A 72,089-nucleotide genomic window follows, 5' to 3' on the forward strand; every position below is an offset into this window, starting at 1 on the left:
CTAAATAATTATTATTAGCGTAAATCACACTAACACCCTCTTAATATTTTGGCAAAGCTGCACTTGCACATGATATCCTTATTTTTAATCTCACACAATAAACATCATAATTTATTCTAGTAATATTAGTTTAATTGGTGTTTTATTATATTTATGTTATATTTCTCAAAATTTTGTTACCAAATAAAAGTGAAATTTAATTGATAGATAGTTATTATAAAATATGATTGCCCATACTTTTTAATTTATATAAATGTGTGGATAGGACCGGTAAATGTGAATGCATATATGTTTGATCTATATTTGAACATATTTATATAAAAACAAAAGCTAAATGTAATTAAGATATATGGCTTAAATATCTTTTTCGTCCTCATTTTTGTAGTGTTTGTTGAGGATGGTTCTAATTTTGACCGAATGTTTAAAATGGTTTTCATTTTTACAATTTGTGTCTAATTTAGTTTTTTTGTGTGACGTTGTTTAAATCAGTAATGGAGCACTGTATATATGACACTGTTTGTACTATGTTTAATTGTGGTGTATTACGTGTTGATGAAGAATTATCTTGTTTCTTTTTAAAATTATTGAATATGGTGTGAGTTGATTAAGAAAGCTAAGCGAATTTCCCACTGGACATTAAGATAGTAAACTATCTAGATGTGAAGGTTCCTTTCACAAAGCGCAAGAGAAGAAGATGATGGATTGATTCAAAAAAAAAAAAAGGAAATGGAAAGCACATAAACCATAGAAAACCAAGAACAATTAAAGAAAGAAGAAAACATAAAATGGAAAGGAAAGAAATGGTAAAAATGTGAGAAGCACGCCACTACAAGGCTAGGCTAGAAGCCATGACAACCTTGAAGATGAGTGGATATGTGTCGCCACTTGCTATGCAAGATAAGGCTTAAAAGTATTCACTCCCAAGGGAGGAAACTCTCACAAATGGTTGAGACATAAGAGTGTTTTTACTTCAAAATGTTCAACCCTTTTACATGTCTAGGAACATCCTTTATATAGAAGAGTTTAGGGGCCTCTAAGCAAATAAAAGATACCTAAGGATGTCTCTACAAAAACCTAACCCTAGCTTCTAGAAACTAGGTCAAATAAGATTACAAAAATGAGAGACAAAAGATCTAACTATGGTGTGTGCAAGGCTAATTTCGTTCTAGCACAAAAGGAGACAAAGAATGTGTCTCATATGTCTCCAACAAGTGGTCAAAGTGTGCTAAAAACAAAGGAGACCAAAGGTACATAGGTACACTTGCTTCATGCCTTTTACTTTATGCTTTATGCCTTTGCTTTACTCTCTCCTCCACATCATTTATGCTCCCCAATCACCATGTGCCACCTAACATTGCTTTCTTACTCCTAATTAACCTACAAAGCAAATAAACATAGATTAGCATGTTGGCTTAAGTCAAGTCAACTATAGTCAACAAGTCAAACCTAGTCAAAGGTCAACAAGTCAACTAAATTTGATTCAACTAAGTCAACTTAGGGAATCAAAAATAACAAACACAAATGAAAGGGATGAAGGATTAATGAACTTCCTTTCTAAACATGTTTAGTCTTCTTAAGCATGTGCCTCCATCCTCTGTTGGGGTCAATCCTTCATCATCCTCCCCTCCTTGGAGAGAATTTGACCACAAATTCTTTAAGCCTTTGTAGATGGAGCTTGACTTGATTTGGGGGAGGATTTGCGCATCCCTTTTATGAGCTCTTGTTCCATCCTTTCTAAGGGTATTACCCCTAACTTTGGTTAGGCCATCTTTATTTTCTAAACTATTCTTCCTCTCTTGCTTGTGTTTGGGGCCTTCCTTTTTGGCTTGGGAAGAGAAGGAAGGGTGATGCACATCTTGCTTTGGAAGAATTTTTTTGTAGGCAAGTAACACCTTGGTGAAAGCTTGCCCCTTTTCTTTTTCTTCTTTATCTTTTCTTATTATATTTCTATCCTTATTAACTTCTTGAGGTGATAGAGGTAGTAAAGTTATCTTTTTCCCATTTTTGAAGAAAATGTATTGGTTGGTATGGCCATCATGTAAAGTTTGTTTATCAAATTGCCATGGCCTACCTAGTAAGATATGTGTGACTTCCATGGGAACAACATCACATAGCACCTCATCTTTGTAGCTTCCTATAGAGAAGTTAATTAGGACTTGTTTATTGACAACTATTTCTCCCTCTTTACTTATCCAAGCAAGCTTGTAGGGCTTAGCATGAAGAATGGTCTCTAAGCTAAGCTTTTCCACCAACCTTGTGCTAGCTACATTGGTACTACTCCCTCCATCAATAATTAGAGAGCAAACCCATTTGTTAATTTTGCATTTAGATTGAAAAATGTTTTCTCTTTGAGTTGGCTCAAGCTCACTTTGATCTTGACCTATCATACGCCTTAATAACATAGGGTCTTTCTCAAAAATTTTAGTTTTACTAGAGGAAGAAGATTCTTTTGAAAGAGAATGGGGAGATGAGTGTTCACTTTCAACATCATTACTCTTCTTTAAGATCATGGTCCTTTTGGTTGGGCAATTTAAAGCAATGTGATTATAACCCAAACATTTAAAACATTTAATGGAACTTGATCTTTGAGAAGTGGAATGGTGAATGTGATCACTTGGTGACTTACTTTTACTTGGTGGTTCTTGATGAGAGTTAGAAGGGAACTTATCATGTTTCTTTTTATCCTTTCCCTTCCATGAGTGACTAAAGTAGTGATTGGGTGAGTAACTCTTCCTTGCCCTTCTTTTTCTTTTCAATTGAATTTCAATCCCAAGGGCAAGTGTGAAAACATTTTCAAGAGTGGAGTACTCATACAACTCTACTTGGTCTTGTATGTCTCTCCTAAGACCACTCACAAATCTTTTTATTTTCTCTTTGTTAGTCTCTTTTATTTCAACCCTACGCATTTGAGACTCTAATTCTTTAAAGTACTCACTCACACTCATAGAACCTTGGTGAAGCCTTTGGAGCTTCAAAAGAAGTTCCTTCCTATAGGAGGGAGGAACAAATCTAGCGCGCATAAGAGTTTTAATGTCCATCCAAGAAGCCGCGGGTGGCCCTTGGTCATAATTCTTACAAACTTTATGCCACCAAGTATTGGCATACTCGAAAAGTCCTAAAACTACTAGATCAACTTGTGTTTGATCCTTTACATGATTTTCATTGAAAATTTGATCAACTTTAGCTTCCCAATCAAGGAAGACTTTGGGATCACTTCCTCCATAGAACTTAGGAATCTTTGGAGTTTGCTTTTCTTGTGATGGGTTACGCCTAGAATGCCCTCTTTTCCTAGCCTCTCTTTCTTGCTCTTTAGCTTCAAGCCTTTGAATGTGCTCTTGGATTCTTAGGTCACTTTGCTCCTTGTCTTTTCTTAATTGTTCAAAGGCCTCCTTCCTAAACAACTCCAAATCCCGAAGCAATCTCATCAATGTATTGTTTTTGTTTGGTGTAGGTGCATTTGATGAACTCGCCATGATTCCTACAACAAAAACACTCAAATCCGAGACAAAATAAATGGAGTAGAGGTTAGACAACATGAAAACCGAGACCAAATCCAACCCAAATTGTAACCCAAGTGTTTAGATCACTCTCCCAAAGTAACAAGGCAAGGCTAGCACTCAAAATCCACCAAAGGAGTGAAGCAAACACTTTTAAAAACCTTTTCAAAACCTTTCAAATGCAAGACAAGTGATTCGGCCACAACATCCCAAGAGTTTCAAGAAAAGAAAACTACTAAGACACAACAAAGAACACCTAGTGACAATCAAGAAAAGCACAAAAACAAGAAAGTTTAACTTCTAAGGAAATTTTGTTTTAAAGACAAAACTTGAATAAGACTAAAGCAATGAAAAACACTTTTAAAGACTCTATGGAAAACATTTGAACAAGCCAAGATTATACCTCAAATTATGCATACACCAAGAAAGATCATAACCAAGTTAAAACATGGAACTAATTTGCCAATATCACCCAAAATCCAAGTATAAAATTTGGTAGCATAACACCTAGTAAAAATGGCCAAATGGATTCACCAAGCAACACATTAGCTCTCGGACAAACTATTTTTGGTCTTGAAAACACTTTTTCTTTTCAAAACTAGGTACTTAAAATGATGAGAAGGATGATTTAGGGTGTCTTGAACACTTAGTTCCTTAAAATTAGGTCAAAATCAATTTCAAGGAACATGCTACAACAAAAAGCATAGATCTCATGCAATAGCTCAAATACTTAGAAACAAGAATAAGAAAACTCAAAGAAGCATATGACATATGACTCAAGCAAAAGTTAGACACATTTAAAGACTTAACATGAAATACACAAAGACACAAATATGTAGCTATCATGCATTTAAACTCATGGATTTGAGGCTCAAAGACTAAGCATCCAAAGACATGTTATCCAACCACATTTAGGAGTAAGAAGAGTAACAAAAACAGTAGCCAAAACTGCCCAACATAACCTGAAAAACGTTGATTCGCGGTGATCTCGACAGCTCTGACCTTTGCTCACTATTTCAATCATAACTCTCTCCACAAAACTCCAAATGCATTGGTTTTTTTTTTGTTAGAAACTAGACTAACAGAGCTTTCTTTTGACATCAAGAACGTAATTTTTGGATCACTGAGCAGGTGCAGTTTAATCTTTCAAAATCGTGAACAGTTTCTGCCAGCATTGTTTTTGTGTGCAATGGAAGTGGATTTGAACCATACAAAGATAGCTACAACAAGACAAGGTTAGCACATGAAAAACATCATATTCAAGATAACCTAGGCTCTAGATACCAAATGATGAAGGATTATCTTGTTTCTTTTTAAGATTATTGAATATGGTGTGAGTTGATTAAGAAAGCTAAGCGAAATCCCCACTGGACATTAAGATAGCAAGCTATCTAGATGTGAAGGTTCCTTTCACAAAGCTCAAGAGAAGAAGATGATGGATTGATTCAAAAAAAAGGGGAAATGGAAAGCACATAAACCATAGAAAACCAAGAACAATTAAAGAAAGAAGAAAACATAAAATGGAAAGGAAAGAAATGGTAAAAATGTGAGAAGCACGCCACTACAAGGCTAGGCTAGAAGCCATGACAACCTTGAAGATGAGTGGATATGTGCCGCCACTTGCTATGCAAGATAAGGCTTAAAAGTATTCACTCCCAAGGGAGAAAACTCTCACAAATGGTTGAGACACAAGAGTGTTTTTACTTCAAAATGTTCAACCCTTTTACATGTCTAGGAGCATCCTTTATATAGAAGAGTTTAGGGGCCTCTAAGCAAATAAAAGATACCTTAGGATGTCTCTACAAAAACCTAACCCTAGCTTCTAGAAACTAGGTCAAATAAGATTACAAAAATGAGAGACAAAAGATCTAACTATGGTGTGTGCAAGGCTAATTTCGTTCTAGCACAAAAGGAGACAAAGAATGTGTCTCATATGTCTCCAACAAGTGGCCAAAGTGTGCTAAAAACAAAGGAGACCAAAGGTACATAGGTACACTTGCTTCATGCCTTTTACTTTATGCTTTATGCCTTTGCTTTACTCTCTCCTCCACATCATTTATGCTCCCCAATCACCATGCGCCACCTAGCATTGCTTTCTTACTCCTAATTAACCTACAAAGCAAATAAACATAGATTAACATGTTGGCTTAAGTCAAGTCAACTATAGTCAACAAGTCAAACCTAGTCAAAGGTCAACAAGTCAACTAAATTTGATTCAACTAAGTCAACTTAGGGAATCAAAAATAACAAACACAAATGAAAGGGATGAAGGATTAATGAACTTCCTTTCTAAACATGTTTAGTCTTCTTAAGCATGTGCCTCCATCCTCTGTTGGGGTCAATCCTTCATCACGTGTATAGTAAGTTGGAGTAATTACAAGGTTGGGGATAAATAGGTGAGTTAGGGTTTTGAAAATGAATTGGTGGGCAGAATAAATTTTTACAGTATTCCTTTCTTCATTCCCAACTTGTGTTGGTGCCTTCATTATCTAGGTATGTCACAATCTCAATCTTCTTCCTTTAATTCTGGTTGTAATCGTCGGAGGCAACCGTGTTGTAGCACTTCCTGCAATGCTAGTGGTTCAACGAGAAATGGATTAACCTTAATTTGTAACTGCGGAGAGATGACAACTTTAAGGATGACAAGAAATCCAAAGAATATTGGTAGAAAATTTTGGGTTTGTTCCAATTACAAGGTGAGATTAGTTGTACCATATGTCTATGTTTATTTTTTGTTAAAAAATTGGTGTCTTAATTTTTGGTTTGTTCATTGATAGAGGTGATTCCAATATTGTGTGTTGTAACTTCTTCAAATGGTGGTGTGAAGAAGATGTTGACGAAAGGGATGTTATCATGACATAAAGGAGACAGATAAATGATTTGGAGAATTCATTGAAGGTTGTTAAGAAGAGGTTGCAATTAGTAATAGGGTTCAATTGTGTTCTTATTGTATTTTACATAGTGTTTTGTGTAATATTTTAAATTCGTGGGTAGGGATGTCAAAAAAATCTGTATCCGCGGGTATCCACGGATAAAATCCGCAACAGGTAGGAAACAGATATTAAAAATGGATACCCGCGGGTACGGGTGTTATTGATATCCGCATGTTAACGGGGCGGGTACGGGTATCATAGTATCCGTACCCATGGATACCCGTACCCGCTAAACTTTAATTCAAAAAAATATCCTCATATATATATATATATATATATATATATATTAGTAAAAAACATTTTGATTCTTCATTCAATAATGGTGGTCGGATTCTTATCCTACATCGGAGTAAATTACTTCTAGATACTATGGAGGCATTGATGTGTCTCCAAGACTGGTTATAGACCAATATGGAAGATAATGAAATTAACACTTTTACTTATATACTTTAATTAAGTGATTATTAGAAATTTTTAATGAACTTCTTATGTTTTCATGCTCTTCTAGATTAAAATTGGACAATATGAAACTTTATACAATGTTGCAAGATGTGGACATTGATGAAGTTAGTAATTTCTTTAATATTTCATTCAAAAATAAACTACAATATAAATTGTTAGTGATTTTTTATTTGTTTGTTTTTTAAGAATCAATCGGAGAAAGTGACTTTGTTGATCCAAGCACTAATTATGGTTAAATATTTATTTTTTAAAATATTTTTGTAATATCCGTGGGTACCCGTGGATACCTGCGGATATGAAAAAAATAGACGGGTACCCGCATAACGGATACCCGACGGATATAGGTACGGGTACGAGGCGAATATTTATCCAGCAGGTAGGGTACGGAGGAGTTACTACCCGTACCTTACCCGCCCCGTTGACATCTCGTTGGGTTTTAAAGTTCAATTTGTACCCCAACCAAGGATGAAGGCACATGCTTAAGAAGACTAAGCATGTTTAGAAAGAAAGTTCACTAATCCTTCATCCCTTTTCATTTGTGTTTATTATTTTTGATTCCCAAAGTTGACTTAGTTGAATCAACTTTAGTTGACTTGTTGACCTTTGACTAGGTTTGACTTATTGACTATAGTTGACTTGACTTAAGCCAACATGCTAATCTATGTTTATTTGCTTTGTAGGTTAATTAGGAGTAAGAAAGTAATGCTAGGTGGCGCATGGTGATTGGGGAGCATAAATGATGTGGAAGAGAGAGTAAAGCAAAGGCATAAAGCATAAAGTAAAAGGCATGAAGCAAGTGTACCTATGTACCTTTGGTCTCCTTTGTTTTTAGCACTCTTTGGCCACTTTTTGGAGACATATGAGACACATTCTTTGTCTCCTTTTGTGCTAGAACGAAATTAGCCATGCACACACCATAGCTAGCTCTTTTGTCTCTCATTTTTTGTAACCTTATTTGACCTAGTTTCTAGAAGCTAGGGTTAGGTTTTTGTAGAGACATCCTTAGGTATCTTTTATTTGCTTAGAGGCCCTTAAACTCTTCTATATAAGGGGTGCTCCTAGACATGTAAAAAGGTTGAACATTTTGAAGTTAAAACACTCTTGTGTCTCAACCATTTGTGAGTGTTTCCTCCATTGGGAGTGAATACTTTTAAGCCTTATCTTGCATAGCAAGTGGCGGCACACATCCACTCATCTTCAAGGATGCCATGGCTTCTAGCCTAGCTTTGTAGTGGCGTGCTTCTCACATTTTTACCATTTCTTTCCTTTCCATTTTATGTTTTCTTTTTCCTTTAATTGTTCTTGGTTTTATATGGTTTATGTGCTTTCCATTTCCTTTGTGTTTTGAATCAACCCATCATCTTCTTCTCTTAAGCTTTGTGAAAGGAACATTCACATCTAGATAGCATGCTATCTTAATGTCCAGTGAGAATTTTCAAAAAGCTTTCTTAAACAACTTCACCATATTCATAACTCTAAAAGGAAACAAGATAATCCTTCATCATTTGGTATCTAGAGCTTTGGTTGTCCTTGAATATGATGTTTTCATGTTCTAACCTTGTCTTGTGTAGCTATCTTTGAATGGTTCACATAAAAACAGTGTTGGCAACAACGTGTGCGTTTTTGAAAAAATTACTGCAGCTAGCTCAGCGGTCCAAAAGTAACGTTCTTTATATCAAAAGAAAGCTTTGTGAGTCTAGTTTCCAACAAAAAAAGAATTAACGCATTTGGAGTTCTGCGGAGAGAGTTATGATCAAATGAGTGAGCAAAGGTCAGAGCTGCCGAGAATACGAAAAACAACGTTTTCAGGTTATGTTGTGGCAATTTTGGCTTCGGTTTTGTGACTCTTTTGCTCCTAAATGTGGTTGGATAACATGTCTTTTGATGCTTACTCTTTGAGCCTCAAATCCATGAGTTTAAATGCATGATAGTTACATGTTTGAGTCTTTAAATGCGCCTAACTTTTGCTTGAGTCATATGTTATATGTTAGCTTGAAGTTTTCTTATTCTTATTTTTCCAAGTATTTGAATCTTGCTTTCACTTTATGTCTTGCTTGATGTATGCTCCATGAAATTGATTTTGGCCTAAAACTTGAGGAACTAAGTGTTCAAGCCACCTAAAACTCTTTCTCACCATTTTATGAAACTAGTTGTGAAAAGAATAAAATTTTTGCACCAAATATTGTCTAAAAACCGAGAGCAATCTTGCTCATTGGTGAACTAAAAGTGTGTTTTTCACTAAGTCTTATGCAACTAGTTTCATGCTTGAGAAGTGGGTGATATTGGCAAATTAGTTCCATGCTTTAACTTGGTTATGATCTTTCCTGGTGTATGCATGATTTAAGACTTGAAGATGCTTGTCAAGTGCTTTCCATAGAGTCTTTAAAATGTGCTTTTCTTGTTTTAGTCTTGTTAAAAGTTTTGTCTCAAACTTTTCTTCTTTAGAGTTTAGCTTTCCTTATTTTTGTGCTTTTCTTGCTTGTCACTAGGTGTTCTTTGTTTTGTCTTAGTAGTTTTCTTTTCTTGAAACTCTTGGGATGTTGTGGCCGAATCACTTGTCTTGCATTTGAAATGTTTTGAACAAATTTTTAAAAGTGTTTGCTTCACTCCTTTGGTGGATTTTGAGTGCTAGCCTTACCTTGTTACTTTGGGAGAGTGATCTAAACACTTGGGTTACATTTTGGGTTGAATTTGGTCTCGGTTTTCATGTTGTCTAACCTCTAATCCATTTATTTTGTCTCGGATTTGAGTGTTTTTGTTGTAGGAATCATGGCAAGTTCATCAAATGCACCTACACTAAACAAAAACAATACATTGATGAGATTGCTTCGGGATTTGGAGTTGTCTAGGAAGGAGGCCTTTGAACAATTAAGAAAAGACAAGGAGCAAAGTGACCTAAGAATCCAAGAGCACATTCAAAGGCTTGAAGCTATAGAGCAAGAAAGAGAGACTAGGAAAAGAGGCCATTCTAGGCGCAACCCATCACAAGAGAAGCAAACTCCAAAGATTCCTAAGTTCTATGGAGGAAGTGATCCCAAAGTCTTCCTTGATTGGGAAGCTAAAGTTGATCAAATTTTCAATGAAAATCATTTAAAGGATCAAACACAAGTTGATCTAGTAGTTTTAGGATTTTTGGAGTATGCCAATACTTGGTGGCATAAAGTTTGTAAGAATTATGACCAAGGGCCACCCGCGGCTTCTTGGATGGACATTAAAACTCTTATGCGCGCTAGATTTGTTCCTCCCTCCTATAGGAAAGAACTTCTTTTGAAACTTCAAAGGCTTCACCAAGGTTCTATGAGTGTGAGTGAGTACTTTAAAGAATTAGAGTCTCAAATCCGTAGGGTTGAAATAAAAGAGACTAACAAAGAGAAAATAAAAAGATTTGTGAGTGGTCTTAGGAGAGACATACAAGACCAAGTAGAGTTGTATGAGTACTCCACTCTTGAAAATGTTTTCACACTTGCCCTTGGGATTGAAATTCAATTGAAAAGAAAAAGAAGGGCAAGGAAGAGTTACTCACCCAATCACTACTTTAGTCACTCATGGAAGGGAAAGGATAAAAAGAAACATGATAAGTTCCCTTCTAACTCTCATCAAGAACCACCATGTAAAAGTAAGTCACCAAGTGATCACATTCACCATTCCACTTCTCAAAGATCAAGTTCCACCTATGTACCTTTGGTCTCCTTTGTTTTTAGCACTCTTTGGCCACTTTTTGGAGACATATGAGACACATTCTTTGTCTCCTTTTGTGCTAGAACGAAATTAGCCATGCACACACCATAGCTAGCTCTTTTGTCTCTCATTTTTTGTAACCTTATTTGACCTAGTTTCTAGAAGCTAGGGTTAGGTTTTTGTAGAGACATCCTTAGGTATCTTTTATTTGCTTAGAGGCCTCTAAACTCTTCTATATAAGGGGTGCTCCTAGACATGTAAAAGGGTTGAACATTTTGAAGTTAAAACACCCTTGTGTCTCAACCATTTGTGAGAGTTTCCTCCCTTGGGAGTTAATACTTTTAAGCCTTATCTTGCATAGCAAGTGGCGGCACACATCCACTCATCTTCAAGGATGCCATGGCTTCTAGCCTAGCCTTGTAGTGGCGTGCTTCTCGCATTTTTACCATTTCTTTTCTTTCCATTTTATGTTTTTTTCTTCCTTTAATTGTTCTTGGTTTTATATGGTTTATGTGCTTTCCATTTCCTTTTTGTTTTGAATCAACCCATCATCTTCTTCTCTTAAGCTTTGTGAAAGGAACCTTCACATCTAGATAACTTGCTATCTTAATGTCCAGTGGGGATTTCACTTAGCTTTCTTAATCAACTCACACCATATTCAATAATTTTAAAAGGAAACAAGATAATCCTTCATCAGAATTGACTCTCCACTTCATTTTGTGGTGAGTTGTTGTGGGTCCTTCTATTTATTGTGTGGGTGGTGGTTGATCAACAATATTAGCAGGCTCAATAGGTGGTGCAATTTTCTCAGCTTGTACTTCTACTGTAGTATCCACTTCATCCATTGGTTTTTCTGGGCAATTGTTCTTGTTATGGCCAATCTGACGGCATATGCTACATTTCTTTCTGTGATCACCTTTGCTCATTTGGGTGTTATCCTTCCTTATATCCCACTTTTTCAACCTTCTTTTTTTCTTGGGTCTTCCTGGTAAGATCCTCTTATGTGGTGGGTGGACGTCAGGGTTGGGAGTTCTTTGCCATATGACCTCACTATTAACTGGAAAGATGATGGATTGATACATTTCTTCATAAGTGGACCTCCTGAACCAGATTAGTATGAAGTCCTCAACATTCACATTGATGAAAATTATTGTTGCAATAGCCACTAAGTAATTCTTCAAAATGCCACTCATCATCAGATAACTAACTTAAATTACGTTATCTATTTTCATAATTGCCTCTGTTTGATCATCAATATCATTGTTTTTATTTATACCTTCCACTTCAATATCACTGGCCACATTCAAATCCACATCCACAAGTCCTGCACCCTCAATATTGTCCCTATTCAGACCATTCCCAACCTCCACTTGCACTTCAACATCCTCTTCATGGGCCTCTACTTCAACAGCCTCAGCCTGCACTTCGTGAACCGAAGCCTGAGGATCCACTTGCTCAACCTGAACCTTAGGCTGCACTTCGTGAACCTGATCCTACATTCACCAACCTCATCATCCACTCCGTCAACCTCAACATGAACTTGCACTTCACCTACCTCAGTATACGCTTCCTCAACCTGAACTTGCACTTCACTTACCTTAATATCCATTTCCCCAACCTGGTCCTTAGCCTTGTCCTTAACCTCCATTCCTACAACCTCACCATCCATTTCCCCACAACTTCCACAATAGGTGAAGCATTTTTTTTGGACAACATACCACATCCCCTTAATGTTAACATACCCAATCTCCTTAACTGCATTTAGAACTTCAAAGTAACTCCACCTATCCGAATCTCATGATCAGGTTGATTTTTCCTCATTCGTATAATGGAACCCACCATTATGTACAAAAATATCACTGTGGTGGACAATAACATCGAACCTATCATCACTCATTACCCTAAAGTAAATTCAATAGAGAAAAAGGTTGTATTAAACTCTTCTTTTACTCAATAGGGGACCACTGCTACAATCAATAACAATTAAAGTAATAGGGACCATACCCACCACCAATAATCGACAAAGAAGAAGATTAAAATAATACCCCATCCAACCCCCACATACAGACAAAAACTACACAAATTCATGCAATTAAGACCTCGTCGTGCACAACATCACAACATTCAAACCAGAATAAATCCCAAAACATAATCACGAAAACCCTAAACCCAAATGATGACAATATACAAACTTAATGACAATCACGACACCCCTACACCCAAGAGGAAAGTACTCACCTCGTCGATGATGATAATCTACAAACTTGAAACCGAATGCAGAAATCCCCAAGTCCAGGTGCTTGAACAACGTAATCGCCTCCTAGGTGCTCGAACAATGAACCTTAGCCTACACAATCCCTAATTGTAATGTTTGTCCTAAATCTTGAATTTGAATCTAATTACTCCAGGTCATTGTACACGTAATACACCACAATTAAACGTAATACAAACAATGCCACATGTATAATGCTTCTTTATTGATTTAAACGGCGTCACACAAAAGGATTAAATTAAACACAAATTGCAAAAATGAAGATCATTTTAAGCATTCAGTAAAAATTAGGACCATCTACAATAAACACTATGAAAATAAGGACGAAAAAGATATTTAAATTTATATATATTATATAAAGTATACTAATAGTGTCTCGTTATTAATATCATAAAATAAAATAAGTAATTGTTTCAAAGTGTTCCGGAAATCAATGTTACATATCAAGTATAAATTGATTTAAAATAACTTTGGTATCAAACAAACATAAAAAAAAAAACAAATATATTTTTTATTGAATTTTTTTTTGACAAATAAAATTGAATTATATACCGCAATTACTAATTGCACAAAAAAATTTACACTTGGATGTCTATTAAACTAGCTCTTTTTAAATTAAAAAATGAATAAATAGGAACTTTATGTTAAAATTATGTATAAAACAAAGTTATATACAACTAGAAAAATATTGATAGAGACATTTTTTTAGAAGAATATCTATTACTTAGAATGATGTGAAATATATATGAATAAAAAGTTATTTGAATTAATATTAATATCTAAAATATATTTATTTTTTTATAGTAATTAGTATAAATATTTATGTATATATTTGACATCAGAGAGAGTATGTATTTGCTGGTATAAATTTATCAAATGATGAATTATGAATGGATAATGTTATTTTTTTTTTACAACATATAACCTATTTTTTTTTATAATAATATGTAATAACAAAGTTTGGTTAATATGCAATATCAGTGTGTATATATATATATATATATATAAATGTCTAATTGATAATTTAAGCAATAGATGACTATAGAAAGCTATCACATATGAAATATCACCTGATAATATTATAGTAGTTTTTTAATTTTTTTTTACATAGAATAATAGTAAAGGTAATTGTCTTCTATATATATTTTAGTTAAATCAATCAAATAAACCATTCCAAATTTATATACTATTATTTTAATTTATACATTTTATGGAGCATTTTTATAATTATGAAAGTGTTTTATTACGTTAATATTTATTCATTCTAATTCGTAAGATATTTTAAGTAAAGTAAACATGATTACATAATAGTAGATTAATGCTCGTGTAGTTTATGAGAAAAAAAAATTAAATTAAATAAATAATATGACACTGTATAAAATTACAAAATAAGTAATTAAATTAATATAGTTAATAATGTAAGAACATAAATGATAAAGAAATATAATGAATAAAAAATTAAAAATATGATGATAAATTGAAAATAACTATTGTGCAATAATTAGTATTTAATACAAATATCTATATAAGATAATCCTTACTTTTATTCTTCATTTATACTTAAAACTACTATTAACATTCTTTTTCAATAAAAAAAGAATGTATAAAACTTTTCTCAAGATATATTTAATAAATATGTTTATTAAAAATTTATTTTAATCTTTTCATTATTTCAACATAATTCTCATTCAATACCTTTTCAATTTCTACAATTATATATATATATATATATATATATATATATATATATATATATATATATATATATATATATGGTGGATGTTAGTAGTGTTATAGGACCTATGGCCCCGATTCTTTTTTTCTTTTACTTTTTTAAATATAGTATATATTATATTAATGAAAATTAAAGTTGATAAATTTTTAATTTTTTTATAAAATATAATATCTAATATTAATAAATAATATATAAAATTAAATATAATAAACAAAATTATTGAGATTTTTTTTTTCTTCTTGTCTTTTAGGTTTCTTACTGCATCTTCACACTTATGTATATTTTCTTTTTATTTCTAACAAAAACAATAAATAGAAAGTTACACACCAATATTATTTTTTTGTTTTCATTTGTAAGATAAAACGAGTAACATCCTTTTTATCGTGAAATATTAATTTAATATTTAATATTTTTTTTCATCTTATTAGTTTCTTTTTAATTTTTTTATGAATATAAAAAAAAGTTATTTACTATATGTGTTTTCATAACATTTTTTAATTGTGATCACTTGATTATCGTAAATTTTCTTTTAGTAATTATTCTCTCAATTTTCTATTAAATTTTGTTAAATTATCTTTTAATCTTATTTTTTTAAAATAGATATATTGATAAAGAATAAAATAATACATTCATTTTCTAAAATGATAAAAAGAAAGATACTAGTAAAGATGAAACAATACATATTTACTTCTTCGAGTATTTTTATAGGTATGATCACAAACATGATACTAGGTGAAGATGAAACTATACATATTTACTTTTTTACATATTTTCACAAGCATGATATTAAGGATCTAGTTGTTAAATTAGAGGAACCTTTTCTTTTTCGTAACATTCAAAGAGTTACAAATGAGAAGTTTCATATTAATTCTTTAAAACTTATCTCAATAGAACTTTTTCAAATATGAGAATATTCAATAAGTGAAAGAGATGAAATTACATAAGTTTATTTAAATTGGATTTTATATCAAATACAACTTTGAACCTTTGGTGAAACATACAAGAAGATTACAATAATAGATTATATACTTTTGTTATATTAGTGACTATGATCAAATATGTAAATTTTGAGTATATTATTTTGTTTCCTTCAATTTTTTTTTATCAAGATCCGCCACTATATATAAAAATTGTAGTTGTTTATACCAAATTAAAAAATATAAGTATATATTATGGGACTGATGTCCCTAACCATATATATTCAGGATTTTCTCTTAAATAAGTTACTTTTAATACGAAGACTTACCTTACTAATATAGGTTGAGTAAGATAAAAATCGATTAAAATAGTATATATATAGTCATACATATGCACCATGAATAATTGACTCTAGACTCAATGATCCGGATATATACAATTAATATCATACTCATGGTAGTGTGCACCTATGGTGGTTTCCAAACTCTGCAGAGTTTGACCTTAAGGAGTTATCACCTAACCACTCACAGGATAAGCCACTTTCGCGCCTATGACTTGATCAAATCGAGTGGTTAGGATCTCCTGCATTTCTTCACGACATAACCTACTCTACTGTATTTGAACGTGAGTAGTATTAGAGAACGAATATCACCATAAAGAATCTTTATGCTAATGCATTCATTAAATACTTTCACTTAGAATTTCTTCATGAAATCCTATAATCCACATCTCATTCCATGCTTTCAAAAACACAATAAACTTAAATGATCTTTATCAATTAAGTATACAAACACATAAATCATTAAATTTAAAACTGGCTGATATTTGTTCAAATCCTGAAACAGTTGCCCAACGAATCCATTCTCTCACTTGGCGAAACACACGTTTCGACTAGCGACCAAAAGGGTTGCCCAACGAATATTTCACTGGAAGTACAAGGAATTAAGTCCCCAATAATTCGCCTAGCGAGAAATGCTCGCCCAACCAGAATTACTTGTCCAATGACTCCCATATTAGAGTTATCCTTAATTCATGATTTTCTATTTACTCACCCAACGAGTCTGCATAATTATGTAGAACAACAATTTCTGCATAATTATGTAGCTACAACCAATCCAAACCACCAGAGGATCCTCACAAACATCAAATTTCATGCAAAATCTCATTTCATTATCATCACCAGTGTAATTTGAACTAGCAAAACATAATAGATACAAACAATTTCTAAACCACACCCATTTCAATTTACACATGAATCTCATACATATTAAATATCAATTTCACAAGCCAATAACTAGATTTTAATCATGAAATCTATAAATCAAACAATTACACAATATCCAAGCAATATAATTAACTTCCCATACTTGCAATTGACTTAGACGACCTGTAGACCCCTCAGAAAGCTTACAATTAATCTAGGAATAAGATAAACATGATCAGTGAACATCCTTAGAACCACTGATCATTAGAGATTCTCATAGAAAACTTAAGATTCACATGCGATGCAAAAAGGATTACAACCATAATTGAAGAGAATTGACCAAGAAAATAGCAGAAACACAACTTACTCAATTTAAAAAACTGATAAGACATATTTGAAGATCTCGTCATAATGATCATTCTGGCAGTCGGTCTTCGATTTTTAAAAAGATGAACGTAAGTGAGATGTGATATTTTAGAGAGAAGAGAGAGAGTTCTAGAAAGAAAAATTCTAGAAAGATAAAGTATTTTCTAAATAATAAAATCCTTTTATGAATTTCTTGTTTATATATAATTTTTTTATTATTAAAGTAATAATAAGATATCATTATTTAAAAATATTAACGATCAAAAAAGAGGTTTTTTAGGTTCTCACACAATCCATTAAGTAATAAGGACTTATATCATTTAATCAAGTTTTTTTTTCTTGCAAATCTTAAACCATGCTAGAAAGAAATTATCATACTAATACATATTTAATTAAATTCATAAATCTTATAAGATTTAATTTTTCTTATACTACTTTCATAACATAAATATATTAGTGGTGTTGATTTCAGTAATCACCATTAACATATTAATATAATCAGTTTAACGTCAGTTATTTTATTATTTCATAAATTAATTATTTTTTTTGTGGACTAACTATTTAATCTTCAAGCATGATTGTTATTTTAATTAAAAAAAAATTATAATAATACCTGAAATATTTATTGGGTAATTTTTTTATCCGGTGGCGTATTCCAAGCCCAAACCAGAGCCCCGTGGAACACACACGCGCGCCACGTGTTTTCAGAAGTCACTCACAACAGAAAATCATTGAAAACCACCCTGCATCTTTTTTTTTTAAAATGACCCACTTATATTCATGCGGTTCCTTCTTATAAGAACGGTTAGTCCATTACTCTGCACACAATCGCGTCTCTTTCGCTTCTTCTTTTCTTTCACTCTCAAACCCTCCTTCTCTTCTTCTTCTTCTTCTACATCGGTACGCTTTTTCTCTTCGCTTCTCTCTCATCATCGCTTCACTGTTGCAGTGTTCTTTATTCGTAACGTTTTCAATCATTTGTTATCTTTTTCGTCATTGCGACGTTTCATCTGTTGTTCTTTATTTCATTTTTTTTATCGTTTCATTCTTTCTTATATTGCGTTTGTGGAGGTTCTTCCGCCGTTCTTTGTGTTCCGATCAGACTGTAGAGTTGTTGTTGTTGTTTGTTTATGTAACAAGATTTTATTTTATTTATTTTTATTTAGAAACGAAAAATTAAAAAAAAAAAATTTAGGTCTGACTGGTTTGAACTGATGATCATGTTCGATACTATATTTTGTTGTGATGGAAGCGAGTGTGCATGTGCCTTGTTCTTCTTTTAAGTATTATCATATAGATTGCTGGTTGGTTTTTAAGAACGAGTTTATTGTGTGTCGATCATTGTGATTTTCACTGTAGAGGTCGACGGTAATGGTTGTCATTTGAGCTTTATAAATACTGGTTGATGTATGAAATATGAAACGCTTTTGTTATGTGTGACTATATTTACACAACGCAGACACTGCTGTTTATTTTCTAATGTGACAGCGTAGTATAGTAAATATATATCCTCATGGGGTTGAACGATAAGCACAACAATGCTGATGGGAAAGACCCGGATTTTGGAGCAATCTTTATGTCAAATTGTGAGACTAAAAGACAATGCTTCAAAAAGGGACTATTTGGCCTCCCATCAACTGAAATCCAGTTTGTAGAGCAGGTTAAAGCTGGAATGATTCTATTCTTATATGAATATGAGAAGAGACAACTTCATGGTGTGTTCAAGGCTTCCTGTGATGGAGGTATCAATATTGTGCCTAATGCATTTGCGAAACTGGGGAAGCAATTTCCTGCTCAGGTAACAATTCAATAACCTCCTTTTATAAATTTCCCCTTCCATCGGAAATGAACAATTCCTTGTTCTGATTTTTGAGTGCGAGAGTTAATTTTTTCTTACTTTGATTAATGATTGATGTGGTGACCACACGTTCTCAATGATCTGATGTAGGTTAAGTTTGATCCAGTTTGGTTCTGTAAGCCACTCCCAGAAAAATTATTCCGTGATGCAATCAGAGAAAATTACTTTTCAGCTAACAAGTTTAACTTTGGGCTATCTGAAAATCAGGTCTGCTCTTGGTTAAAAATGATTGGTTTTCAAAAATAACGAGGATGATTTAGTTAAAGATTTTTAATTAATTTGCTGTGCAGGTCTATAAACTTATATATTTGTTCAGCAAGAGAAAGCTAGAACCAGAGCCCCCTGGTAGACCATTGTCCAGACCCGAATACTTGAAATCGGAAAGGTACCCTTTAGGCAATGTTGGAAGATCTGTTGATCATGGAATGCAAATTGAAAGAGGTCAAAGTGGGCTAGGTTTGGGTGATAACATATCACCTGTCATAATGCATAAACACCAAGGCGATTCTTTTGATTACAATGGTAAAGTTGAATATACTGGATTAAATGCAAGTGATATTAAGCGAGGAACGACTGCTCAGTTTTCTGCGGTGGATAATGCAAGTGAGTATGAGTATGTTTGTGACTATTCAGGATTAAAAGATGAAAGTAGGTTTATTGCATATGAGAATGAGGATTATATGGATATCTGTCACAGGCCAAACATCACTGATGGATACCCCAAAAGTCTATGTGATAAAATTAGGATTCATGGTGAGGGAAGCTTATCAATTAATGATAGGCTCATGGGTAATTCCCTTCCAGAGACGGATCAGAGGATGGTATTTTCAAATGATAATCCTGGTCAACGTAATTCCCATATCAATTCATCTGGCTTTTACAGCAATCCTATTTTGGAGCATAGTTCTTTGGTTCAAAATCAGCTTAGGTCAACTTCAACCATGATTCAACCAATGCAGGCACAGCTCTTAAGTAATACATGTGCAACACAAGGAAGTGCTAATTCTAAGAGGTCATCCCTTCTATATGACCCAGATGTTCCTGGTTTAAATTTTAGCCAGGCATCATCTTTTGGAGTTATGGATGGTTCTAAGCCAGTAATAGAAAGGATTACTCCTGTAAACAACTTCGGGAGGAATTCCCTGAACAGTCAACCATATCTCATCCATAATAATGAACTGAAAGACACGAGCAGGTGGCACCCTGTTGACTTTCAGAAGTCTGTTTTGTATGGTAGCAACAGGGATTTCATACCTCTCAATACGGTTCAAAATTCTGATCAGTTGGCAGCAGAATCTGTTGTTTCTGAGGCTTGCGATGATGTTCCGTCCTTGAAGTCTTTGTCATCCCCTATCCCACCAGATATTGGAAAGAGTAGCCGCAGTCTACATGAGCCCTTTCCTTCGTTGTTCCATAATCACCAACCATGGTTAGGAACCGAGTTTCATTCCACGACTTTGCAAGAAAACCCAAGTCATGAGATAACATTACAGAAAAGCAGCGAAACATTTAATCATGATATTTTATGGGCAAATGAGGGTCATTTCAAAGAGGATGATCCACTAATCTATGAATATGATATTGGATGTTATGGTGGTACTCAAAATAACAATTCTGGTTATGCAAAGAAAAAAAGTAGTGTTTTTTCTCGATTATCTTTTATGCAGGATATCAACGAACAAGATGGTCACAATGATTTCCATACTTCAGTTGATGAAGTGATGGAAAGGGTTCGGCAGAGTCACAACATGTGGATGACAAAAAGAATGCCGAAGCTCAAGCCCAAGCGCAACAAAGCTGAAAGTTTGAAAGATTATACTCAAAGAAGTAGTTTGAGGACGAAGGAGGGTGATTTCTCTGAGAACACCTTGAATGATCAAATTATCGATTCAACTACTGCAACTGTGGGCAATACTAACAAAGCAGCCGAAGTCACATGTTTTGTGGATTTCAAGCGGCGTAGCAAAGTCGGGAAACCTAGTGCTGGAAATGAGAATTCAGTGGTTGGGCAACAAAAGAGAAGAAAGTTGATCCGCCCAAATTTCGGTAATAGTTTAACTTCTGATGATAAGGTCATTGATCTCGATACTTCACAAAACTTAGGACTTGGAAGTTGTAATGTCGAAGATGTTAAGGAAAGCTGCTGTGCTTTGGTTCAAACTGAGGTAAACACTAAGGCAGGTGCTGAAGCAAGTGACATTATTAGTGAAATACATTCTGATGACAATAATAGTTGTCGTGCTAGGGAATATGGCAGCAGTGGTGGAGGAGAAAGAACATCCAATAGTGCTCTTGCTGTATTTAGTGATAAGTCAGAAGGTCTGGATAGCATTAAAGTAGATACTAATATTCAAAACATTAATGGTGGAACACATACCGAAGATAAGGAAACTAATCATGCCAGGGGATATGTCTGCGGTGAAGGAGGACAAAAAGCAACCGAGGGTGCTCTTACTGCATTTAGTGATGGATCAAAATGTCTGGAGAACGTAACCCACAATAGTTTTTCTTCAGCTTCTTGCAGAGGCGATAGATGTCATACCAAGAAAGGTTTATGTACGATGGATATTATAAAATCAGTTTCTCTGAACTCAAAGTCATCGTTCTCAATTTGTCAAGACCATCAGGTGCATAAGATCGAATGTGCTGGCGGAGGTACTAATGCTGACAAAGAAATTCCCAAAGAGTGCAGCACTATTACAGTTAAAGATGGTTCTGAAAAGGTTCTAATTGAAACTTCTGCTCCTATAAATGAAAGTTTACATGGGATTGATAGTTTAAAGCAAGTACATGCAGGTACAGACTCAATGTGTTCAATATGTGAAGAGCACGATAAGATCACTTCCTCTGGCAGAGGAAGTAATTCTACAGAACAATTGTCGAAAGATGGCAGCTCCTTTGATGGAGTTAAAGATGGATTTGACTGTTTACAGAACTCCAACATTGAAACTGGTGCAATTGTTCCTTCTTTTTTCAAGGAAGTCTTATCTATGACTGAGAGTAAAAAGTCAGTATGCTCAGATTCAGAATCACTGCCTTCTCTATGTCTAGAATGTGCTGGCAGGCCTATTAAGACTGAGGATTGTAGATCCTCCGTTCTTACTGAAGTTAAAGATGGATCGGACGGTTCACAGAACTGTGGCTATACTTGTAAGCAAAAGATGATTTGAGCCAATTGAAACCTCATTTCTAAGGTGTGGCTCCTTCCTTCCGTGGTACTCATGTTTACAATGGGTAAATCAAGTTGCTGATCCTTTTTTGCTTATCATGGTTTGAATTCCCCGACATTGAAGAGTTGGTTTTGTTAGCTGATACAGCGTTGGGGATTTCTTTTCCATGGGTTTCTAGCTTTTCTTTTCAATTTCCACTCACCAAAAAATGATGGCTTTAGTGTCGTCATCCACACGTCTTATTCTCTGATTTCACAGTTTGTAAGTTCTGAAACATCTATAGGATGTTCTGAGACTTACTATAGACCTTATTTTGGGAAGGTTTTGCATTTAGAAAAATTGTAGACATGCCTAAAAGTCTTGTTAGTGTTTTTTATCAGATGGTGAAATATCAATATCTGATTTTAGAACAAGTTCAAATGTTGAAAACGATTCGATTTTCACCTTGAAATAGATTAAATTCAATTTCTATCAAATGTTTTTAATGTTTTTTTATCCAGAAACTATTTGGAATAATTAAAAAAATACAGAGAAGTTTGTACGTCACTTTTATAAATTTAAGCATTTGTTTACGCTTAAATAAGTTGAGCGGTAATTTTCCTGTACCTGTTTATAATGTAGTAATAGCCATGCATGATCAAGAAACCGTGACTCCCACGGTCACTTTGATTCGCAATTATAGTATAAATCTTTATCCTCTCGATATGTGTGATTCACAATTATGTAATGGTGAGGGTGTTTTCTTGTTTACTTTTCCAATTCTATTCCTCGTGTTCAGAATTATTTCCCTTCTTCTTCCTTGCAATAAGAATGTTTATTGGTTACGTCTTCATTCAACCGTCAATCACGGCCAAAAATTCATCTTTGCGAAGTCCCATGGGCGTCAATATCCCCAAATTGTAGACTCGTGTGTGGCGCTACACCCTTCTATTCATAGTAACTCAAATTTTAGTACGATGAATTAAAAATTAGATACAAACAAAATTGGAAAAGTGATTGTAAAGGAGAAAAGTAGAAAATGGGAAAGAGACAAAAATAAAGGTGAAGTCGTCATCAGAAACCTATGCTGGTGTGCGTCAGCCAGGGGGAAAGAAAGTGCGTCTGTCGCTGAGTTACGACGAAGAAGGAAAAAGAAAAGGAAATCTAAAAAGTAAGGGTAACATGAGGAAATAGATAAATGAAAAAAAAACTTTAATTAGAAAATACATATCATAAACGATCCGTTTTAAAATTTTAAATAAAAATTAATTTTTAAATTTGAAGTCCCATCATTGAATTTTAGTTCTTACTATAATTATTTAATAGTTAAAAATATAAATTATATGATATATGTTTTAGAAGCTATTATTATATTTTTTTAAGATTACGAAGTACTAAACAATAGTTTAATGGAGAAACAATTTAAATGAAATTATGCTCAAATTATTTATAGTAACGGAGGTTGCAAATTAAAAATGAAATAAATAAAGATTATTATTTGAACTTATTTTATAAAATCCTAAAATAATTTTAAACTACCAAATAACAATTTATTAGTTAATTAACATTTTGAAAAGATTATGTTAAAATTATTTAGTTGCATAAAGCAATAAAAAATCTATTTGGCGATTAGCACTTTAAAAAAATGTTAAAATTATTTAAAGTACCAGTTAACATAATTAATACATAAACACATTGAATCAAATTACGTTAAACCTTTCGTAGAATTGCCAAAAAGAAAAAAAATTTCCGTGCCGATAATGTAATATTTGAACTTATTTTATTAAAATCCTTAAGTAATTTTAATACCAAATAACGTTTTATACCTTCAATCAGTTTGAATATACGTTAACGATTTTTTTTTTCGCATAAGCACTGTTTCCTATTTTTATTTTATTTACGTGAATAACACTGTATATAATTATTACTTTTAGGCTTTAGGTGGGAATTCGGTTCGCATAGAGTTGAATTATAGTCTTGGTTTTGCAATATTTTTTTTTTTCATTCCCCAGTTAGAATTTGGTACTCAGAACCTGAATTCTGAACTGAATTTTTTTTTTCATTTTTTATATAAATAAATTAGAATTAAGGTTTTTGTATTCTTTTAATAAAATAAATATAAGAGTTAATTTTTTTTTCTTTTTGTAAAAAATGTTACAGGTAAAATTTATTTAAAAAAAAATTTAGTATTATTTTTTATTTATTATTAGAAAAAATAAAAAGAAAAAATATTTTTTTTCTTTTTGAATTTGTTGATTTAAAAATAGATTTTGTATTGTGTAGTAATTTATTTTATGTGTAATTTGAAAATATAAAAGTCAATTTAATTTATTTTTTATAATTTGTGTAGTATTAATTATTTTAATAGATGTTTATAAATATTGAAATTATAGTTTTCTTTTAATTTTGGATAATTTTTAAAAATTGTATATTATAAACATTGCAAATTTGTAAAAAATAATTTAAAAATGAATGAAATAACTAAAATAATTTAAAACCATTTCATTATTGTATTTTAAATAATTTTGTTATTTGTTTTTGGTTTATGTAAAATAAGTAACAATAAAAGATAATAAAATAAATGTATCATTGAATTGAATCAAGTATAAATTTATTGAACACAATTAAAAGTACAACATAAACTAAGTGGTTTGATGTGGATCATCTAAGTGCAGGGTTATTATGACAATCAACGGTGGATCATCAGAGGGATAGGGGGAGCCACGGCTCCCCCAAAACTTTTTGGATTTTTTTAATATATATTTACATATATTTTTTAAATTATAATTATATATTATTTATATTAAGTTTATATTATGAAAAATAATAATAATAAATAAAATAATAAATGTAATGGAAATATTGATTTATAAAAAAGATTAGGATTTTGTTTTTGTTATAAAATTTTTCTACCATGTAAGTTATTATGAAAGTGTGTGAAGGCGAAAAAAATATGAAGAGATAGATTGAAAACAGAGGTTGAAGAACACATAGATTGACATTGAAATATACATTTACGTATGATCTCTCACATATCAAGCTTAATATCTTATAATGATTTATGTATGTTAGATTTATGATTCTTCTTAGGATGTTTATCCCAAATTAGTATAACCCTAATTATGATTTTAGGGATTCTTTTATGAAATTGGTATGAACCCTACTTATAATTTTTTCCAAATTAGTATAATCTTTAATTATGAAATTTAGGGATTTTGTGCCTATGGTAAATTTGGTAAAGTTTTGAATTTATACAGGAGAGATGATAAATTTATATTAGAAAGATTGTAATAAAGAGTAAAAGAATTATTTTTTTTAAGGAGGAAAGTTTTTGATAAAGGTGAAAAAAATTGCATCTACGTTAATTAAACTTGAGAAATTTCATGAGAACAAAAAATTCAAGACAATTAAAAACAAATATCTAAAGTTCCTAGAGTTACATATAATGAATTTAAAAATTCATTAGAACACAATCCGGGAAAATTATCTTCAAATTTCACAATACTCACCAAATAAAATTGATGAGGTACGAAGGACTTATCTAAAATGGTATTCATTGTTTGGTATTATGATATAATAATGAATGATAGTCATATTTTTCTGAATTCTTTTATTATGTGTGCTTGTTTTAAGTAGAAGAAATGAGAAAAGTAAATGAAGATATTTTTTTAACTATATATATATATATATATATATATATATATATATATATATATATATATATATATATATATAATATAATTTGGCACCCCCAAATTTTTTGTCCAAGTTTCGCCACTGATGACAATGATTTCTTGTGTGTCCCCTAGTTCTACAATAGGAACACTTTCTTGATTGTCTTCCTTCCTTAATGTCCATCTCAGTCCTAATTCTACTTGATTTAGGACGACCCCTCTCGCTCCTTTTTGTGGCAGGATGAGCCAAAACCTGTGGCCCTTGGTATGATGGCCAATATTCTTCATGTCTTAACTTGCCAAATAAATTGTCATATACTTCCATGATGACATCCAACTTATAATGGAGACTTATGTACATGCTGAAGTCGTGATGTGCATGCTTGCAAGCTGCAATAACATGTGAACATGGTAGATGTATTTTTTGAAACTTTCCACAATCGCACCACCTTTCATCTAATTTGACTACAAATTTTCCTGTAGGACGTACTTCTCTAGGATTCACCATCTCATCCACTTTGAATCTTGTGGTATTTCTATCAAATTCAATGGTGTGGTGCGTGTTTGACTTGGAGTCCGCATCTTGTAGGAAGTTGGTCGCATATTCAGAGTACACATGACCAACACTGATCATTGCAGTTATTTGCCTACCTCTTTTCGTGAAGTATGTGTTGCACCTAGTGTACGTGGCCAATATTATGGATGAAATTGGCAAATTCTTTGTCTTCTTCAGGACATAATTTATTGCTTCAGCCAGATTTGTTGTTACGTGACCCCACCTTCTTCCTTGATCATATGTAAGACACCACTGCTCCCTTGGAATTTGGTCTACCCAAGCTGCTGCTTCTAGGTTGTCTTCTCTAATGATGTTGTAGTAGTAGTTACAGCGTGACTCCGTCAATGCGTACACTACAAATATAATTATAAAAATAAATTATTTTCTAATAATGGGTGTGAATAATTAACAGGCAAAAAAATGAAAAAGACAAATTTACATGTAACAACTTACCCATATTGACGAGGTCCTTTTTCAGAGTTGTATTCTTGAATCTTTTTTTAAATTTTTGTGCAATGTGTTGAATACAAAACACCTGCACGTAGTTCCCTTCAGTCTAGTCCCTATTGGATCTGTTGAATGTTGCACTGATTGAATTGTGGCAGTCTAACATTAAGCATAAATTTTGTTGAGGCGTAATGTGTGTCCTTAGGTTTTTAAGGAAAACAACCAAGCTTCGACGGTTTCAACCTCTACTATAGCAAATGCAATGGGGAAAATGCTATTTCACCCATCTTGTGCAACAGCTACAAGAAGGGTGCCCCTATACCTTTCGTAAAGGAAGGTTCCGTCCACTTGCATATTGGTTTGCAAAATGGGAAGCCATCAATGCATGGTTTGGATGTCCAGAATACTCTTCGAAAGTGTTGTTGGTTTTCTAGGACCTCCTCCCCATTTGTAATTGGACTGGTTTTCAACTTGTATACAAACCCAGGCAAATAAGTTTGCATGACTTGTAGTAGGCACAACAATCGGTTGTAAGATTGTTCCCAATTTTCGTACACATCTTCAATTGCTTGCTGTTTCACCAACCATGCCTTTCTGTAGGTTGTGTTATATCCCATAGAGGATTGGATGGAAGAAATTATTGTTGCAATTGGTGTGGATGGGTCTGACTCTAACATTTGTGTTACATGTTGAGATATTATTCTTCAGCCCAGGTGCCTATGGTCTTGCGTTATGCGTTGTGTGGCATATGTGTGCACATCTTCAACCTTTCTAATTTCTCACACTTGGTCCCTTGTACGTAATATTGCTTGACATTTCCAATGACACACCTATTGTACACATTGCACCCTTAACCTTGTTGTGTTTGAGTGTGGTTTTTTAGGTGCAATGGTTTGTTATGTGGTACCTATTTAAAGCATCTAGAAGTTGTTCCTTTGTTTGGAACCTCATTCCTTGGGTTAGTGTACCAACTTCGTGCTCAAAGTTGTCATGCAACATTGTGTGATGGTCATATGCGTTTGGGAATTCCTGGTATGGGGTTTGGTTGTATTCTTCATATAATTCGAAGTGTTGTTGTGGGTTATATGGGACATGTGTCTGAGGGTGAGGGTGTTGTTGTTGTATGGGGTGGACATCTAGGGTTTGGTCATGGTCATCATGTTGGTCAAAAAGTATATTGTCCTCATCTTCAATAAACGCGTCTAAGGATGTTGTAGGTAGATCTAGGTTTTCAACTTCTACGATAGTGAGAGGAGAGAACCTTTGGGTGTTGTGATGTGCGAGAGTTTAAAAAATATTTGAGGTAGACGAATCGATTAGTAGTTGAGTATATGACTGTATATCATTTCCCCAGTCCCCTAGGTAGATAGTGTTAAGGTCAAATAGTTCTTGTTGTGGTTCAGTGTTTGGATGTGGATGATGCGCATCAAAATGTGTTAAAGAAATATTTTCAGAAGGTCTTGTACCTGAGTTGTAGGTGGTGCAGAGTTCAATAGATGTAACAGTTGGGGTGACCTGTATCATGTTGAAAGCGCCATCCAAGTCATCGTCATCTTGGATTTGAGTGGTTGTGTATGTCACATGTTGGCCACAAACTTTAGTTGGAAATTTAAAGTGAATGAGTGAAACTCCATCCCTTGGATCTCTATTTGCCTTGTCCATTATTATGCAAATAAGTTTGGAGAAGCCGAAACCTTTATGAATGCGTATCATGATTGTCTTTGTAGATGCAAAGTAGACACCAGTTTGAGCGTCACTGATGATTTCTCCATCGTCGTATACATAAACAAACATTGATCCTTCCATCTTAGGTTGTGGTTTAACATGATTTTTGATGATTTTTCAAAGTAAAGAGAAATTGCAAGATTGAGATTGTGAGTTTAGAATGTGGTGGTGGTCTTTTATACCGAAATTAAAATTATCATGTCACTTTCTATTATGTGAACATGTGACTTGCATGAGAGTCAATGTTATCATGTGAGTGACACAAGCTTTTATGTACTCATGTGATTGACACGACTTCTTATGTATCCATATGACTGACACAAAGTATTATGAACCCATGTTACTGACACGACCTCTAATGTTAGCATGTGACTTGACTACATTTTATAAGAGATTAGCATTTCACCACCCCCATTATGTAAGTTCAAATTCATTGAAATTAAAACTTGCATACACATTTCATGAAGAAGAACATCATAAATAAAAATACATACTTTAAATAAGAAAATATAAACCTTTGTCTAAGTTGAAGGACATGTTGAAGTTATTAGAAAAATCGAAATAAACTTCGTCAGGGATTGCATTGTTATGCCCTGTTGTAATAAAGGCCATTATCTCAATTGGAAGATGACATGCTTTTGTTGTTCCCATGTAAAAAATAGACTCAACATCGTCATCTCCACACATCGTACAAGATCGATAGTGTGTAAGGTCGCCCGATATGAAGATCGCTAACCTGTAACGTAAGTCTACTTCATAGTCGGCTAACGTTGCACCATTGAATTCCTTGAGGATTGCTTGCTTAAGTTGGGACAACGTTAGTATTTGTTGCAGTCAGGGAAGAAGAGTCAAAGATGTATGATTTCACAAGCTCGTGTTAGGATGCTGGGACTAGAATGAAACAATTAAGCTCCTTACGAATGATGATGTTCGCGACATGATTGCCTTCTTCCTTCCACTCCCACATGATCTCCCAATGAAGCTTTCAGTGACCCTCCATCCTCCTGAAGGTGAGAATTTTGATGCAACAAACTCAGTTGCAGCCAATAATGTCGATGACTAAAGCTTAGTTCTTTATGTGTGTAGGGAGGTCTCAATAATATGCTTAGTAATCTTTATGATTAGTAGTTAATTTCCATTAATGACTTCAGTGTGTGCAATGTAACAAAGTATTTCTATTTAATTGAACTTTTCTTTAAGTATTAAGTACTTGTTTTTCGATGACATTATCTACGAATTAATATTTGTTGTCGTATCTAAAACTTATGTCATTGGTTTAATTGCATAAAACACTATAGAATTGAGTTTAAATAATATATTTATCCCATCATTAAGACCACAAATAAAATTTACAAAGTCATTCGCTTTACTTCATTCTCCACCCTTTTTTACTACTAAGCACCTATTGTATGGTTAATTTTTGTTCACATAAATAATATTTTTTGGTATTCACGAATTTTTGTTCTTTGGGTCCAACTTCTGAAAAAATGTCTGCACTGTGTAGTCACCCTCATAGAAGCTTTAGTCGGCATCAGGCTGTGCAAATAACGTGTAAGATGAAGTCTGTAAATGTCTTTGCACATGACAAATTGTTAGATTCACATTAATGACCAATGACATGACAATGCACCAACCTCAATCTAAGGGATGTGATTCGTTTGAGTAATCCAATGACTAAATTTTCCCTTGTGAAGTCTTGCATCGTCTATAAATGTTTAATGTTGTTGTTTTCAATTCTTGTTATCGACAGAAACCTACAAAGAGTTAAACAAAATGTTGCTATGAAGACAACAAGAGCACATGGCTGCATACATTTCTTCTCAGGTATGTCAACTTCATTTCTTATTAACACACCTAAGTTTTTATATATTCACATATTTTACTTCTTTGTTTAGGACATGGAAGGGGGCATTGTGTCGTCTTACTGTCACTCTATGCCTGAACCTCATCTAACTATTGTTCTTGTAATACAAGAAGGAAAGGTTTGGCGGTGTGGCTAAATTGAGAAATCTAAAGGTTGACCACGATTTAGTGACTGCTTTGGTAGATAGGTGGAGGCCTGAAACACACACATTTCATTTTCCAACTAGAGAATGCACCATAAACTTGGAAGATGTGTTACTTCAATTGGGGCTTTGTGTCGATGAACCCCCTATCATTGGTCTAACTATGTTGGATTGGGACGAGAAGTGTGATACCTTATTGGGTATAGCACCGATTAAGGGGGAATCGATTGTCGGTTTTATGATCAAACTAAAATGGTTAGGGGATAATTTGTTGCCTATAGATGAAAATTTCAGTATTGAGGTCATTCATGCACATGCTAGAGCTCTTATATTAGGGCTGATTGGAGGGTTTTAATGCCCGATAAGATTGGAAATAAAGTATATTTAATGTACTTGAACTATTTGACTAATCTTCGAAGAACCAGAAGATATAGTTGGGATTCAGCGTGTTTGGCTGTCTTGTATAGGAAGATGTGCAAAGCAACCGATGGACGTGCGAGGACTATGGATGGATGTGCTTCGTTGTTACAATCATGAGCATGGTTTCAGATGCCTTTTATTGCACCCATTTTAAGAGTTTCACCAACTTTCCCGCTAGTTTGCCGATGGAGGGGCGGTCGAGTACTAAACTATAGAAATGTCTCCCATAATGATTTAGTGGGATACCGGGTAAGGATAAATCACATGCAATAAAATCAGGTAACATTTAACATTTGTATAGCGATAAGTGGTTCTAAATGAATGACTAACATTTTCAATTATTGTTGTAGTTTATTTGGGTTCTTATGAGGGTTTGGGCTTTATTATTGTTGTTGAAGCGTATCGGGACCAAACGATATGGACGTCATGCACAACTTGAATTTGTTTCAACTATCACAAGAGATCCATGAAGAACCCAACAACCTTGATCATCTACGTCCATGATCCATATGCAGAAGCATCATCATCTCTTGCACATTATGATCATCAAGCAGAGGAGGATCACGAACCACAACCTTCACACATAAAAGAATCTAGACCTGAAGTGCGTAAGAGGAACCCCACCAGAAACATGTGTCGACCATAGTGTGGAACTGGACACCACTACGGTGATTAAAAGGACAAAGATGTAGTTTAATATTTTATTACATATGAAATAGGTCGTGTTTATGTGTTTGTAAGAGTTTACCATGTTTAACACAATTTTGAAGATCAGTAATGGACAAATTTAATCATTCCAAATGCTTCATTGATAACTAGCGAACAACAATTTCTTTAGATAAACTCAACAAGTTCAATGATCTTAAAGACCAATGTTAAAACATATAAAAAAACTAAATAGGTACAAAGTTGTCACACTTCTCAACTTTCATGAAGTTAACATAAAGATATTGTTGCCGTTGGGACCATCATTGAGTGCCACTGAATGACATGTTGAAGATCTTCGTCATTCCTTACAAAAAGGAACTCATTAATGCCTTCCGCAACAAATTTAGGAGGGACATGGTACCATTGATGGCTTAGTGGGGGCTCAAATAGTCCCATCAAATGACTTCTTATGATGATGCGCATATGGTTAAGAGTAACCCCATTTGGAATTCTACATAAGGAGAACCTTCCATCTTCAAAATCAATAGCAACATTAAAAGAATTATATGCATTCAAATCCTCAAATAAAATCATTTTTACTTATTATACTAGAGCACTCAACAACTTTCAAACTAAGGAACTAGAACCTTAAATAGAAATGACTACCTTCACATGGATAGCGTGACAAGAAAAATATTTACTCTCACCACTGTAAAAGCTGGCTCATCTTTGAAATAAATGGCCTCACTTGCACTTTCTAATTATGACAAGACTTGTCAACTTTATTGGGAAGTGCCAAAGCTGATTAATTACATTACACTTCTAAAAGGTGACAGATACTTCAATTGGATAACGTACCAATTAAGAAATTTACTTTGACCATTGTAAAAGTTGACGCATATTTGAAATAAATGGCCTCACTTGCACCTTCTAATTATGACAAGACTTGTCAACTTTATTGGGAGGTGCCAAAGCTGATTTATTATATGACTCTTCTAAAAGGTGACAAATACTTCAATTGGGATAACGTGCCTATTCAGAAATTTACTCTCACCACTGTAAAAGTTGGCGCATATTTGAAATAAATGGCTCACTTGCACCTTCTAATTATGACAAGACTTGTCAACTTTATTGGGAGGTGCCAAAGCTGATTTATTATATTACTTTTATAAAAGGTGATAGATACTTCAATTGGGATAACGTGCCAATTAAGAAATTTACTTTGACCACTGTAAAAGCTGATGCATATTTGAAATAAATGGTCTCACTTGCACCTTTTAATTATGAAAAGACTTGTCAACTTTATTGGGAGGTGCCAAGGCTGATTTATTATATCACCATTGTTATAATGTGCTAAGGAAGATATTTAATTCAGAAATTTACTCTCACCTTGCAATTTGGACAAGACTTGTCAATGCTATTGGAATAATGTGCGAATAAAGATACATAATTTGACCACTTGAAAAGCTGACAGATATTTCAACACATGGTCGTACACAATGAATTCATTAATGGTTTCACATGTAACCTGACACTATGATAAGATGTGTGCACTTTATTGGGATACCAGGTCATGTAAACCTTATTTGAATCCATAGCAAGACCTACAACTACTTTCCTTATAAATACATAAACTCCAAAAACAACTTATTGTACTATGCTATTGCATAACAAACCAACTCAAACCACTATCAAAATATCAACACATCCAATTGTTTGACATGGAACACTTTGGCATCAACACCCAAGAGAACTATTCAAATTCCTATCTTGTAGCCTTGTTTTCCAATGGCCAAATGATGCAATGTGAAGATGGTGTGAAGTTCCAATGTGAAAGTCCAAAACTCTTTCGCATACCAGAGAATTGCACATTCAACATTTTGACTCGGAAAGTATGCTCAACTATAGGGTTCCAAGCATGACATCCATCAATAAGTTGTACTTCAGAAGACCACATTGAAAGAAGATGGAGCCATTATGTATGATGCTTGTCAACACCCAATTTCGTTCAGAGGAATAAAAATGCTTAAAAAAAACAAAAAATAAGTGTTAATTAAAAGGAATAAAAATAAATTATCTTAAAAAAAATTAAATAATAATAAAAAGGGATTAAAAAAGGTTTCTTTAATTTATGTTTTTTTAAAGTTAAGTAAAATAAGCTTTTTATTTTTTAGATTAAAAAAGATATTATTAATTATTAATTATTTTTCGTTTTGTTTAATTAAAATAAAAAATAAAAAATTAAAATAAAATAAAATAATAATAAAATAAAAAAACAGTTTGAAAGATGGGAGGAAACAATTTTCTTCTTATCTCAACTTCTCTACTTCCACTCCTACTCATATTCATGCATTTAGTTTTTCACGTATGATGGTCACAAAAAAGAAAACACGTTGTTCATCATCATCACCGCACAGTTTTCCTCTCATTTTATTGTATCCCTTCCACTCACGAAAGGGAATTTTCACAACAAAAATGAAATAAATCCTCCATCTATATGATTGATTCACACAACATTTCATTCATCTATCATCATTACCATCCACCCTCTTCCTCATTAGCATTAACGCCTGAACACTACGCTCTCTCTGGTTTTTTCTCACACAAAACCCTTAAATTGTCAAACCTTTGCTCTCAGCTTGCGCTCTCCTTCATGCTCACCGACGAGGTTCTCCAATATCTTTCCCTCAGTTGTGATTCTCTTTATTTATTTATTTTGATTGATTTGTGTTTGGTTGTTTTAATTGGGAGTTTCTTCCTTCTTGTGATTATTAGTTTGAGTTCATGCGGTTTTAGATTTAAATGAATTGGGTGGTGTTTAGGTTTGTGATTGAGTGAGTTTTCTTATTATTATTATTATTAGATTTTGGTTTTAATTTGATTCTGGTTTGAGTTTTTAGTGTCGTTTCTTTGCTGCTGGAGATTCGGATTCATAATTTGTTTTGTAGGGGTGGTTCTTGTAACATCCCATCTGGATATTATGAATTTAATAAAATAAAAAGAAATAATATATCAGCATCATTTATTTCTTAAAAGGAAGAATAATAACGTCGCAGTTAATAATACCTCATTTCCCAAAACGCGGGAAATTTAACTCTTTATTTCATACATCGAAAATGAAAATTTAGACAAGTATTCGTCAATTATAAAATAACAAGTCCAAGAACATAAATGTTTACAACTGATTCAAAATCATAAAATAAAATCCCCAAGCTATCCCCTCTCCGTAGCTAAGCCTCACCAGCTCCACCTGCATCATCACCTGCTCATGTGTACCGCGTACATGATCATCGCCAAACACAAGCAGATAGGGTGAGCTAACAGTTAAAACATACAAGAATATATATATATATATATATATATATATATATATATATATATCAATATGCACATACATGTTTTACCAATACGATTAATATAACAACAACACCAATTCCTTATTTATACGACATGGCCACCACCATGTCAAGTATCCTTTATTTTCCCATAGAGTCTCATTCTATTTCCATCACATGGCCACCACCATGTACACCGATGCACCTAATGGAAGGCACGTTACCTTCCCTCCACATGGCCACCAACATGTATATTAAGTACATCAAGGAACCTCGTTCCATTTCCTTCACATGGCTACAACCATGTTAGCATTGATCTATATCTTCTATTGAGTATCTCCAGGTGCCTTGCTGCCACACCTATCGGCCACAACCGATAGAGCACATGCGGAAACCATGCTACGGATCACACATCGTAACGCCAGGTGGAGTTCCCAAATATGAACATAGTCCGTAATGTCCCAGGACTACTAAACTCGTCAGCGACTACTGAGGAGGGCAATCCATCTGGACCCATCCGGACTGGCCACAACTAGCACACTCACACCGGCACACTCGCCAACCCGAGCCACAACTCAAGGTTCCTCGTGTTCCTCTGCGATCTTGAACACACAACTCAAGGAAAGTCATTCCGGGCCACAACCCATAGAATGCCACGTGCTTAACCCCTATCCTGAGCCACAACTCGAAGATACGTCCCGGGCCACAACCCTTGGAACACCAGCAAGCCCACCAATGAGATATTCTTAGAAGCCTTATAGACCATGCTCTATAATTTCCCCTTCATCCCATTAATATAGCAATAACACCTGCCGTAGAAGTTTCTCATCCCCTTCACTCCCTTAAAATAGACTCCTTTGTGTAACCTGTCCAGCCTATCTCGCCTAAGCGAGATCATTCTCGCCTGGGCGAGATTCCCACTCGCCCAAAATTTATATACCTTGTCTAGGCGACGAGTTCAACAATAACCACCAATCTTCCCTCGAGATCTCGCTTAGGCGAGAGGGTCTCGCCTGGGCGAGATGTACTCCCGCTCAAAACAACAATCACCCTCGCCTGCGCGAGTTGTTCAACATACAACACAATCACATATGATTTCTCGCTTAGGCTAGTCTCACTCGCCTAAGCGAGATGAGCCCTCGTCTAAACCCCAAAACTCTCCGCCCGAGCGATGACCACGAGCAGATTGAGGATTCGCGTCCTTGCATATCTCGCCTAGGCGAGTCTGACTCGCCTGAGCGAGAATTACAGGTTTTGACGCTGTTTCACGCACACAACAGCACAGGTTCATCCAAAATACACTCCAAATTCATACCATTGCAATTATCACAATCCCACTAATCATACACGCGTAATTTAACACTGCAACAGACCCCCCAACAGCCCCAAACATGCATAACCACAACATAGACAGTATAACCTTATTATCTTCATGCTTTTTGACCAAAAGTTTAATAAAATAGTGCCAAAACCCATAACCCTTAAAATTCACTCATGTGCAGCACGAAATTCAGAGTACAAAACCTATCAGAATCACCAGCATATGATGGTTAAAAAAAAAGAATTCGGGTTCAACTCCCCTAACCTGAAAATCCCTTGCTTAACTTGTGAAATTGGGAAATTTCCTTTGATCACCAAAGCTTGCCTTAATCCACCACTTCAATTACCCTCAATACTTAACTCCTAACTCTCCTTTCACTCCAATTCTCATCCTCTTTCTATAGCTTCAGAAATAGGCTTCCAAAACCCTATTCTCCTCTCAAATTCTGCCTTTTATAGTTCCTTCTAATTTGGTTAATAAAAAAAACGGGAATTGGCTTTTATTTCTATTCAAGGTCACTTAATAGTTTTTCAGCCCCTTTAGCTACCCCCTTCTGCTAAGGTCCCTCTCATCTATTCATATTCAGCCACACACTAAAGTTTAAGCCAAAAAGAGTTAAATTTAACTCACCAAGGTTTGAACCCATGACCTTCCCAATGCCAAGTCAAAGCTAACCACCAGGCCAACTTATGTTTCTTGCTAACACACACAACTCAAGCATTATCTCATACAAAAACGTGGCCCCACATATTATTAAAATAATAAAATCAAACAACACGTAATTGGCATATTTAGGACTCGAACCCAAGTCTTCTCACATAACCAAAATACTCTCAACCACATGAGTTAGTACTTTTCCACATCATACTTAACATAATTTAATGTCATAAATGCACTAGCCTCCCACATTTATTAATTATTTATTTATTTAATTAACTAAATTCTGCGGGTCTTATAGTTCTGAGTGGAACGAAAAATATTGTTGTTTTTCAATTGGACGAAGAAGTGTGGAATGCATATTTTAAGTTTTTTTAGGTCTCGCTTAATGAATTTAATAATGGATCGTTTTGAAACCAGTGGGTATGGCAAAAGAGTTGAATTCAGTTTTGGTGATTTTAATTAGGAGTCAATCAATGGATTTGGGAATTTTATTTTTGTTTAATGATAATCAAAGTTTTGTCTTTCAATTCTATGTCATTTCTGAGTTGTGATGTTGGTTTCAATTGATGTTTGATTTAATTGTGTTCGGAGCTATTTAGTTTTTGTTGATACAATTCTGTGAACGAAGGAAGTTGAGTGAGGTTCATTGGTACATGGAATCCGAATTGACTTAATTCTATGGACTAAGAATTTATTTTCAGGTCCAAGTTTTGAGAATGCGGATTTAGGGTTTGTTTTTCTTATTTTGCTATTGGCAGGGATTAAAGATTAATGCATTTAAAATCTCGGAAACATAATATTGGTGCATGTAATGGAATGGTGTATGGGTGGGTCCCATTGTATTGTATATAATATGATTTTGAAGGCATGCAAAATGTTATTTCTAGGTTTTACATGTGCAAGAAGCAAAGTAATTTGGATGTTGTGATGGGGTGCCATGTAGGTCTTTAATATTACATGATGCAGACTCACTTTATTTATTTTATATAGTCTGATAAATTCAGTTTCATGAGATTAAATGGTTGATTCCTTAATACGTTTTTAGGGTTAAATATGTTTTTGGTCCCTTAACTTTCAGTGAATTTTGGAATTAGTCCATTTCGAAATTTTGGACTAATTTAGTCCTTCATCTTTTGAAATACGTGAATTTAGTCCTTTTAATCAAATTTTGTTAAGTTTATTTGACATTTCAAGCACGTTTCATAATAGTATTTGACTTAACATTAAAACAAAAATGTGTCAAAAAGTATAAACAACTCAAATACAATCCTGAAATGTGTATAAAACATCAAATAAACCTAACAAAATTTAATTAAAAGGACTAAATCCATGTATTTCGAAAGATGAAGGACTAAATTGGTCCAAAGTTTCAAAATGGACTAATTCCAAAATTTACTGAAAGTTAAGGGATCAAAAACGTATTTAACCCACGTTTTTATTATGCACATTTGTTAGCTTTTTTCAGCTAGGAATTATGTCATAGATTATTTTATTTATTTATTTATTTTTGTTGTTAATTTTTATTTAATTTTTTTATATGATTATGTTTAGTTTGGTTTTCTTTAATTTTAATTTTTTTAAATAAATTTAATCACGAGCCTTATTTTTAACATTTTCTTGTTTAATATTTATAAAAAGTTTTGGTACTTATACGGTCGTTTGGATCGTCTAGTATCTGATCTTTTTATTCAATTTTTTTAGAAGGATAAATCTTTGGTGTCTAATCGACCGTTCGCGTCGCACAACACTTCTTTTTACAATACAAAAATTATAAAAATATGTTTTGGTATATAATCAACCGCACGCATCGCACGATACTTCTTTCTAAAAATACAATAAATCATAAAATAGTTTTAGTGTCCAATCGATCGCACGCGTTGCACGACACTCATTTTAAAAAAATATAAAAAATCATAGGAATATTTTGGTGTCTAATTGACCGCTCGCATTACACGCAACTCTTTTTAAAAAATACAAAATATAAAAAATGTTTTTGGTGTCAACCCGGCCGCACGCGTCGCATGACAATTATTTTCAAAAATGTCAAAAGACAACTTTAAAATATTAAATATTCTAATCAAGTTTTATCAAGAACTACGTGATCCTTGATTCTTCATTGTGAATGGAGATACGTAGGATCAAGGCAAGTCCTTATCAGGTTCACTTCCCAAAAATCAAAAGGTTTTTCAAATCATTTTCAAATAGTTTTACAAAGAACTACGTAACCCTAATTTCTCATTTTCATGAGAATACGTAGGACCAAGGTTAATCCTAGTCAGGTTCTTTTCACTCCAAATATTATTTTGTTCAATATTTTATTATTTATGGGAAAAATAACTATTTAAGATAAACACATCTCTTTTGCAAATTTAATTAAAGGTACTGCCTTTGGGTGGACATTGTAGGGTGCTAATACCTTCTCTACGCGTATCCGACTCCTGAACCCTAAATTTGGTTTTTGCAGAATTTATTTTATATTTATGGTTTTCCATAGTTTTCAAACCAATTTCTTTTTATTTTGTCGTCCCGTCGCCGTTTAGGTTGCGACACATGGCGACTTCACACCTATGTTAAGGCACAAGTGAGGAGACAATTACATCCTTTACTCTTCACCTCTTTTTGTAATCAGACTTCATTCTACATGTGAATAAGTGTCTATCGAGGCACAATCATGCATTTCATTATCTCAATGGTGTGTCATGCATAGCATTTATTCTATATCATACATCACATCTCATGAGAATAAGGTAAACATGCATTTCATTGTGTCATTTGATTGTATTTCATGCATGAAGTTTTAAAATAAGTGCATCACATTTTCATACTCATATCATATGAATACATGCCTCCTAAGGCACTAATAAATCTCATGTAGATTATTCAATTAGTCGTATATCATGCATGGTATTCCTTAATCGCATCAACATATAAAGTAAATAAATGCTTCTTGGGGCATATAGCTTTTGTAAACACTTAGCATGCATCCTCATGTCATCTTGCATAATACATTCATATTGTGAACATATGCATGATGGGTCTCATGCATCACATGGATTTGGTTTTTGCATTCATTAGTTCATGCTAATAAAATAAAGAAATTGTGACACCTTAAAGGACTTGTTGATAAAGGATCATGGAGAATTTGGGAGAAACTCATGAAGCAACGAAGATAGATATTCAACAATTAAAGGAGCAAATAAGTGAGATTTTAGAAGTCATAGAGGCACTAGAAAACTCTGGAGAGACTTCCACTCAACAATATCAACAAAAGGTTCAGGAAACCCAAGTTTTTCCTCCACACAGTCTTCCTCTGAATTACACTTCATCTATTGGATTTGACTCAGAGAAAAAAGATGCAAGCTACATGGTTGCAACTCATGATACGAAGGAGAATGAACCTAGGATATCCACCTTCACAGGCACCCAAGGAATTGTTCAACCAGATGTAGTACATGTCTCAATGGAAAAACAACTCGAGGTGAAACCTTCACCTCATGTCACTAAACCTCTGATTGTCGAGGATGCCACAAACAAATTGGAAATGTTGGACGAAAGGCTGAGAGCTATAGAGGGTTGACGAAACTTTGAGTTTAACAATGTTGCAGAGTTGTTCTTAGTTCCAGATGTGGTGATACCTCCGAAGTTCAAATTGCCAGAGTTTGAAAAGTATCAAGGAAACACTTGTCCAAAGAATCATATAACCATTTACTGTAGAAAAATGATTGCCTACGTTCATGATGAGAAACTACTAATTCACTTCTTCCAAGAAAGCTTAACTGGCATGACTCTTAACTGGTGCATGCATTTGGAACCAACTCGAATTCGTTCCTGGAAAGATCTGGTGGTTGCATTTGTGAAGCAATATGAATACAATGGTGATAATGTACTTGACAGATTTCAACTGGAGAACATGGCGAAAAAGGAGTTAGAGACGTTCAAAGAGTATGCTTTTAAGATGGAGAGAGATTGTTGCTCAAGTAGAGCCACCTTTGCATGACAAAGAGATGGTGGCTATATTTATAAATACTTTGTAGTCACCCTTTTATAAACACATGATGAATAATGTTTCCTCGAACTTTACAGACTTGATTATAATGGGAGAGAGGATTGAGGTTGGCATAAGGAACGGAAAAATTGCACTTTACCCAAATTTGGTAGCAAATTTGAATGAGTATGGTTCTAGGTATGGGATAAGAACAACGCGAAGAGCTAATCTATACCCCATTGTCTATCCTCAAATGTCTTAGTCAGAGAAATCCAATCAGGACATTGGGCGAAAAAATTACAATTGAGGCAAGAAAGCTATCAATTTTACTCCTATCCCTATGACCTACACAAAGTTATTACCAAATCTCCTCCGTGAGAACCTCATAGATATTTGTCCCACTAGACATGTACGACCTCCGTACCCAAAGAATTATGTTGTAAATACAAGATGTGATTACCATGGAGGAGCACCAGGTCATTCAACAGAAGCATGCACGACTTTGAAGTACAAGGTACAATCCTTGATTGATTCAAAATTGCTGGCATTTGAAGAAAGATAACTTAATGTTGAAGAAAATCCCCAAAACACCTTTGCATGAAGAACACCATGGCTTTGTAAAACATTGAAAATTTTATGCTTTTCATGTTGTGTTAGACTGTTGAATTACCTTTCATATTGTTACGACAACGTCAGTTGCATCATGTCATCCTTCATGAATTTCAAAGCATATGAGATATTAAGGATTTCCTCTAGAACAAGTCCTAAAAAGGTATCGCAATAAATAACGAAAAACACAAAAAAATCAAAGGCAAAAGAAGTATGTTATGAGTCATTTATTTTTCTTGCAAATCATTGAATTCAAGTTTTTCAAATATAAAAAAAAGGTGCAAAATATAAATAATAAAAATGAAGGTTGTCATATCTTTCGAGGTCAAATTGCTTAATGAAGAATAACAATTTGACCTTTTCTTTTGAAAACACTTGTACATGCGTGGCTTGGAAACTTCAACCCTTCACTCTCCTAAAATAAAAGGGTTTGTCCTAAACACCGTTGGTTATACTCATATAATAAACATGATTTTTCATAGTAGGAGCAAATTTGCCAATGTTTATCTTAGTTAATACTAGTTGGATGATCCTAAATGCATCGAGACAATTTTCAAAGAGAAAGAAAAAAGTCTGCTAGATTGAAAGCCCAAGAGGGAAATCTAGGAGAAAACAAAAACAAAACAAAAAGAAAGAAAGGAAAAAAGAAAAGTGACTCTTGTGAAGGTCATCGAGCTTTTATCTTAAAGTTAATCTTTTGAAAATAAAGCAATCAAAATTTGAAATGATGTGTGGCCATTTTTCTTCATCCGAAAAAGTAAAATATCCTTTGTTACCCTATTGATCCAAAAAAAGTTTTCTTTTAAATTGTTCCCAAACACGGGTTATCATCACACTAGAAGTCAACTTGAAACGCACAAAAAAGCACTCAATGATCAAATGAAGAAAATTCAATGAAAGTAAACCAAAATAAAAACAATCACAAAGTGATTGCAAATGAAAAGAAATTGAAATAAAATATGAAAAAAGCAAAGTGTTCAAAACGTCTTGAGAAATAGCTGATGCAATACCTAGATGGTAGCTCTTGTTTTAAAAAAATTTCAAAAATAAAATAAAATTATTTGGGCCTTTATATCCTTTCTTTCAAAGCCTTTTAGCCCATAGCCACGTTACAAGCCAAGTATAAGTCCACACAGATTGAATATTGATTGTTCTTATTTTTATAAGTTTAATTTTGCGATAAAGCCACATGGCTAACAATGCGGTCGAAAAAAATGAATGAAAGAAAAAAGAAGAAGAAAAATTAAAAATTTAAATAGTGTATCAGGAAGGGGAAACTCCCTACTAATTGGCCAAAGCAAGTGAAAGAAAATCAAACCAACTGGGGCAATTCTCTTAGCCAATGTTTTTCATATCCATTACCTCTTCTGAACAAAACCCATATCATAAAACTGGGGCAACTTTGTTGGTCTCACATGAATTTTTTTTCCACCTTGACATTCATAGATCCATTTCCCCTACCTTTTTCCCAAACACCATAATTGGGGCAACTTTTGGGTCTTTTTCTGTTTTTCACATTGACATTGACAAATTACATCTCCTTTGAGTGTGTGAGGAATGACATGCCCACATGGCTATCCTAGTCTCCTCCAAACACTGTCCAAAAATTTATGGCCTTTCACTCACTTGTAAATTCAAGCATGCATGCACTGATGTTGTGAAAGAGAAAGTTAAGTATATTGATTTTAAACATTAGGCCTCAAGGTCTGTGGCATTCCTCACTTTCAGGAAATATTGAAAATAACAATGAGTTTGATGATTGCAAATAGAATAATTGACTCGGACATGCAAAAAAAAAAGTCAAAGGGACAAAGCATTACAAGGTTTTCATCATGCATTCATGCATATCAAGGTTCTGATCCTTACGTTTGTGTTTGAAATAATAAATGTGCATTCTACAGTGCATAACCATTTTGCATGTCATATCATCATAACATGTGTCAACATATCATCAAAACATGAGTCAGCATAATTATGCAACATGTTTCTTCAATCAAATGTTTTTTCTAGAAATAAGAAATTAATATTGCAAAAGTTACTTGTGAAATTTTTTAAATTGATGGTCCTCTTCATTCATATGAATGACCTATATACCCCTCAAGCCTAGTTTAGTCTGGCCCAAGCCCATTTTAGTCTAGCCCAAGCCCAATTTTGTCTGGCCCTCAAGTCCAGTTTAATCTGGCCCTGAAGCCTAGTTTTGTCTGGCCCAAGCCCAGTTTAGTATGGCCTAAGCCCAATTTTGTTTGGCCCTCAAGCCCAGTTTAGTCTAGCCCAAGCCTAGTTTAGTCTGGCCCAAACCCAGTTTATTTTGGCCCAAGACTAGTTTAGTTTGGCCAAAACCCAATTTTGTCTGGCCCCCAAGCCTAGTTGATGAAGGATTGACCCCAACCAAGGATGGAGGCACATGTTTAAGAAGACTAAGCATGTTTAGAAAGGAAGTTCACTAATCCTTCATCCCTTTCATTTGTGTTTGTTATTTTTGATTCCCTAAGTTGACTTAGTTGAATCAACTTTAGTTGACTTGTTGACCTTTGACTAGGTTTGACTTGTTGACTATAGTTGACTTGACTTAAGCCAACATGCTAATCTATGTTTATTTGCTTTGTAGGTTAATTAGGAGTACGAAAGCAATGCTAGGTGGCGCATGGTGATTGGGGAGCATAAATGATGTGGAGGAGAGAGTAAACCAAAGGCATAAAGCATAAAGTAAAAGGCATGAAGCAAGTGTACCTATGTGCCTTTGGTCTCCTTTGTTTTTAGCACACTTTGGCCACTTTTTGGAGACATATGAGACACATTCTTTGTCTCCTTTTGTGCTAGAACGAAATTAGCCTTGCACACACCATAGTTAGCTCTTTTGTCTCTCATTTTTTGTAACCTTATTTGACCTAGTTTCTAGAAGCTAGGGTTAGGTTTTTGTAGAGATATCCTTATGTATCTTTTATTTGCCTTAGAGGCCCCTAAGTTCTTCTATATAAGGGGTGCTCCTAGACATGTAAAAGGGTTGAACATTTTGAAGTAAAAACACTCTTATGTCTCAACCATTTATGAGAGTTTCCTCCCTAGGGAGTGAATACTTTTAAGCCTTATCTTGCATAGCAAGTGGCGGCACACATCCACTTATCTTCAAGGTTGTCATGGCTTCTAGCCTAGCCTTGTAGTGGCGTGCTTCTCACATTTTTACCATTTATTTCCTTTCCATTTTATGTTTTCTTCTTCCTTTAATTGTTCTTGGTTTTCTTTGGTTTATGTGCCTTGCATTTCCTTTTTGTTTTGAATCAATCCATCATCTTTTTCTCTTGAGCTTTGTGAAAGGAACTTTCATATCTAGATAGCTTGCTATCTTAATGTCCAGTGGGGATTTCACTTAGCTTTCTTAATCAACTCACACCATATTCAATAAACTCTAAAACAAAACAACATAATCCTTCATCAATAGTTTTTTCTAGCCCTCAAGCCTAGTTTGTCTGGCCCAAGCCTAGTTTTGTCTGGCTCTCAAGTCCAGTTTTGTCTGGCCCAAGCACAGTTTCATACTAGCCCCCTTAGTTTGGTTTCATATTGTCCAAAAACTTAGTTTTTATAGCTTAAAAATAATAAGAATTATAAAAAGAAAAAAAATAAATAAAATTAAAAATATATAGGATTTCTATGGAAGTTTTTGCATCATAAATTCATACATTCAAGCATATTAAGATTTGACACCTTCAGCTCTGAAAAAAAGAAAGAAAAAAAGAAGAAAAAAGAGAGAAAAATAAAAATGAAAAGAAAAAAGTCTTATGTTATTCATGCATAACATAACATGCATTCATGTACGCATGCATTTCATAAAAAGAAAAAAAAGCAAGCAAATTCGTATTTCATATTATATGTGAAATTAAGATATCATACATTCATTATATATATATATATATATATATATATATATATATATATATATATATATATATATATATATATATATATATCAAGACCCTATTCGATGGAATGGTCATTGATTTTCATATGCTTTCATATCGAGGCCCTCTGCAAAGCAATGGTCATCGATATTTCATATCAAGGCCCTCTTCGATGGAATGGTCATTGATTTCATATATCTATATCAAGACCCTCTTTGATGGAATGGTAATTAATTTTCATATGCTTTCATATCGAGGCCCTCTGCAAAGCAATTATTATCGATCTTTCATATCAAGGCCTTCTTCGATGGAATGGTCATTGATTTTCATGTGCTTTTATATTGAGGCCCTCTGCCAAGCAATGGTCATCGATCTTTCATATCAAGGCCCTCTCTGATGGAATGGTCATTGATTTCATATATCTATATCAAGACCCTCTACGATGGAATGGTCATTGATTTTCATATGCTTTCATATTAAGGCCCTCTGCAAAGCAATGATCATCGATCTTTCATATCAAGGCCATCTCCGTTGGATTGGTCATTGATTTTCATATGCTTTCATATTAAGGCCCTCTGCAAAGTAATGGTTATCGATCTTTCATATCAAGGCCATCTCCGTTGGATTGGTCATTGATTTCGTATGTTTATATAAAGGCCCTCTTCCATGGAATGGTCATTAATTTTCTTAATGTTTGCATTGATGTGGTTTCTTTTCAGAGCCCAAACGAAATTAGTGTTTCTATCTTTTCTTATCTTTTACTCTGATAATATGAAAATGTAAAATGTTTAAATATATAAGAAAAGAAGAGTAGTTGTCAACACTCAATTTCGCCCGAGGGAATAAAAATGTTTTAAAAAAACAAAAATAAGTGTTAATTAAAAAGAATAAAAATAAATTGTCTTAATATCCTTTAATATCCTTTTGTCATTCTTCACTTTGGAAGTTCTGAATTATTTCCTTGAGCGTTGAGTGTATTGTTTTATGTGAATTATAAGTTCTTTTCTCTTTAGCCATTTCACTATTTGAATTTCAAAAATTGTAACATTGTGGCTTCAATCATTTGAATATACTCTCGCAAAATTCATATGAGATTATTTAGAATAATCAACTAGAGAAGAATTTAAGTTACTTTTTAAATGGATAATACGATATTCAATCAACTTTCTAGTTTTTTTTAAATATATCTTTCATAATATCTTCAATTATCCCGTGTTACCATAATATAATCTTCAATCATAATATATTCAAAATATGTTGAGACTTGTTGCACAAATTTATTAATCATCTTGATCATCAATTTCAACGTTCAAATTTCATTGATTAATTTTTAATTGATCTTGATCACGTTTTGATTGGATAAATTTCTTTTGTGCCATTTTGAACTTGGTTGTTTGATCAATTTGATACTCATTTCATACTATTGACAAATATTTATACTTAATTAGTTTTAATCTTATAAAAAATGGATTAAAAAAATACTTCAATTATTTAAAAAAAATTGGTACAAAATTGAACCAAAGACCCAAAAGTGGAGACTAAATTGAAACAATGAGATATATATGGGGATTATATTGAAATCATTACATGACATTTGACACATGTAAGACCCGAGAAAATTAAGTAAATAAATAAATATTTATTTAATAAATATGAGGGAAGGAATCTATAAAGTAATTAATGCGGAGAATTATGACAAAGGAGCAATGGTAGTTCAAGTGGTTAGACACGCTTAGTACATTTTCACATAAAAAATTTCGATTTAATAAAAGAGAGAGCTGGTTTGCCCGAGAGGTTAAGGGGGGAGACTTAAGATCTTCTGCACAAAAGTGCGCGTGGGGTCAAACCCCACAGCCAGCAATTGTAATAATAATATTATTTACAATTTTAAAACTGAACCAAAGGGAAGTGTTTGAGGGGAATTTAGATTGGATTTCGAATTTTTTTTTCTATAATATTTTTCCTTGTTCACTAATAAATCGACAAATTAAACCCATATTTTTATAATCAATTTGGTCCCGCGATTGAATCAGGGACAAACGTCTACGAAAAGATCGAAATCCAGGTGAGGGGAGTTGCCAATTACTATTTTAATGATATTATATGCAATTGCATTGTATATTTATGCATGAAAGTCTTCTCCTAAACCAAATTCTTTTATCGTTTAACCTCTTGATGTTTGTTGTATGCGATTTTAGAGAGAGTATCTGTATGCTTGTGGTCTCTGTTGTATTGAGTACTCTATGTGACTTCATCACTACTATGATTATTATGGTTCTTTTTTGTTTTGACTTGCTGTGACTTTTAGAGTTTTTCTCGTAAATACGGCACAATTATTATTATTATTATTATTTTTATTATGATTACTATTACTATTATTACTATTATTATAATTATTATTTATTATTATAATTATTACTATTATTATTTTTATTATTATTATTTATATATTATTATTATTAATATTCTTATTATTATGTTATTATTATTATTATTATTATTTTTACTATTATTATTATTATTGTAATTATTATTTTTTTTATTATTATTACTATTACTATTATTATTAGTATTCTTATTATTTTATTTTACAATTATTATTAATATTTTATTAACATTTTATTTTATTATTATTATTATTATTTTTATTATGTTTATGTTTATTTTTATTTTTATTATTATTCCTATTATTATTTTATTATTTTAATATTATTTTATTATTATTGTTATTATTATCATTTTTTATTTTTTTTATGATTTTATTATCATTATCATTGTTTTTTTTATTATTGCTTTATTTTGTTATTATTATTATTATTTTGCTATTATTGTTTTTAACTTATTAGTATTATTGTTTCATTTCATTTCATTTTATTATTGTTTTGATTATTATTTTTTTTATTGTTTTTTTTATTATTATTATTGTTGTTGTTGTTATTAGTTTTATTATTATTATTTTATTGCTCGTGCGATATTTTGGGACAATGGTTATGTAATTTTCCTGCTTTTGTATATTGTTTGGTTGTTTAAGATTGTGTTGGACTATGATCCAGTCATGTGATTATGACTGGATAAGCATATTTCATGTTATGGATTGTATGTATAGTGTTTGGGGTTCTTTGGAACTTGCTTCAAAGTGCCAAAAACCAGTAGTAGTGACATTGTTGGTGTGGCGCCTAGCAATTGGGGTGTGCTGCCAAGTGATAAGGGAAAACTAGAGAAGCTTGGAACGCATGGCGCCTGACGAAAAATGTGGTCTCGCCAAGCGAAAAAGATATGGTAGAGGCTATGGAAAGCGTATGGCGCCTAGCGGCATGAGGTGTTTGCCAGGCGGTCTGGATCCAAGTTCAGTCTAGCGACGCAAGAGGTTCTCCAGGCGGTTTTGGGTGTAGAGTTGGATTGCGAGGAGGATTCCTGCACCGCTTTGGATGGAGGTCATGAGGCGATGCTTTGTTGGGGACCCAATTACGAGTGTAACTTGTATTGGGGTAACACGTGGCTACTCGAGGTTGCAACATGGTGGGTTTGGAAGTCTAGTGGAGTGTGCGAGATCGTGGCTCGTACAACAAGATTCCGGAAGATTGCCTTCTTTAGTGTAATTGATTCAGTTTGGTAGTTTGGCGACAACTACGGATTGCGGTTCATTTTGGGAAACTCCACTTGTTATCGCAGATTGTGGTGACTATTAGGTGGTGGCCTGTAGTCGGAGGGACCAGTAGACACTCGTGCAGCAAAGATCGATCAGTGTACTCATCAAAGGGTTGTAAAATCAAGATGCGTCCAACATAAGGTTTGGGAGTTGAGGATTGGGGTGCAAACCTGGGTCACAGTTTGAATTGCTTTATTACTTATGTTGTATTTATATTTCTTGTATTTGAGCTCACCCTATCTGTATGTGTTTGGCGATGATCATGTAACTTGTTACATGGGAGCAAATGTGGATGCAGGTGAGCATATGGATGCTTAGATTCAGAGTGGGGCCAACTATGGGAGTTTTTACTAGTTTTCTTCATGAACCATTTTGTAATGATTATTATGAATAATTAATCTTTGTAATAATTGAACTTCATATGGATTTTATAATTGGCGCGTTGAAATAAAGTTTTAAATTTTCCCGCGTTTTGGGAAAAGGAATTATCATAAATGCGAATTTATACTTATATCCCTATTTTATTGATTGTGGACTGCGCTTAGTGGTGAAATTGGAAGCATTAAGAACAGAAAATATCTTGGTAAGAGTTATAAGGGTGCACACTCATGACTATATCAAAGATAATTTCCTTTCTTAATTTTAAAGGTTTTGGTAAAAGAGAGGGAAGTTATAGTTTGAGTTTGTCTCCTATACATTTTTCTTGTTATGTTTGCAATTTTGTGATATGTGTATGTCGTCTGTAGTGGCAAAGGAATGCATATTCATTGCCAAACTTGACTTGCTTGTCTTGCGAGGGTTGGGTAGGGCCTTTGAGGTAGTCTCTTGATCGAAAATACGAATATGCAGAAGGATATATCGGTGGACGAGGAAAGCTAAGTTTGGTTTGATGAGCTGAAAATTGATGTTGGAATTCATAAACAATGTGTTAGGCAAAAAGGGATCTTCAAGAATAGGTTCTTGGAATTAATACCACAAATTTTGCGAGAGGAATTGAATTCAAAGATTAGAATAATGAGAGGTGTTTAGCGCATGCTTATGCAACAAAGTTGAGAAGTCAAATTGGTATTACATCCTAGCATAGGTATGAGAGCGGAGGTGGAAAGTGGTGGAACGTTTAAGGCTAAGGGTAAAAAGTTAGAAACCATGAATGGAATAAGGGAGGAAGAATCTCAAGTGGGAGGTTAAGTTGAGGCAAAACTTGGAAGATTAGTTCGACAAGGTGGTGTTCTAAGATAAATGGGTGTCTCTAATGGATAGCGCTGGATTAGTTGAAGCAAATAAGTAAATTCAAGGATACAAGGCATAAAAGTAGTGCTTGGGTATGGATTTTGTTTTTTATTAAGATTGTATATTCTTGGTTATCGCCGGTATGGGAATTAGGTTGTGGTTGTCTATAAGAGGGAGTTGGTAATGGGATGTTGGTTTCGGCTATAGTTGCAGCTAAGTATGGAGTACTCGAGTGTGTCTCGGGATGATCGCAGAATCCATAATCAATGTTAATTGGATTTGATTCCTTTGTGAGATTGGGACATAAACACAAGAGTGAATAGGTTATTTTCCAATCTCATCCCAGAATGATGCGATCTCCAACAAAGTGGCGTTTGATGATCCAAAGAGATAAGTCGACGATGGCGTATCAATGGTGGATCAAGCAGAAAGGTGAGGGCAGAGTGTTGTGTGAATCATAGTTAACTACCAAAGATAAGCGAAGAATAGACACAAAGGATCTCAATGGTGGAAGAGTCCTAAACATGTTTTTAGATGGGTACAAGAATTTCACATTTGGAGTGGTGAAGTTCTTTGCATTAGTATCTGAAGTAGAGTTGTTGCCAACAGTTCCTAATTGGATGGTTTTGCAAGGAATGAGAAGTAAGAGAAGTAGGTGAAAAAGTTGTTGAAGAGATAATGGCAAGGACTCAGTATAAACAGAGGAATGATGACGTATGAGGCATTGGATCGTAAGAGGGGCGGAACGCCAATGTGTGAGTATCAGAATGGGGAGTCAGTTACTTTTGGAATAGAGTTGCAAATATTATTCTGCGGGCTAATTAAATAGTTGAAAGCTGAAGAGAATGATCAACATAAATTAAGAAAGACTTTGTATGATCTAAAATAAGCTCTTAGGAGTTGTACAACATGATAGAATCATATTTTAGAAACCAAGGTTTTGAAAAGTGTTCTAAAAGTCATACTTTATTTGTTAAAGCATGATCTACCAAATAACTTTTACTTACGAGTCTTTATGTAGATGATCTAATCTACGCTGGAAATGACAATAAAGATGTGTCATGGATTTAAAGAATCAATACAAAGAGAGTTTGATATGGTAGATCTTGGAAGAATGATATATTTCTTAGTTATACAAGTAACTCAATGTTATAATATGTTCTTCTAAAGTATATTTAAGCTTTTTCACATGTTTTTTTTTATAATATACCTCCATAGGCACACAATGTTGTAGCAATAAATTCAATCTTTGTAATGAATAAATTTCAGGTTACTTCTTATTTGACCCTGAAACAACACTTTACCCACACATGAAACATACTTTGAAGTGTTTTTGGTATCATTGATATATTCAAAATAATCACTCTCTACATAGGCCATTAGATTTAATTGTCTCATATGGACATAATATCAAATCCTACAATTTCCTTGTCTTTTCCATATATTTGCTAAGAAAACAAACAACAAACATCAAATATGGCTTAATAGCATTAAGATGCATCCAACTTCCCACCTTTTGAGTTGCATCCATTGTAACTCTATTTTCATCTTTGGATAACATAGATTCAGACAACATAGGATCGATTAGTCACACTACTCCTGTTTTGCATACCAAACCTTTTCATAATTTCCTTAGCATATAAATATCCCTTTAGTTTATTACAGTAAGTCAACAATTAAATTCTCTAAAAATTCAATTCTTCATTATAAAAACAAATATATTAATGTAAGATTTTATTCTTGAAAGAGATCTTAATAGTATGATTGATTTTTTTAATTGCAAAAGTCAGTATAAATTTTTGGACATTATGACTAAACCATTGAAATGAGAATTGTTTAGTAGTTTTAAAAGAAAATTGAGAATAATTAAATTATGTAATTATTACCAAGTTATTTACCATGTAAATATAGAAGAGGAAAATTTGTTAGTTTTTTTGTTAATAATTAAAGTTTGTTATAACCATTGGATTAAGTTAACATGTATAAGAAGTCCGGCCCATTAGAAAACAACTTGTAATATGTAAGTGTATAGAAAAAATGGATAATTATCTTTTCAACATTTTATTGCTTAACAAAATCATGTTTAAAAACATAACTTCATTTCATCATTTGAAAATTAAAATGCAAAACATGACTTTAATATTTTAAAATAATAAAATAAGAGAATTAAAATGAATTTTTAATTTTAGAAAGTGAAGTCATATATTCTATGAGTAAGGACATATATACAAACTCAAAGAATAAAAAATTGATATAATTAGTCGTATAGTACCCAGTTTGGATTTAGGGTGTCAAATATGTATCTGGTTTAAAAAAAATGTCAATTGCATCCCAACTTTTGAAAAAGTACTTTAATTAGGTCCCTTTCAAACAAAGTTGACTAACACCGTTAGTCAACGTGCCACTTTTTTTAATTTTTTTTAAATTTTCTTTAATTTTTTTTTTAAATTTTTAATTTTTTTTTTAAATTTTTTGAAAAAAAAAATGCCATGTGTCAAGTCCCTGTGTGTGACACGAGTGCCACATGTCACTATCACTATCAGATGTCATTGTGTTAATTTCGATTTAGTCCTCATATATGTTTTTTTATTTCAATTTAGTACCTAAGTATGTGTATCTGAGTCAATTTTGTCCCAATTTTTTTTAATAATTAAAATTCATTTTTTATAAAATTAAAACTAATTAAGTATAAAAGTTTAACAAAAATTAAGTATTTGATATTTATATTAAAATTTAGCGGTAAAAGTCATTTTATTAAGTCATTTTTAATAATAAAAAAAAGTATTAATAAAGTACTTAATAAAGTAATTAATATTGTTCTATTTAAAAAAAATTAACAAAACATGAGTACTTAATAAAAAAGTAATTAATAAAGTAATATGTTAAAAAGTTGTTTTTAATAAAAAACATCCATATAATATTTATATAAATAATAAATTTGGTCTGAAATTGAGAGGAACAATGTAATATTAGTACTTAATTTTGTAAAAATATTTATACTTAATTATTTTTAATCTTATAAAAAATGGATTACAAAAATATTTTAATTATTAAAAAAAATTGGGACAAAATTGAATCAGATACACATACTTAATACTAAATTGAAACAAACATACATATATGAGGACTAAATCGAAATCAACACAATGACATCTGATAGTGACACTGACACGTGGCATTACAATGCCACGTGGCACTGTCAATGCCACATGTCACACATAGGGACTTGACACGTGACATTTTTATTTTTATAAAAAATTTTAAAAAAAATAAAAAAAACCGCAGACTGACGTGTGGCACGTTGAGTAACGGCGTTGGTCAATTCTGTCCGAGAAGGACTTAATTGAAGCACTTTCTCAAAAATTGGGATGTAATTGACATTTTTATTTTAAATCGATAACTATTTGATATCCTAGCCCCAAATTGAGTACTATACGACTTATTATACCTAAAAAATATTTAAAAGGTAGTTTAACTTTATTAGTATTAGTATTAGTTGTAGTATATTATTTTACTATTCAGCATTTAGTGGAAGTTGGGTGAGTGATTATATTATAGAAAGGTCTAATTAATTAATCATTATTCTAAACCATAGATTAGATTCCTAAAAAGGCACAGTGGTGTGTGCAAAGAGAGGTGATCCCCATTCAACAATGGCGGAAACAACGGCAGAGCACCACCGTGACAACCACCGTGACCACCACCACTTGGTACTAAAATCTGCAATATGTTCCAGACTCCTCCTCCTCGCCCTAATCGTCTTCTTCAGCACTCTTCTCTCACCCTACGACACATCTGCAACGTTAAACCCTCCGTGCCTCTCCACCCCCAACGCCACACTCTCCTCCCCTCTCCAAAACGCCGTCGTCTGGGACTCCGTCTACTTCCTCCGCATCACTCAATGCGGGTACGAGTACGAACAATCCTTCGCCTTCCTCCCTCTCCTTCCCCTCTCTCTTTCCCTCGTCTCCTTCATCCCCACCCAAACACCCCTCTTCGTTCTCTGCGCCTACCTCATCAACAACCTCGCTTTCGTTCTCGCTGCTCTCTACTTCTACAGACTCTCCTTAACCCTATTGAAGGACCCCGACACTGCGTTAAGGGCTACTCTTTTGTTCTGCTTCAACCCCGCCTCTGTCTTTTACTCCTCCATGTAAATCTTCTTTTTTCTCGCACCTTTTTATGGATTTCTTGCCTCTGTGTTTGATTTCTCGTGAGATGGCAGATACTCCGAGAGTTTGTACGCTCTTTTGTGTTTTGGAGGGATGTATCACTTCGTCTGCGGCCGAAACAATTTCGCCCTTCTTTTCTTCGCGCTCTCCGGTTGTGCAAGGTCTAATGGCGTCCTTAATGCTGGCTATCTTCTTTTTCAGACTATGCACCGCTCTTATCACGCCCTCTTTCACCACAAGCGTCTTCCTGTTAGTTCCTTCCCCCCTTCTACATTCTCCTTTTACTCTTTTCCTTCCCACCCTTTTGGATAAACTCTTTTCATATATCTGTATGCTTTATTTTACTTCTCTTATCGCTGTCTGATGATTATACCATTAGTATAGGCGTGGCAATAGGGCTTTGAATTTATTTATTTATGAAAATACAATATAACTTGATACATAGAAAACATGTTTAGTTGGAAATGTAGGAGCATTGTTTCTTGATGAACTAAAAATGGATTTTGTTTCCCTCTTTATGGACGATGTCAAGATAGGAATGAGTTTCATTCACAATGGTTAATCCTCCTACCTGTAGATGGTAGAAAGAAATTTGTGATGATTTTGTTTTTAGTAATGTCAAGAGGTATTTCTTAATTTAGATTTGCAGAATTACATGTTTTATAAGTTTGTCTACTTGTTTAGATGTGTATATTAACAATACTGTATCCTACATATATTTAGAATAACTGTATCGCTGTATCTCATTCACGTCTCAGATCTGTGTCATAATAACTTCTTGATATGCGTAAATTGATTTTAACCCATAGGAGCAATTCAATTCATTTTACGTTTTTCTTTTTCTTTTTCTGTAGTTGTTTGCTGGGAAATTTATCCAAATAGGACCTTGATAAATTGGGAGTCTAAGTTTGGAAAATGTCATTTGCATTCAGTCTCGCATGACTGTCTTTGTATTGATTAACGATGAAACTGTTTTCCATGTCTGGGAATTTGGAGCAACCATGTTAATGACTTGCAAAATTAGGAATGTGGTTGGTGATGTTTGATGGAGAAAGAGAGGTGAATTATGAACTTGGCTGCTAGCCTGAAGAAATATATTGCTTCTTCAATATGTGGAAAGTTTGATGGTTAATTTTACTATAAATGACCATAGATGGTTATGATATTCAGTGTGGAAGATAGGGGATGCAAAGTGGTAGGGGTGTGATATTGCATGCTACAAAAAAAAAAAACAATTGAGGGATTTTTGTAGTTGCGGATATTTCATGTGATAGGTCATAAAGTAGAAGTATGTAACCAGAACTAATAATTTTCTTAACTTTCTTAATTTGTTTCTTAACTATGTGCTTGATACAAATTAGGAAAATGTATGTGCGAAGACTGAAGAATAGAAATAAAGATAGTAACTAACTCACAGTGTTAAGTAGTTATAACTAATTGCGATACAAATAAAGTTGTAACTAATTCTGAGCAGTTAGGGTAGTAATAATTAACTACTCTGTCACTGTTAGAATACATTGGAGCTTGGTCTAAGAGGAGAGGGAAGGGAAGTTGTTTGTAGTGTTTACTGGGAGAATTTCTAGGCACTCTTGAATTGCCCTGAGTTGCACATAATTTTCTATTGCCTGATATGGAAAAAGGATCCTTTAATAAAATCCGTTTTCTTTCTGTATTTTTGCCTTGGATCCCGAAATCTTTCCCCTCACCACCATTCTTGTTGTGCTAAAGAAACATTTGTAAACGGAGGTATAGATGTAGGTCAAGTAGTTAGGGTGTTTTAGGATTGATTTCCATTTCAACTGAAAAGAAAAAGGTTTTCAATCATTGGTAGCTTGAATTATATACTGGAATGCTTGATTGATTCTTTGTCATTTTTCCAGTTGGCTTTGCAGATTGTTTTTATTGGAGCTTTACGCACTGCGTGTATTTTTGCTCCATTTTTAGCTTTCCAGGCTTATGGCTATTACCATATGTGTGTTGGTCGCTCCCATGATGAAATAAGGCCCTGGTGCAAGGGAAGGATACCGTTACTTTACAGTTACATTCAAAGTCATTATTGGTATGTTCACTATTAAGTTCCAAAAGTTTTGTTGGTTTATTTTGCTAATCCTATGCTATTGGCTGAATATTATACTCTATTCTAGGGCTCTATGCAACCTATTATGATGTATTTTCTTTGTAGTGTATAATGTTGGAACTTGGATGTTTTAATATTCAGTTTTCCAGTTGATGATTGTTAAGTTCTGATTGTCCAGGGGTGTAGGTTTCTTGAGATATTTTCAGCTGAAACAGTTGCCTAACTTTCTTCTTGCATCCCCAATACTGTCTCTGGCACTGTGCTCGATTGTCCATTATGCCAAGTCAAGGCCTCAGAACTTTTTCTCATTGGGGTTTTTAGCTCCAATGGAAGAGAAGAGCAGTGGAGCTGTGTTTTTGTCACGTGATCTCTCAAGGTCCGAAGAAGCTGATAGTGTGGGGAAGTCCTCCTCTGTTAGGGTAGAAGGTATGGTTCTCAAACTTATAATTGTGTTTTGTAATTACTTTGCACACTTGGACGTACGTTACTCTGTGAGGAATGGTGATAGGTAATTCACTGACTTGGGTGTAACAATTTAATCATCTGCTTTATGTGGTGGTGTATTATTTTCATTCTCTCACATGCAGTTTGGCCGTTATGTTGTTTATCTGGTGTTCTGGTCATTCCTTTCTGGTGTATATGTAAAGAGCTACAAGCTACACTTAATTGCTTCATCCAGTGTTCTGTACAGCATATAAGCATGCATACACAATACACAATATCTTGTGACTTTGAATATTTAATCAGGCTTTATAGCTTACTGTCGCAACCATAACACTACTCACTCATGCAACAGAACACTTAAATCTTAGGAGAAGAAAGAATGTGATCAAGGGAGACGTTGCCAATGTTCCCATAGAATCCGAGTCAGCAGAAGCATGGCCAGGATACTTGTCTGCATCTGTGCTCCCATTCGTGTTACACTTGGGATTCATGGCATGTACTGCTTTCTTTGTCATGCATGTACAGGTTAGTGTCAACTATCATACTCTTTCAATATACTTTTGTCTTTCATATTAAGGGAACTAACCCGTGTAAGCTTGAACTTTTGCTAATCATCATATTTTAAAGTTAAGGCATCCTTCATTTTCCATCCTCCATTTTCTGTTACTAATGGGAACTTTTGGTGATTGAGATTTAACAGGTGGCTACTCGTTTCTTGTCTGCGAGTCCTCCTCTTTATTGGTTTGCAGCATACATAATGGCATATCCTACAAAATACTATAGATGGGGATACGTGATATGGGCATACTCTATAGCATATATATTTCTTGGTAGTTTGTTGTTTTCAAACTTCTATCCTTTTACTTAATCAGAAGAATGGAAGATGCTTCTCCATTAAAGCTTTTCATCTTTTATTCCATCAAGCATCGCTGATAAATTTTAGATTTCTGTTGGTTGCTTTGATTGAACTAATGTACCTTTCTTTTTTTTCTCTTTTTGTAATTTTCACTTTGTTTATTGTTTTTCTTTCTGTTCGATACTTAAATTGTATTATGCCACAAAGTGATTTATCCTAGAAACATGAATAGAAATGAAATACGTTTTCCTCCACCTCTGAATTGATATTTTCTTGTAGTATCTTGAAACTACACAAAAAGATATATGAATGAACAAAACAATTCAATTGGTACATATGGTAAGCATCTTGGAGTTGATTGGTTTCGCAATATAAGTACTCGAATTCTTTGTTTATTGTAATCGTATTTTAATGCTAATGCTAATTCTAGACAATTGTATGTATAAATGGTATTTCAAAGGCTGAAATAATCTGTGTTTCATAAATTTACAAAATTTGCATATGAATCTCAATAAAATAAATTTTCTTTCCGGTTTAACTATTAAATGATGAGCTATTTGCTAAACCACATGTTAATCCTCAAGTAAGACAGACAAATATGGTTGTTTTTTTAGTTTCGAACAAATTATAACATTTTTATTTTGGCTGGTAATATTTTCTCCTCTATTTTGATCTCCCATAAAGTTTTGTTTTATTTTGGTCTGTATTGTTTATTTACATATTTTTAGTTCCTTAAGTAATTAAGTTACCGATTGAGTAAAGTTAATTTTTAAAATTCATCATTTTAAAGAAAATAATTAATGCAATTTAAAAGGAATCAATGTTTGTATATCTTATTTGTTTAATTATTTCGTATTGATCTGTGAAATATGAAGATTCTTTTCTAATTTTTTTTTATCTTGTTTGAATTTCATCATCAAATAAGGAATGTTAAAAAGAAAAAAAAAAAAACCCCAAACCGTAGTAGAGGGCAAACAGCACTATTTACATCATACCGATTTTTTTTTTTCTTTTAAGAAAAACTAGTGCAATACCCGTGCTGTCCACGGTGTTGTTTTTTTTTTTTTTTTCAAATTTTGTATTTATAAAAAAAAATATTAGTTATATTTGAAGTAAATGAGGAATTGTTTTTTTTAATATTTTGAAATATAAACATTGAAAGTAATATATAAAAAAGATATTTTAATAGGAAAAAAGTTGTTTGGTGAATTTGTTTGTGATCAAATAAAAAGTTTAATCCTATGTGAAAAATAGAAAGACAACTTCATAACTAAAGAGGATTGTACACTAAATATTTCCAAAATTTGTTAGCGTGTTTTTATCTTGAGAAAATAAGTTTGTTTATATATAATATGAAAATACATTGGATTGAAAGACGACAGTTAATTCAATATTTGTATAATTAATAATAATACTATTATTAATAACATTTGTAACACTCCATTTAATTTAATATACAAAATTAAAGGAAGCATTACAGAAAGATAATGTAATAGCGTAGTCCTGGAGTTTAAAACTCAACTCCTTACAAATTCAAGGCACACCATGATGTCCAAAAGAAAACTGGATAAAAAGTTTACAAAGAAAGTATGTAGATCCAAGGACAAACAAGTACATGGGCCTTAGCCCTAAAGAAAAGTCCAATAAAGAAACTAAAAACAAGCCCATGCAGATTATGCAGTGGAACCATCACCTCCTTGTTGCCCGTGGGTGTTCCTCGCATCTGCTCACACCAACAAGTTGATGATCATCGCAAGAGAGAGTACCACACAGCAGAACACACAACAATAAAAGTAGGATAAACCAGAGTATAAAAGATTTCATCCATATGATCAAAATACATATTCACCATATCATACACACATACCAACCAAGCATGTTATTGTTGGGCCTTCACAGCAATTACGTAGGCCCACTCCACTACTTTTCTCACTTTCTCTCCTGATGCTTCCACACCACACACGTACACACTTTTCTAACCTACCCTCTTTCTCCTTTTCTTCGTTCTCTCTCTTCACTCTCCGCTTCACACTAAGCTTCTGTTCGAAGCTTCTTTTCCACTCCACCGTCAAGCTGAGACTTTCTTCTTCTAACTCTCTCTTTGATAGCCACGTTTCTCTATTTCTCACTCATTCACTATTTCTTTTCTATTTGCAGGACACGCACCAGCTTTCGTCCAAACTGGAATAATGAAGAAGAAAGAAAGCAGCAAGGGAAATATGCTTACAGAGAGAAGGTAAAATCGCTTTTTTATTGAATATGCGTGTGTATCTAACTAGTACATGAAATTGAAGCAAGTATTTATATGCTGTTAGTTTGCTCTATTTCTAACAGAAACAAAAACTGAAACTGAAACTAATTTTTGGTTACAACTGTCAACACCCCCCTTAATCCAAAAATTCTAGGCTAGTCATCCCAAGATCCTTCCTCAGCTTGGCGAACCTTGCTTGCTTTAGAGGCTTGGTGAAAATGTCCGTTGTTTGCTCTTCTGTGTGACAGTACGTCAGCGTCAGCTTCCCTTTGCTCACTTGATCACGAAGAAAATGGAACTTCGTGTCAATGTGTTTGCTCCTTCCATGCAGTGTAGGGTTCTTTGATAGGTTGATTTTATCAATATTGAGTTGAACTGGTTTCATGTATTCCAGCTTCAACTCCTTCAAAACTTCTTCCAGCCATATACTCTAACAAGCTGCTTCTGAGGCAGCTATGTACTCTACTTCACATGATGACAAGGCCACAACATTTTGCTTCTTTGAGCACTAAGAGATTGGTGCACTCAAATATCTGAATAAGTACCCATATGTACTTTTTCTCTCAACTTTATCCCCACACCAGTCTGACTCTGAAAATGCCTCAAGCATTGCTCCATTATGGTCATCTGCCTTTGGGAAGAAAATTCCCCAATCTGTAGTGCCTTTTAGGTACCTTAGGATGTGTTTAGCAACTGCCAAGTGGGGTGTTCCGGGGTCATGCATGAATCTGCTGATCAGACCTACTCCATAGCTCAAATCTGGCCTGCTATTACACAGAAACCTAAGTGAACCTACTATCTGCTTGTATAAAGTTCAATCTACCACTTCAGCCTCCTTTTCTTCTATCAGTTTTATTCCAGGCAGCACTGAAATTATAGCCTCATTGCACTCTTCCATCTTGAATCTCTTCAGAATCTCCTGTGCATATTTCTTCTAGTGTAGAAACACTCCACTAGGAGTGTGTACAAACTCTAGCCCAAGAAAATAGTTCAGTGTTCCTAAATCTGTCATCTCAAACTCAGCCTTCATCTTTTCTTTAAATTCTCCAACCTCTACATCTTCATTTCCTGTAATGATTAAGTCATCAACATACAAGCACACAATGAGTGTATTTGTATGACTTGTGTTTTTCACATACACACCGAATTCAACTATGCATTTCACAAATCCCAGTTTGGCTAGAACTGCATCAATCAACTTGTTCCAGGCTCTAGGGGCTTGTTTGAGCCCATACAAAGCCTTTCTTAATCTGTACACAAGGTGCTTTCTCCCTTCCTTCTCAAAACCAGGTGGTTGTACAATGTATACCTCCTCTTCTAGTGGGCCATTAAGGAAGGCTGAATTCACATCCATTTGAACCATCTTCCAGCCTTTAGAACTTGTTACTGCTGTAACTAGCCTCACGGTCTCCATCCTAGCTACAGGGGCAAATACCTTTGTGTAGTCAATTCCTTCTTATTGTAGGAAGCCCTTTGCTACCAATTTGGCCTTATACTTGGCCACACTCCCATTAGGTTTCAACTTTAGCTTGAAAACCCACTTCACATCAATAGGTAGTTTATCTTGTGGCAGTGTAACTAATTCCCATGTTCTATTTTTCTCAATTGCCTCCAACTCCTCTTTCATAGCATTCCTCCATTCTCTCACCTTTAGAGCTTCCTTCCAGGTTATGGGTTCTGTGTCAGCCATCAAAGCTTGGTGAACTAGATCACCGGTTCGTGTAATTACACCATCTCCATAAACTTCATGTCCAGCAAGTCTAGTAGAGGGAAACCTCATCCTCCGAGTCCTTTTGTTGTCTGAAACAACAACTGAATGCTCAGTTTTATCCTCAAGAACACATGGAATATGTGTTACCGTATTCTCCTTCTCTTCCCAACTCTAGCTGGCTATCTCATCTACTACCACATCCCTGCTAATCACCACTGTTTGCCTTTCTGGGTCATATAGCTTGTATGCACCTGTTGGATGGTACCCAATCAGGATCAGGGGCTCACTCTTGTCATCTAGTTTCTTTCTCTTCTCATCTAGAATATGTCTATAGCATATTGACCCAAAAATCTTCAAGTGTTGCACGTGTGGCTTGACACCAGACCAAGACTCTTCTGGTGTCACAAACCTTAGTCTTTTGGTTGGGCACCTATTAAGAATGTAGGCAGCAGTAGTTACTGCCTCTCCCCAATAGCCATTTAGCAGGCCTTTACCTTTCAACATACACCTTGTCATATCAACCAACATCCTATTTCTCCTCTCAGCCAGCCCGTTGTGTTGTGGTGTATAGGGGGCAGTCACTTCATGCACTATCCCCTTTTCTTCACAAAACTTGTTGAACTCTCTGGACTTGTATTCACCACCTCCACTAGTCCTCAAAATTTTTAACCTGTTGTCAGCCTGTCTTTCAACACGGGCACAAAACTTTTCAAAAACAGAAAACACCTCTCCTTTATCAAGTACACCCATATTTTCCTCGAAAACTCATCTACAAATGTGGGGAAGTATTTGTTTCCTCCTAGTGATGGTGTGTCTAGGGGACCACACAGATCAGAATGCCTCACTTTCAGTACTTGTTTGGCCCTTTTTGGTGCAGAGTCTGTAAATGCCTTCCTGGGCTGTTTGCCAATCACACACCCTTCACGGATTTTGGCTGGTAACTCGATCTGTGGTAGCCTTTCCACCATTTTCTTGCTACTGAGTTGGTTCAGGCTTTTAAAATTCAGGTGACCATATCTGTAATGCCACAACCAACTCTCATCCTCCACATTAGCAACTGCTAGGCACTGTATTTCAGTAGTGTCTAGATTCACCTTAAATGTCTTGTTCTTGGATAGTGGTGCCCTAATCACGAGCCTCTGTTGTGAGTCATAAATCTCAATCAATTTTTGCTGCATGTTCATGGTGTAGCCCTTCTCTAAAAGTTGTACAAGGTTGAGTAAATTATTCTTCATGCTTGGAACGTATAGAACATCATTCATGTAGGCCACCTTGCCATCCTTCCTTGTGATCATTACCTTTCCAATTCCTTATGCCACAATGGAGCTATTATTTGCAAATTTAACACTATTTCTCATACATGGATTAAGATCAATCAACCAATTCTTGTTTCCAGTCATATGATTAGAGCACCCTATATCCAAGTACCAAGACATGCTATCCTCTTCAATGCCTGTTGTCGCCATCAGTAGTACTTGGTCTGAATCAGACCCATTTCCTTCCTCTTGTGCCATATTTGCTTCTTCTCCTTTTTGCCCCTTCTTTGATCTATCCTCCTGCCAACACTCATAAGAATAGTGTCCGTATTTTTCACAATTGTAGCACTGAACTCTTCTTTTATCATATGGTCTCCTGCCACCTTTTCCTCTTTCTCTGTTTTGATATTCGCCTCTACCTTTAGACCCATTGTTCTTAGATTTTTCTTGGGTCTTTGTTTCACTATTTCTGCCACCACTTCTGCCTCTAGATCTGCCTCTAGACCTTCCTCTACCTCTGCCTCTCCATCCACTTCCACCTCTGCCTCTAACTCCATAACTCACCTTGGCCTGTAGAGCCTGTTTAGTCACCTTCTCACCATTCTTCCTTTCATTCACTCTCTGTTCATGTGCTTCTAGAGAGTTTTGCAGTTCTTTTATTGTCATAACATCAATATCCCTTGACTCTTCTATGGCCACCACAACGTGGTCAAACCGTGGAGTTAAAGTCCTCAAAACTTTTTCTACAATTCTGTTGTCTTCTATGTTCTCATCACACGCTCTCATGGCATTGGTGATCACCTGCAATCTGTCAAAATACTCTGCCACAGTCTCCTTTTCTGTCATAGAGAGAAGTTCATATTGCCTTCTCAAGGATTGCAGTTTCACCTTCTTCATTTTCCCAGAATTTCCATACCCATTTTGTAAGATCTCCCAAACCTCTTTTGTTGTAACAACTTTTGAGATTTTCTGAAAGATAGGGGCAACAACACATTGATGCAGCAATACACGAGCCTTGCAGTCCAACTTCTTCATCTCTTTGTATGTTTTCTTGACTTCTTCATCAGCATTCTTGGGTGGTTCTTTGAAACCCACTTTCACAACCTCATCAATTTCTTGAAATCCAAGAATAACGTCCATCTTTACACACCAATCATCATAGCCCTTTCCATTAAATACGAGTAAGCTTCCCGGGATCAAACCTCCACTAGCCATGAGTAGAGCACACAACAATATTCCCAAGATTCCCTTTCTTGAACCTTGCTCTAGATACCACTCTGTTGGGCCTTAACAACAATTACGCAGACCCACTCCACTGCTTTTCTCACTTTCTCTCCTGATGCTTCCACACCACACGCGTACACATTTTTCTCACCTACCCTCTTTCTCCTTTTCTTCGTTCTCTCTCTTCACTCTCTGCTTCACACTAAGCTTCCGTTCGAAGCTTCTTCTCCACTCCACCGTCAAGCTGAGACTTCCTTCTTCTAACTCTCTCTTTGATAGCCATGTTTCTCTATTTCTCACTCATTCACTATTTCTTTTCTATTTGCAAGACACGCACCAGCTTTCGTCCAAACTGGAATAATGAAGAAGAAAGAAAACAGCAAGGGAAAGATGCTTACAAAGAGAAGGTAAAATCGCTTTTTTATTGAATATGCGTGTGTATCTAACTAGTACATGAAACTGAAGCAAGTATTTATATGCTGTTAGTTTGCTCTGTTTCTAACAGAAACAAAAACTGAAACTGGAACTAGTTTTTGGTTACAACTGTCAACAATTATGACTTCTCAGGCAATACACTAAGAGACGACTCAACTCACCCGGATATATATAACCTGGTCGGATTCAGCGGATGCTTGCACTTGTGGTGGATACCTCTGCTCACCCCCGAGCTATGTGTTACAAGTGTTACGATGAATCAATTTCCCTCACCACAAGATTAGCCCTTAATGAATTTCAGGCCTCCTGCTACTCTCACTATAGGAGTCAATCCGCTTTAGGTGAGACTAACTGACTCCTTAGAGTGTCAAGATGCAACCTTACCTTGATTCCTTACCCAGTTATACAAATGGGGCACCACCATGGACACCCACTAACAGGGACCATGAAATTACGTCCCGACCACTAAAGCGTGACCCAGAAAGTCTCACCTAGAGACCCCAAGGAATTACACACTGACACAGACCGATCATAATCACACAGTCAATTCACTATGCATGTATGCTTTCACCATATTACCCTTTAAAGCCAACACCTTTCATGTTCCAGGCCCAACTCATTTCAACTCATCATAAACCATCCACGCATAAAGGATTTCCAACTCATCTCATTATCATGCCTCTTTAATACCAACCATTTCATTAAAGTCTCATGCTAAGCTCATATCAACCCATTATTCACAACTCATGACTTGCACCACTCATACATACTCATTTATCTCATATTTTCAACTCAATACTTATAACCAATCAAGCATTATTCATACAAAGTTAAGAAAACAATCACAACTCGCACTGCCTCACCCAGCACCTCGCTCAGGCTGAAGGGTCTCGCTCAGGCGAGCCCCCTTCACCTAGGCGAGGGCTCAAAAAAGGGGGAACAGTAGCTCACACGGGATCTCGCTTAGGCGAGACCCCTCTCGCTTAGGCGAGACCCCTCTCGCTTGGGCGAGATGCTCGCTCGCTCAGGAGCAACGTGGGTCACCTGAGCGAGCGCTTGCATGAAATGTCTTGGGTGAGCCTTTGTTGATCTCGCCTAGGCGAGCCATGCTCGCTTGGGCGAGAAAACCAGTGTTCACCACTGTTCTCTCGTGCACAAACACCCAACAGATTCACCAAGGGTTCAATATTATCACACACAGATTCACAACAGCATACCAACATATTTCAAACGGTAAAATAGTGGTATAAATAGCATATCTCAAAAGAAAAGGTGAACCCTAGCTTCTCGTACCTGGAAACGTTAGCTAAGGCTTTGATACTCGAACAGTGAAGGACAGTAGCTCAAAGGACAGTTTCGCAAGCTGAAAAATGGTAGGACAAGTTCCAAAAACGAGCTCATTAGAAAGCTCTAACTGAGAACATACGGAAGAGACAAAATGAACATAGAGCTTGAGTTGGGAGGGAGTTACGCGGAACGGAAGAATGAGGCTGAGCTTGCTAAGCTATGACGACTCCAAACCCTAGCAGAGGAGGACGACAGCTGCTCTAAGAGATGTGTGGAATCTGTTTTTATGAAGAGTAGTTACAAGTTAGGGTTTTAGGGTATCTTAGGTCAAAAATTGAATTGGGCCAACCCCATTTAGGCCCAAAAGATTGGGTAGCCTCTAAAATAAGATGGGCAGAAACAATTGGGCCTTACAACATTAATATTAATAATAAAAGTAATAATTCTAAATATTTATTAATATTAATATTAACACTAATAATTATAATTATAATTATAATAATAACAATTCAAATAATAATAATAATAATATGGATCCAGTAAAAAAGAATAATAGTATGAAACCAATTCAATAACTAAACACAAGTATTCTTGCTAATAAATAAATTGAAAATAAATAATATTTATTTCAGAAAAATAATAACAATTTTTTTTTAATAATAATGTTCATAATAATACTAATGTAATATAACTAATAATAATAAGTAGTGACTGGTATTGAGACATATCATATGTACAGTTATTATTGTTTTTAAAATTATATTAAGAAAATTAATATAATTATAAATAATATGATATTTTTTTTAATATATAATCAAAGAATGAATGTTAGTTATGTGCACACATACATGTATATAATTTGTAATTTAATTATATGTCTTAGTCTATGAAATTATTTTATGATTATATTAGATAAATTAAAGTTAGCTCCTTTGTATCTAAAGCTTGTGATAATCCTAAGAAAAATTTTCTGGTCAATCAAATATCAGAAAAATTTCTTTGGTCAATTTTTATCTCGTAAAAGAAAAGACATTTTACATCCATATCTATTTTTAGCTATAATTATTAGCTATAACGTCAGGAAAATATGATAATTTTAAAAAACATGTGACTTTGTCACTTTTCTTAGTAAAAAAATTCTATTACGAAATTCAAATACACTTTATTGTGTTATAATTAGACCTTCAATTCAGATTTGTATCTTTCATTATGCATGCTCTATAAAATATTTTTTAAATTAAATAGATCCACACTAAAGTATAATGAAAACAACACTTTAATGTTAAATATATTAATAGTAAAGTAAAGTAAAAGTAGTGATTTAGGAGAAAAAAAACTCCTAGCCAACTTTAGTGCATGCCTTCAAGAATGAACCCACAGTTACATGATCATGATTGATGGGTTGATTTGTGATGAATTCATGAATGCAATTTATATGCACCGAAACATGTTGAGAGTGTGGGAGTTAAGGGAATTTGGCTTGAGTGTGACTCATTTTTGTTTTGTTAAACTTTCTCCGATCAATGAATTGTGCTTTGGATTATTAGGGAGGAATGACCCATGTGTTTGCATATTATCATGGAAATGCAGTCTAAAATCTTTCATATTTTTAGTGTGAAGAAATTATTGTGATAAGTTAATCTTGAATAAAGTGTAAGATTTTTTATTTTTGTTTTTCTCTATCATGACTTTAGTGTATTTTGCCATGATTCTGTTATTGTTTATTTTTTACTTTAACAAATATTCCATGTGATAATAAATGAAATAGAATTTCATAATGATATTTTATTTGAGACTATAATTTTATATAATTTACTATTAAATTTAAATAAAAATATTGTAGCAAAAATTAATTATTAAATTTAAAATTAATTTACAAATTTATAAATATTAAAATAAAAATTTAAATAGAATCAAATACGTAATCCTAATTTAACTATCAGCATTATCTATATAACTTTTGCTATGTTGGCTTCTTGAAACATCTCTTAATATTTCTAAGACCATGTACAATTAATGATATATAAGAATAGTTTAAACATGTTAGTTTTTTACTAATAACAATATTAATAATACTAATAATAATATTAATAAGGCTAATTATAATTTTAATGTTGATAATAATAACAACAATAATCATAATTATATTAATAATAATAAAATACAAACAATGATTATAGTAATAATACTAATGTAAATCATGTTGAAACTCCATTGAAGTTGCAAAGAAAAACCTATGATACAACAATCCACCATATTTCAAGTCCTTCGATTCCTCACCCAACTTTATATCTAGGAAACAAAAAGAACATAGTGTGAAAACTTTTCCTACTGACAAAATCTTTCAAATATACATACTTTATTTCATTCCACACCTCTTGAAAACAAAAAAACACGTAGTGGGAACACTTTTATTATATTTGAAAAAAAAATATTTTTATTTTAATTTATATTAAAATATTAATGTAATATTCTTATATTTAAATAAATAATTATGAGTAATTTTTGTATAAAAATTTTAATAATATGAGAAAAAGATAAGTAATCAATTATGAGTACTTTTTATATAATATATTAAATAAAATTAAAATTTATAATTAAATTTCTGAATTATAAATTATATTAAAATGAAATGTATATACATGTTTTAAATTAAGATGTAGGCATATTATACAATACAACATAAAATTGATGTTTAAATTTTTCAATAGAAGCATATATAAATATATACCTATAAACAATTTAAACCAGAGATGAACGTCAAAGAAGCATTTGTTTAATAATAGTAATAATAATACTAATAGTAACAATACTAATAATAATTATAATACTAATAATAATTATAATAATAATAACAATACCAATAATATAAATAATAATAATAACAATAATAATAATAATAATAATAATAATAATAATAATAATAATAATAAAACTACAAATATTAATAATAATACTATTGTTATGATTAATTGAAATAATATACCAATAATGATAATGCTAATTCTAATCCTAATAACAATAATTTTAAATAATAATAATAATAATAACAATTATAATAATAATAATAATAATAATAATAATAATAATAATAATAATAATAATGTTAATATCAATATTAATGACGATACATACAATAATATTATACTGATAATAATAATAAGGGTTAAATATGTTTTTGATTCTTTAATTTTGAGCGAAAATTTGATTTAGTCTATTTTGGAAATCTTGAACCAATTTAGTCCTTCAACTCTGTAAATGCGTGGATTTAGTCCTTTTAAGCAAATTTTATTAAGTTTATTTGACGTTTCAAACACATTTTTTATTATAGTATTTTAGTTTGTTTACCTCGTTTGACATATTTTTCTCTTCAATGTTAAATGATAAATGCGTTTTTAAATGTCAAGTAAACTTAAAAAAATTGTTTAAAGGACTACATCCATGCATTTATAAAGATGAGGATCTAAATTGGTTCAAAGTTTCAAAGTTTTCAGAAGGACTAATTTCAATTTTCACTAAAGGTTGAAGAATCAAATCATATTTAACCCTAATAATAATAATATCAATATTATAGATAATAATAATAATACAAATACTTATTATTTTATAATATTTAAATAAACAATTAATTTATATAAATATTTTCAAGTATTATAATTATGTATAATTATATATATAATATTTACATAAATATTTTTAAAATATGAAAAAAAAAATTGAAAATATTTCTAAATCATAGGGATCTAGTTAAATCATTATTTTGAACAATGGAGATATAACTATATCCATAAATAATAACCAATGCTAATTACTAATTTATAATTGATCCTTAAATAATAAAGATACGATTGTATTTTTTTAATAATAAAATCTGGTTATATTAAGTGTTGTTATTAAGATAGTTAAAATCAAGACTATGAGTAGGATGATAAAGAGTTTATATATTCGCAGATCAAGTAGATTGTAGATTTCACTTTTTATAATATTATATATATATATATATATATATATATATATATATATAATTATTCCATTTTATAAGGAATAAAAAATAATCCAACTTTGTCTTTTGAAATTTTAAATAACATGTATGAAAATAATTAATGTAATAAAATATGGAAATACGAAAATAATTAAAATAAAATAACGGAGAGAAAATAAATAAAAAAACAATTAGTTATTCGTCTTCATAAATAATATTAATATAAATTTCTTTATACAAGAAATAATAAATAGTAACATTATAATTAATAAATACTAAATGTTATTATGCTTTGGTTGTATACAAAATTGTTGCTGTAAAATTTGGAAATTATAATTGTATTAAATTTTAATTGAAAGTGTTGTAGTGTGTTGCAGTTGAACTTTAGTTGTATTATATTTTATTGAGAAATAAATTTTAATTGGATTAATATTTAATTTAGGTGAAAAGTGATTATGTGAGTGAGAACACATATAACAATGTATAATTTTAATTGTTCACCAAAGTATACAAGTAGTGCAACAGAAAATTAAAAAAAAAATTACGCTTTACATTATTTTAGGATTTTATTCGACGATCCTACCGATCTTACTATATTATGATTATGCATGGGATCAAACGTGTAAATAATATATAAATCATAGGATCATATGATTTTACGATTTAAATCTCGATTTGACTATCTTGGTTCTTATTATATTTTGCAAATTAGTTTTATAATCTTGTTTTGTTCGAGTCTTCAAACATGTGTAACTGTTTATAAAGATTTGTTGTGATATCATTAGTATAAAACTTGTAAAAAATATTCAAGAAATTTTTAACAAAATTTCATGTTTATAAAAGTTATGGATATTAATTATTATGATTGTTATAATAAAATAGTTATGATCGCCAATAAATATGTCAATATAATAATATGTGTTTAGTTGCAGGAAAAAAAAACAAAAAAAAACTTTCATTGTCATCAGGCATTTGTGCTTTAGTAAGTGATTAATTACTCTTTTCAATTGTTCTTTTCAATATAGAAACTATTGACCATTAGTGACACGTAAAACCTAAATAGTTGACCAATTAATTAGTGAGATGTAAGTTTTTTTCTTGTTATTTAGTTAACAACATATTCAGACACTACCATAGCATAGTTGTTGATGATTGTCTTTTTTTCATTTTAATATGTCAAGCAATCAACTTCTATTCATTGAATTCATGTGTAATTTTTAGCCAATAGCAAAACTTAGAGAAGAATGGTCTGTGATGATCTAAATGAAAAAACTTAAGTCAAAGATAGTGACTAATAGGCTTTATTTTTGACACATGTTCAAGTTCAACAATCCAATAAAAACAAATTTTAAAGAATGTATTTGTTCTATTTGTCCAATAAATCTAAACGTAACTATTTATAAATAATTCAGAACCATTAATGTTGTTTGTCCAACAATTTCCAACACAAACCTTCACCGATTACTAACATCATGGAAATATTGTTGCGAGCAAAAATTAAGCATTTTAACATCTAAATACAACTGGAGTTGTAGTCAAAATTAAGATATATCACAATTCGAGTAGTAGAATTTCAAAGCCCTATTGCAAAAACATGGTGAACATAAACCATTAAGAGAAAATTTGAGACAAAGAAAATTGTATCATAATGCCATTGTCGACGAAGTTAATAATTGATCTAGAATGAGTTGAAATCAAAACTAAATAATAAAACCACAATTAACAACTCTAATAAAACTTATGATTTACTATAACGACTCGAACCTAACAACCCTTCCAAAAGAATTTGTGATAAACATGTTTTATTGCTGATATCTATGGAAAACTGCTAATGATGGTCAGCTTTGTCCTGCATCAAGAACTGCAAGGAAAACATAATTGAAGCTCCTCAGCTAGCCACCAATATTTGATAAAATACGCATAAAAGAAGTTAAGAATGTGTTTGTACTTTCATTCTTAATCATGATAAGTTTATGATTTACTAGTATTATTATTACCTTGACAACCAACGTTCGAACCCCGACATACTTATTAATTTGCAACACAAACCTTCACCGATTACCAACATCAGGTAGCCTCTAATTGATTTAATATAATTTAACTTGGTAATTTGCAAAAGAATAAAAAATGCAACAATACAACTACAAGCATTTAACACTTG

General features: G+C 33.4%; 4 protein-coding genes and 1 pseudogene across 5 annotated transcripts in view; 3 read left to right on the plus strand and 2 right to left on the minus strand.

The window, feature by feature from the left end:
• The window catches only part of LOC114176170 (uncharacterized), a 3,029-nt gene extending 3,021 nt beyond the window's left edge, over positions 1–8 (plus strand). The window contains exon 7 of the mRNA XM_028061117.1: positions 1–8. This exon is cut by the window's left edge and continues 236 nt beyond it. The gene's annotated coding sequence lies outside the window, so the exon portion shown is untranslated.
• A 17,834-nt stretch (positions 9–17,842) lies between these two features.
• On the plus strand, positions 17,843–22,506 carry LOC114179339 (DCD (Development and Cell Death) domain protein). Of its 2 annotated transcripts, none has more exons than XM_028065656.2 (4): positions 17,843–17,965; positions 18,554–18,863; positions 19,014–19,130; positions 19,214–22,506. In XM_028065656.2, exons 2-4 carry the CDS (start codon positions 18,579–18,581, stop codon positions 22,091–22,093), a joined length of 3,282 nt encoding a protein of 1,093 aa, XP_027921457.1. In that variant the 5' UTR covers positions 17,843–17,965; positions 18,554–18,578; the 3' UTR covers positions 22,094–22,506. The 2 variants fall into 2 exon arrangements, with proteins under 2 accessions (XP_027921457.1, XP_085526426.1); XM_085670300.1 differs by having other exon boundaries at positions 17,852–17,965; positions 18,525–18,863.
• Positions 22,507–24,073: 1,567 nt separating this feature from the next.
• LOC146887665 (uncharacterized) lies at positions 24,074–28,555 on the minus strand (annotated as a pseudogene).
• A 25,259-nt stretch (positions 28,556–53,814) lies between these two features.
• On the plus strand, positions 53,815–58,036 carry LOC114179963 (transferases, transferring hexosyl groups). Its single transcript, XM_028066482.2, has 6 exons — positions 53,815–54,386; positions 54,459–54,654; positions 56,286–56,464; positions 56,661–56,908; positions 57,279–57,451; positions 57,627–58,036. Exons 1-6 carry the CDS (start codon positions 53,887–53,889, stop codon positions 57,792–57,794), a joined length of 1,464 nt encoding a protein of 487 aa, XP_027922283.1. The 5' UTR covers positions 53,815–53,886; the 3' UTR covers positions 57,795–58,036.
• Positions 58,037–63,054: 5,018 nt separating this feature from the next.
• LOC114175252 (uncharacterized) lies at positions 63,055–64,215 on the minus strand. Its single transcript, XM_028060023.1, has one exon. It carries the CDS (start codon positions 64,213–64,215, stop codon positions 63,055–63,057), a length of 1,161 nt encoding a protein of 386 aa, XP_027915824.1.
• Between the last annotated feature and the right edge of the window lie 7,874 nt (positions 64,216–72,089).

This window comes from Vigna unguiculata, chromosome 3 (assembly GCF_037176805.1).
Source record: "Vigna unguiculata cultivar grain cowpea cultivar isolate G323 ecotype 2 chromosome 3, ASM3717680v1, whole genome shotgun sequence".
Classification (NCBI taxonomy): Eukaryota; Viridiplantae; Streptophyta; class Magnoliopsida; order Fabales; family Fabaceae; genus Vigna; species Vigna unguiculata.

What these genes read in the sequence shown, in the direction of transcription:
- LOC114175252 (XM_028060023.1), bottom strand. Translation starts at nt 64,215, where the DNA reads ATGGCTAGTGGAGGTTTGATCCCGGGAAGCTTACTCGTATTTAATGGA.
- LOC114179339 (XM_028065656.2), top strand. Translation starts at nt 18,579, where the DNA reads ATGGGGTTGAACGATAAGCACAACAATGCTGATGGGAAAGACCCGGAT. An exon ending in GGAAGCAATTTCCTGCTCAG is followed by an intron (nt 18,864 to 19,013) that starts GTAACAATTCAA and finishes GATCTGATGTAG; the next exon opens with GTTAAGTTTGATCCAGTTTG. An exon ending in TTGGGCTATCTGAAAATCAG is followed by an intron (nt 19,131 to 19,213) that starts GTCTGCTCTTGG and finishes TTTGCTGTGCAG; the next exon opens with GTCTATAAACTTATATATTT.
- LOC114179963 (XM_028066482.2), top strand. Translation starts at nt 53,887, where the DNA reads ATGGCGGAAACAACGGCAGAGCACCACCGTGACAACCACCGTGACCAC. An exon ending in TCTGTCTTTTACTCCTCCAT is followed by an intron (nt 54,387 to 54,458) that starts GTAAATCTTCTT and finishes GTGAGATGGCAG; the next exon opens with ATACTCCGAGAGTTTGTACG. An exon ending in TACATTCAAAGTCATTATTG is followed by an intron (nt 56,465 to 56,660) that starts GTATGTTCACTA and finishes CTGATTGTCCAG; the next exon opens with GGGTGTAGGTTTCTTGAGAT.